Source organism: Cyrtonyx montezumae, unplaced genomic scaffold (genome assembly GCF_038088225.1).
Source record: "Cyrtonyx montezumae isolate F1298 unplaced genomic scaffold, pur_monq_1.0 scaffold_4, whole genome shotgun sequence".
NCBI classification, from domain to species: domain Eukaryota; kingdom Metazoa; phylum Chordata; class Aves; order Galliformes; family Odontophoridae; genus Cyrtonyx; species Cyrtonyx montezumae.
In genome coordinates, this window is record NW_027072045.1 from 1,918,225 (window position 1) to 1,981,782 (window position 63,558).

The following is a 63,558-nucleotide window of genomic DNA, read 5'->3' on the forward strand; positions in this document are numbered from 1 at the left end:
CCCTGCCAGGAAGCCTAAAGCAGGCTTTGTACAACAAAAGTACACAATAGTGCATCTGTTCAAGGCTAAGCTCTCCTTTGCTAGGGAGGATGCTTCACTGTGAACACTTAGTAGCTACCTTAGAAAAGATGGTAAGGCCCATTAGGGCTTTAAGAAGCTGCTGCTTGTTACACAACTGAAACAGATCATTTTCTGCCTGAGCAACAGAGCTCAGCCCTGCTGTTTTCTGTCATTCTGGAAAAAGCAGCGTTGCTCTTGACCTCAGGACTTTGATATACCCTCAGGCCAGAAATTACTGACTTGAGTGACTATGGAATGATGAACTGGAGATGGAAAAGGTAAGAGGTACAGACACTTACAGGCACTGCTTCTCTTATGCAGTTGAAAACTTTCAAACAGGAGCACAAAAACACACAGGGATGCATAGCTCACCTGGAAAGTATAGCAAAAGCCTCAAGAGCTGAAAGCATTTCTCTCCTTCATACTCACATATCACACTGAAGGTCACCAAGCCAAACCAGCAGAGCTTGCTGCCATCATGCAATCAGGACAGGCAGGGGGGAAAAGCTCTTCACAGCACACTAAAGTAAACGTGAAAGCCAAGCAGCAGTCGTGCAGAAACGTGAAGGTCTAAGCAGCAGCATTCCTTCACAGGGATGAACAGCAAGCAGGACACCACGAGCACGTAAGCCATCTCTTCAGGAGTATTAATGCCAAAATGGGAATACTCCACAGAAGCGTCCTCTGCAAGATACATACATTAATGCAATGGCACATACATAAGCACAGCAGTGTAGGTGTGCACCTGCTCCCACATTCTCTGCTGAGATCCGGCTACCTTCAGCAGAAAACTGAGCTAGAAGATAATTACCCTCTTTCCCATTAGAACACCCAATAGCAACAGGTAGGAAGTGATACAATAACAATGCTAACAAGATGTTCCTTTTCAGCACAACTTTCACACACAGCATATAAACCTACAGCAGTGTCTGCAATACTTGACAGTTTCTTCCTTTAAACCTCTTCCAAAAAAAAAAAAATAAAAAAAGGAAAAAAAAGGGGAATATTTCTAAGCAGCAGCCAGTAGGGGCTGACACAGGATTACGTTCATGAAATTCACGTTTCTGACTCTGTTTTGCAGTTAGGTAGATTTAGAGCCAAGAACCAAGCAGGAGAATAGCCAGGACTCAACACAGATGCAGTACAATTGGTACAGATCTGAACAAGTCTGAGATCAGTAGTCCAGAACTAACACCTCAGTTGTTGCTGGGCCAACACTAAGCTGCACGACCTGGAATTCTGGATGATGGCAAATGCTAAACCAAAGCCTCAATGATGCACTTTGTGAGAGGTTCCTCACATCTGGGAGGCTAAAACTGAAACTGCAAGAAACACACCTCAGTCCCACAGTGACACAGATGTAATAGGCAGCAGATCACACACAGCATGAACTCACCCAAAGGGTCGTTTTCATCCTCAGAGAGATGACATGTCAGAACACAGAAACCATCTGCCATTCCATTTGTGCATAGAAATGCCTGCAACTCCTCAAAAACTACATAAAAATGTTCTTAACTCTGCTCTTAAAAATGCAGTTAGATGCTGGAGCTGGATTTTCTTCCTGCATTTAATACAGTAACGGAAGTCAACTAAACACTGATTATTCCTAAGAATACAAAACACAGAAGACTCCAATTGTTTATAAATTTAATGAATTACAAAACTTCACTTCTCAGTGAAATGAATTTCTTTTCTTAAAAAAAGTTTTTGTCATAGTTCTGCTAATAAATCTATAGGCTGTTTTTCTTTTTTAAGAATATTTACAGAATTCAAATGAAAAACAAGACAAGCACAAGAAACAAAGCAGGAAATAGATTACATCTGAACAGACAGTAAAGAAACATGGCTTCCCAATTGCTGCACTGATTAACAGAAGGGGATAAACACTTAGAAAGGATTTATTTTTCTATTTGCCACTCTGCACAAGCACCTCCATGGTTTAAGGACTGCTACACAGACAAATCTACTCAGGCATCTGAGCCACAGCTGTTAAAAGTACTTTCTTAACATCAAGATTGCTTTACAAAACCTGAATTTAAAAACCAAGCACGCATCAATTCATGTTAAAAACTTGCCATTTCAATTACTGAACACTTTCAAAAACTGCTCCTGCAAGGTGAGGGCTATTTTCTGGTTCTTGCACTTGTTCTGGTGCTCGATCTTGTTCTCCTGTCTGTTCCTCCACGAGTCTGAGTTGCCTTCACACTTCCATCAAGCTCTTCTTTGGCTTTGTTTCTTCTTCCCCTTCTCGGTGATCTATTTTCATCATTATCTATTTGTAGACATAAACTCAATTGTAAATATACGTTATAAATGAAACATTTCATTCTAAGCCAGTCTTCAGTCATATTGTTTTTCAAGATGCCCCCAGTGACTGCATTCCAAAGATTACATCCAGAATTCCACAAACCAGTTACAAAACCCACACTTCTGCACAACCAATATCCTTTAAGACAGACCCCAGAGGACCTGCAGCTATTTCAGAAAGTAGGTTAACATTAATGAGAGCACCAAAACCAATTAGCTACCATTTCAGCTACAGTTCCTTCCACCAATACGTAAAACTAAAATATATCCAACGTTGGAGAAAAATCCAGCAAAAATGAACATATAGGAAGAGTTGTATGGTCCAGCTAGAGCTAAGTCAGGCTATAAACAAGAGACTGGATACCTACGGAAGAACCCAGATACCAGAGAACACCAAATCTGCTCTAAGAAGCCAAAGAAACCATCACTAAATCCACATGGGAAAAGATAACCTCCCTAGAAAAGAAACTGTCCACGCAGGAGGAAAAGCACCAAATCAGTTCCCTCATTTGGGAAGTACGTATAGTGGTGTCAGGAAGTGGAAACTAACAAGCACATAAAAGGAAACAAGAATTCATAAAGTAGGAGTGGCTAAATTGATCTGCATGTCACATAAAGGTTACCCAGAACCTACAGATGTACAAGCAGGAGCTCAGAAGGTATTTAGGAGAAAACAAGCATCAACAATGGGTGCTAAAGATGCCACGCTCGTGCTGTGTCTTTACCACTTACTCCTGTAAATGAGTTAATTGCTGTATTGCTCTAAACTGTAAGTTGCAGACAGCGAGAACGTGTGATGAAAAAGCAAGAGGGCATCTGAATATCCCAGAGGAGGAATACCAGCATCATATACCATAAAAATCAATTCATTCCACTTAGGAAAAACATCTTGTTTGAACAGGGTAGCATAGCTCCTCTTTACTTAAGTCTTCTTGTTGTATTAAAGAACTACACTTTATCTGCATTAGCCTACAGCAGTCTACAGTAATATTAGATTTTTGTACACATTATTGTACCTATACCTAAGTTAGCCACCCATAGAAAATAGAAAGTAAACTGTTGCCTCACCTGATTTTAACTGCTTGGGTGCTAAGACATCATCTGCTGGCAACTGACATTTTCTTCTGCGAGAAGTGGAAGCTGGATGTTGAGCAGGGCTAACCTCTTTTCCAGACCCATTTTTATCAGAACCAGTAGATGCCATACACTTATTTTGAGTTTCTGAAGTGCTATCATTTTCAGGCAAGTTGCCCTTATCATGGAGGGAAGCAGAAGTAGCTGCCTTCGATTTGAGTTCTTCCTTTTCCCTCCTATTTCTCAGCTGCCTACAGTTTTCCTGGGAGGAATTATTTTCCAGAGATGCACCTTCACCTTTGTTAAGATTTCCCTTTTGACCTCCTCCGTCTTTGGAGGGGACATGTTTTTCCCTGAGAAAACCAGACCCAGTATCTTCAGATTTGAAATAAACTGTCTTTTTTCTGCCCAGCCTTGATGGATTTTCTTCTGAAGATGGAGCTATTTCCAAAGGCATACTCTGCTGTTCCTCAGAAGATTCGTTCTTACCATCTTCTGGCAAACCCTGAAGAGATCTAGAGCTAACAGGCAGTGACGTGCTACTTTTTTTCCTCAAGTACCCTTCTGAAAGATCCATTTTTTGGGGGGAAGCACATTTTTCAGAAATCAGGTTTTTAGCTTCCCTACGATTATTCCTTCTACCAGTTTCCTTTGATAAGCTGTGTGTTCCCTGAGCAGAACTCACAGCTTCTGACAAAGTCACCTGATTCCTTCTGCCTCTTCTCAACTGATTTTCTTTCAGAGATGAAGCAACAGCTTCTAATGGAACATTATCCTCTTTAGGAGCTTCTTCTCTAACACCGTCCGCTGGTAAGCCACGTCTTCCTCTAAGAGAAATTGAATTAGTTGTGTGTGACACCAGAGCTTCTTTCCTTCTGCCCCTTCCTAATGGGTTCACTTTAGTGTGGGACATCGGTTCCAAAGGCATATTTCGTTCTTCATTAGTATTCTCCTCTTTATCACTGTTTTGTGACAAGCCACGTTTCCTCTGGAGAGAAGATGAACTTTTTGCCTCTGCTGCTAGATCGATCCTTTTTCTTTTGTCCCTTGCTGATGCATTTGTCTCTGCCTGCAAAGTTTTATTTCCCAAAGCTGGATTTTGATCTTCTTTCACAGTCTTCTTTTTATCATCACCTTCTTGCAACCCACGTTTTTTTCTGATAGCAAGAGAATTCGTTGCTCGTGATGCTACAGCAACCTCTCGTCTTCTCCCCCGTCTCAGTGGATTGTTTTCTGTTGAAGAGGGAGTAGCTTCCAAAGCTGGATCATGGTCTTTTACAGAAGTCTCATCTTTACTATGATCTTCAATTAAGGTCTCTCTTTTTGTAAAGGTAGAACTAGCTGCTTGTGGAACGGCGTTAACTTGCTTTCTTCTGCTCCTCCTTACTCGAGGAGAATTTTCTTTATTCTCTTGTTGACCAAGCTTGTAAGTCATTCCTTCCTCATCCCCAGGTGAACTCCTTGTTTGTCCAAGTGTTTTGGAACTGGTTTGTTCAAGTTCTGAATTAACTTTTCTACTTCTACCTCTTCTGCATGTAGTTCCAGTGTTTTGAGTTTGATCCTCTTGCAGGGTTTCTTCCTTTGATTTTAGTACCTGTTCATCTCCTGTCTGCTTTTGATGGCTATGAGCAATACCATCACTGTTTACAGCAGTAAGTGTTGCAGCAGATGTGCTGTTCTGGTCTTCCACTATTTTGTGTATTTTCTTTCCATCAACACAGCCTGAAGGCTCTTTGGGAGAAGATTCCTCCATTTCTGCTTCTGACTTAAATCTGGGTGTAATTAGCTCTGAGCTGTTTACATTTTTAGCAGACTCATCAGTCTTTTTCTCTGAAAAGTCCCTCTTGCCTCTCCTGTTCCTAGTTCTGTTTGTTTCCTGCACTGTGCTGTTTGCTTCCAAGACTGGAACAGTAGTTGGCATTTTGTTTGTTTCTCCAGAAGGTGACTCTGATTTTAATCTCTGAGATATTTCTTTTGTATTTGCCTGAGCATTTGCAGCTTCATCTCCCAGAGATGCTTCCCTCTCATTTTTGGTGGGTGATCGTGTTTCAGTAACAGTTTCATCTGAAGTTCCTCTGGTTTTCTGAACGTTCTGTCTATTTTCAGGTGCCATCCCATAGACGTCTGATTTTACTTCCATCAAGCGTTTTCTAGCATTTCTTGAAGAGGCAACACCTGTCTGTGTTACCTTCACTTCAACCTCAGCTCTGTTTTCAGATTCTTGTGCTGGGGCAGCCTCATTACTCTGCTCATCCTCTTGTATTGTCTTTGCTGATGGTTGTTTACGAAGCCTCCTTGTTGCATGAAGCTCCACAGAAGCAGCTGGTTTAACCTGGTCACCCCTAGCTCTCCTTCCTCTTTTAGGTGCAGTCGGAGCTTCTGTGTTTTCTTCTTTTCTCACTTCTCTAGACCTCTTCCTTGGCAGTAGAAGCGTTTCTTCACTGTCTCCTGCACTTACTTCATTAGATGTATCTTCAGAGTTTTTACAATCTGTTTGCAGTTGACAATTTTCATTTTGCCTGTTACTAGATGAACTTTCTGCCTTCGTGCTTTGATCACCTTTTATTAATACGTCGTTGATGATAAAGTTGTGCAAAGTCTGTTTCATAGTTGCAGGTTTCTGTAACACTGAAGAATCTCTGCCACAAGACTCAAGGTTCTCATCTGGAAGTTTTAACTCCTTTGCTTCTTTCCTTTTACCTCTTCTTGGTCTTTCAGTAGCAACACGCATTTCCAAAGATGAAACAGCTTCATCTTTTTTCTCATCAGGGTTTTCTTCTACCACACCAGCATTTGCTCTCCTTCCTCTTCCCAGATTTTTACCTACTGAAGTTGAAATTATGACCTCTCCCACCTCTTCCTGGGAGCTCTTTTTCTCCAGACCTTGCAGTTCTTTTAAATTTAAGTCTTTTTCAGTCTGCTTTATTGAAGTAGGACGTACAGTCTTCCTCAATCTGCCTCTTGTTGGTCTCTGGGTAACCTGGTCTTCACTAGTTGACTTCTGTTGACAACCTTCACCCTGTGAAGTATTTCCTTTGTCTTCTAAAACAGTTTTTTCACACCATAAAAAGTTGATACATAGAAAAGAGCACAAGCAAAAGTTACTCATTACTATGCCTGATAAAACTACTTCTGAGTTTCCCTAGAAGAGTAATGTTGTACATTTAATATTCTCGATTTAAAAAAGGAGAGTGTGGAGGTATTTTAACAGATTCTGGCCAGCTTGCTGCACAAAGTTATTTCATTTGATATTGACAGCATTCAGAGCTTTAAGATGTGTAATTTAAAGTCTCTACTACGAAAGGTGATTAAGTGGAGACTTCTTCATTAGGTCTTTTATACACAGGTATGTTTGGAGATGACACTGTTACTGCATCAGAACGCTACAACACCATTTACCTCTCCACCAATAGAACTTCAGCACTGGAGAAATTCAGCACTAGGAATTACTGTACAAATTTCATGAGCTACTTGCTCTTTGTATACTACGTAAACTCAGAGCTTTCACAGCAACTTCAAACTTCCTAATAAGCACAGTACATTCATTACTACTGTGGCTAAAATGAAAGTTATTTATACTTGCCATATTCATGACTGCCATTAGTAGAAGGAGGTACAGTATCTTCTTGCTTAGGATCTGTGACATCTGCTGACATGACCTAGGGGAATAAAAAGCAATCGGTAAATTCATGTCTGACAGGATAAGAATGGAGGTAGCCAATATAAAACTAGAAATAAAATAGTTGAAAAAAAAAAAAGAAAAGTCTTCTTGAATACTCTTTTATGAGAAGAAAGTTAATTTAGTTTAAGAACTGTAGCCAAATACAATACTAGCACACAAATAAACTGAACTTAATATTTGTCATCTGAGCTAATGTACCAGTTTTTGAAATGAAATACAACTGCGTACAGATTTTTTTTTAATAGCATACACTAAATTGGCTGAGAAGTGTCAAAATAAAACCCCAAAAGAAGGGGTACTGAAGCTGAGTCATTAGATGTTTTGTAGTGTTTTACCGCAGTTTAGCACAGACAAGCACTCTGCCCAGTGACACTCAGTGTTTTAACCATGGATTCAGGAGCTTACAGAAAAATCAATGCTAGTAAAATGCACAAACAACAAGAGTGATGAAGCTGTGAGTTGTAAAACCAGATTGGTAACTCAACATTACCTCAGTAACCATTTGGACAGAGCTCCTTCAAACAAAATACATACTAATACAAGCAAATGTAGAGATTATAGTTCTCTCTCTATAGAAGAGGTGTTCATTCAGCAAGCAACGAATGGAAGAGTTATGGGAACAATGACCTATCAACTGACCAAGAGGTATCACAGTAGTTTGGCAAAAGCTCAATACTATTTAATGTTTAAAGAAAAGAGCTTTAATATTTAATCTAGAGGCCACAAAGAAGCTGTACAAACACAGAGGCATTTATACGGCATAGCAAGAACACGAGTATACTTTCTAAGTAATTTAAGAGTTCTGTAAGAGGAAAAAAAATTTGCTCCTACAGATGTGTAGTAAGCTACATCTTGTAGGTCATTCACCTGGAAAAAGCTTCCAAGGAAAACACAGATTGCAATCTTCCCTCTTCCCAAATCACCATGGGATTTTTCATCCACTGGTTGCACGCATGAGATATTTCAATAGAAATATGATGCAATAAAACATGAGGTAGTATTAGATGGCCTAAGGGTTCATTTCAGCCACAGGCTCCAAGCCTAAATAAATTTATTACAAAACAAATAGAAGAGGAAAAAAAAAAAGCTTTACCTTAACTTTCTCCGGTGTATCGAATATTTCCTTGACTCCAACATAATCCATTTCAGACTCAGAGGTTTTCTGTCTGGGCTCTGCCATAAGCCTACTCAGACCCACAAAATCATCGACTGGGTGAGATTTCTCTCTGGGAGTCTTCATTAATCTACTAATACCAAATACATCTTCTATGGGTTTAACTTTTTCCTTTGGCGTCCTGAAAATACGGCTGATTCCAATCATGTCTTCTACTGGTTGAGATTTCAATTTTGGAGTTCTCTTTATTAAATTAACCCCTGCCACACCTTTTAATAATTCTTTTTTTTGTATTGGAGTCTCCAGCAATTTTTCAGAGGCATTTTCATCTGCAATATGTTTTGACTTTTGCAGTGGGCCCAATAGGACCTCTGCTGGCTTCAGCTTTTCTTCTGGGGTCTTCATGAGCTGCTTGATACCTGACAGGACCTCTGCTGGTTCTGACTTCTGCTTTGGGGTCTTCATGAGCTGCTTGATACCTGACAGGACCTCTGCTGGTTCTGACTTCTGCTTTGGGGTCTTCATGAGCTGCTTGATGCCTGACAGGACCTCTGCTGGTTCTGACCTCTGCTTTGGGGTCTTCATGAGCTGCTTGATGCCTGACAGGACCTCTGCTGGTTCTGACTTCTGCTTTGGGGTCTTCATGAGCTGCTTGATGCCTGACAGGACCTCTGCTGGTTCTGACTTCTGCTTTGGGGTCTTCATGAGCTGCTTGATACCTGACAGGACCTCTGCTGGTTCTGACCTCTGCTTTGGGGTCTTCATGAGCTGCTTGATGCCTGACAGGACCTCTGCTGGTTCTGACCTCTGCTTTGGAGTCCTCAAAAGCTGCTTAATGCCTGACAAGGACTCTAAAGGCTCTAACCTTTGTTTCGGTGTCTTCACGAGCCGCTTGATGCCTGATAAGGTGCCTGCTGGCTCTAAATTCTGCTCTGGGGTCTTTAAAGGCTCCTTGATTCTTGATACAACTTCAACTGACTCCAACTTCTGACTGGGAGTTTTCCTTTTACTCGGTGACCTCACTCGAGATACTTGCTTCTCCAGATTTACTGACGCACTATCCATGCCAGTATCTTCTTTCAGCATACTTTTTCTTTTCTCAGGAGTTTTTGTGGATATTTCATCAAACACAGACTTTAGAGAGTCTCTCTCTCTCAGAAAGTAAGAGACGTCCTGACAACTTTGTTTCTGTTCCGAAACATCTGAAGCATTTAATGGTGACACCATCATCTCTCCTGAAATAAATAGTAGGTTTACATAAGTTAGAAGAAACAAGATCCTACCAACCAAACCAGCATCTAAGCATGCTAACTGCTATATAGCTAAAGCAGAAAACAGATTCAATCACCCCAAGCATTGTAATAAGCTAAACTCCAAAAAAGTGCTTCAACAAATGTCTTGGTAATAGCAATAATCAGCTCCTACAAGGCACAACACAAATCTAAAAACTGAGTGTAAATAAAGAAAAAAAATTCAAGGTTTTGATAGAAATTTGATATAAAAAATGATTTTACTATTGCCTCTGCTATAAATGAATTTATTCCAGATTTTTTTTGGCTAGATACTCATCTTTGCCACATTCCTAAGAAAACAGACTTTAACAGAACTGTGAACAATTCTGCATTACATTGGAACACAATGACTGGTATGCGATTACAAAATACACCTTCCTGCTTTAAAGATGCTGCCAATGGACAAAGTCACGCACACAGATAACCAACTGTGATATAGAACTGCCACAATTCAACAAAAGATGTGCCTGAAACTATGCATCATATAGAAATGTCACACCAAGTCCAACTACTAAAAAAATTAGAAGCCTCAGTAACTGAAGCTACAAAACTTACATTATATACATTATACATATACATACACATAATCCATTACACGTATTAAAAGTGACTGCAAGATATTTTCTCTGTCCATCAAGTCTGTCTAGTTCAAGATTGCTCACTGTCTCAAAGAATTGTAGACACCACTACCCTTACATGCACACAAGTCTTTCTTTCCAAGCAACATACCAGATTCTTCAGGTGTATGCAGATCAGAAAACTCCATTTCAGTGAACGTTGGTGTAAAATTATGAGCAGTGCTCAAAGGTGATGTTTTTCCACCTTTGTTGTTTGGAGTTTGAAACATCTCATTCAGTCCTATGAAAGACATTCAATAAAAAAAAAAAAGCAAGTGTTATGAAAACAAAACACACACACAAAGCCAAACCAAATCATCGACAAAAAACTCCACACAATTGACAGAACCAGCAACAGAATTTAAAGTCTCCCAACTTACCCGTGAAGCTCTCATCCATTCTCATGTTTTGTTTCGAGATGGGATTTTTTACCACTTTAGGGACCTTCCCAGCTCTTTGAACTGTGGTGGAGTAAGCTCTACCTACAACTATTGTAGCAGGAGACTCCGCATGACCTGTACTAAAATGACCTTTTACTTTTCTTTCTGGAGTCTGCATCAAGAAAACAAACAAAATAGATTAGTAAATACTCTATTAAGAATCATTCAAAACTGCCACACTCGTCTTGTTTAGTTAATACAGACTGTTCAGCATATAGAAACTGTTAAATTGCAGCTAATTTAAAGGGCTGGCTCTCTGTGAAATACATAGCTTCTACCTTTTAAAATTTGAGCAACTGTGCTCAATGAGCCATGTGACAAGTACTCTTAGCTTTAAGGAATGCTCAGAGATTATCTCGAGAGTCCTCCAGTCTTATTCCTTCTCATCTTCACAGAATCATCTATCTAGGTGATGTATTCAAGATCATCAAGCCCAATCATCAACCTCAGCAACACGAGGCGTTTAAGATCAAACAGACACTCATTCAAACAGCAGTACAGTTTGATCGTAGACAATGGACAAATACTTACCATATCTACCCAATGCACTGGATTATTCAGAGACTCTTAAGATGCTTCGATTTCCCCAAGTTCCCTTTCAGTTAATTAGACTGGTTACCTATTGCACATGCTCTGTAACAACGCAGCACAGTATCCAGGCACTAATCCTTAACTACCGCCAGCACCTAAAGTTCACTGAAAAGAATAACTAAGACCTGATTCTTGACTACTTAATAGGTTACAGTATTCTTACACATCATGAAAAATACACCAGTATCACTTAACACCTGTCTAAAAACTTACAAGCTACTTGTAGCAAAACACCCACAAGCCACTTAACCCAAACTCTTAAAAAAAGAAACAACACAACAACATAAGAGTATACCTTTGGTGATCGGGTGATTTTCCTTGCTGGTCTTCCTTTTTTAACACTTCTTCTGACAGCCTTTGCCTGTGGTCTTGCAACGCCTAATTTAACCACTTCTGCCCAAGTTTTTGCAACTAGAAAAACAAAACAGGAATAACAACCTCAATCCTCAGCTGTGTAAGGAGTTTGTAACTATTTCGTTATGATTCCGAAGGACTTGCTGCAGTCAAACATCAGAACTTCGCAGTTGCATCATCTGATGGCTCCTATACTCAAGTGTTGTATACACACTTCCAAATGAAGATGCTGTTTCAAGCTGAAGTTTAACAAGCATCCAGTATTGTTTTCACAACCAAAGAACAGAAAGACTTACAGCGTCACACACTACAGAACCTAAAACTGAATGCTGACCCAATTCTGTCTTCACACTTCTCGTCAAGGAAATACTTTCCCCAACAGAAACTTGCCATCAGCTTTTCAGCCTTGCTCATTATTACAGCTGAACTTTTCTCTGGCAGAATGTGAGGCTTCAAGTCAGAAAAATGATTTTTTTTTTAAGAGAAATCTATTGACTTTTGCTTTCATCACCTATCTGGGGAATTTTGTAGTCATGAAATTAAGTAATTGTACTGTGTTTAGGTTTACGTAGAGCTTTCATAACCCTTCTGATACCATCTTTATCACAGGTCTCTGAAAGTTGCATGGTGCAGTTATCATTCTGTACACAGTAATCAGGAAACTAATCACAGCTGTGTAATAAAGATGTCAGCTGACAGGACACCTGCCTCATTTGCTGTAGAAGCAGCAAGGAGAAGATATAAAATAAATGATTCTTTTTGTACATAAAGATAAAAAAAATGGGAATGCCAATTCTGAAGATATTTTCTTGTCAGAGTTACTGTGCAAGTTAAGGAAAGTTTGCAAAACAAAAATCTAAAGCTGTCATTGCTAGATGTGCTGAATATAAAGAAAGCCAACCGTGCTGGGAATTATCTAAAAAAGAGCAGGGAAGACAAAGTCTTCCCAAATTAGACATCCAAAAATAATAATAATAAAAAATTAAGGATAATGGTGTTATTTTCATTTTATAGAAGAAACTGATGCACAGATCCTAAAAACCACTTACACACTAGAGAGAGTGAAAAACTGTCAGATGTTTGTGAAGAACTCTTGCTGATAAGTGAATGAAACAGACAAAGCAACTGAAAAAAAAAAAGATTTCACTAAAAAATTGATATGGCTTTCAGCTGCAATAATGAGGAAGGCCTGTGATTGTACCTCTCTATACAGTGTGACAATCACTGGGATACTGTATGTAGTACGTAGGTCAGAATCTAAAAATGGTACTACAAAAAATGAATGTAGACAAGAATGATAAAAACTGCCAACTGAATGTTGGTGGGAAACTTTTAATTCCACCTTGAGAGAGTCATATTGACCTATTTCCTTAAATTAAAACGACATCTTGTCTTAAAATATCTTCACAAAGATTACATTTTCAAGAATGACTCTCTTTTTTTCCAGTGGCACTAAAACTGTTTCAACCAACATTCAAATTTGAAGGACTTGTGGCCTCAGAACTGCAATTACCCTATCAAACAAAACCTTAATTCTATCATTTTTCAACTTTTGGAGTATTAGATTTCTGTTCTGAAACACTTATTCCTCAGTAATTCACTTCTCAGACATAAGAGAAAACAAGAAGTTGCAATTCTCAGATGTTTCAAAAAGTCCTGAACTGATCAGAACACATGCCAACCATCTGATGGTCTCCACATACAGGCCAACTTCATTTCTGCCACTATTTCTTACAGTACTTAAATTCACATTAAAAATGACCTGCCAAAACAAACCTAGTAAATTGGCACTAGAAGCACCACTTCTTCTTTTTGCACTGATTACTGCTACAGCCCCACTTCTCCTCTTCATGGGAGTCTTCTTCAAAGTGTGTTGTGAACTTCTAGTTAATTTGACAGGTGTAGTCATCAGAAAGGTTTTCTCATCTATGTCAACGTGAGCAGACTTAGGTGTTTTCTCTTGGGCAGCACTTTTCTCCTTTGCATTCACATCTTTTGCACCAGCATTCTGCTCTTCTGCAATGGGGGATGGGGTTGTCACTTGAGAAACAGAGAAACGTCCCTTTGTGTAAGGTGCTGGGGAGCTTAAAGCAAACGTGGGTGTGGCTTTTCCAGAGACAGGTGATGAGGCAGGGGAGGGCTTCTGGGCTGACACCCTCTTCGGTGACAATTTTTCTTTCTGCAAATGTACACTAAGTTCCTGGTAGAAAGAAATAGAAGTGAAAGACAAGTTACAGCACAAAGCTCAACCACAAACGCTCCTCCATAGATCTGAAAAGTAAATGCCACTGAACAAAATATCATGAGATCATTTGAAGATCCTTAGACATTGCTCTCTACAAAGAAAACACGCAACAATTTCTAAATTTTAAAAGACCCATGCAAATCCAACTGAATACATTAACCCACTCGTTACTCTATTCAGAACAGGTTCACTCAAATAAAGCACGACAAGTTCTTGTTTAAAACAGCAGCCAAGTTTTTCCAGCTTCCACCCAAGCCACGTGACAGCACTCTGCACATCCTGCCAAACTGCAGTTCTACGCTGTGGCTATTTTCAGTTATTTCTGGTGTTTGCTGGTGCTGGTAAGCACAAGCACATGGAAACACATTCCCACATATGTATGAGAACAAGCATAAGCTTGGGAGAAGAAGAGCACACACCTAGTGGATAAGCACAGGCAGAAAAAGGCAGACTGCACCCCTTCCTCTAAATGAGGAAGACTAACGAAAATAGCTATTTTTAATCAGCATTTAAGTGCCAGCTTAAATGGCAATTACTGTGTCCCCATCCTAACATATATCTAAAATAAGATATAAAAGTGAATTCAAAGTGAGCAATACAAGTCCCTGAATTTTTAAATTGCATCCGTATTATTTAGCTTAGCAACTTGACCAGCTTTTGCATTTGCCCTTTACCTGGATTGCAAAGTGCTTCAGTTCCTGCCCCTTTTTCAGGACTGCACGTGGAGAGTTTCCAAACGGCAAGCTCAGTCTTGCAGGAATGGCTCCTCTTTTAATGGGCGAGTTGGGAGGCAAGCTTTTATCAAAGAGTTCTGGACTCAGATGACCACCAAAAGACACTCTTTTTCTTTTTCCTAAAGGCTGAGGTAACAAATCAGTGCTTGTCCTTTTCTGAGATATCCTTTTGGTCTTACCTGTAATAAATAACAATACGTGAAAATACCTGAGAATTCAGGACATCACCCTTTTAAACAACATAGAAAACAGTGCCCATTTGTGCACTTTGGATTTGGAAACTTGTCAGACAGTAACTCAGATTCAATTGGGTAAACTTTTTTTTATAATTTACTGTGTGTTTTTAGGGTCAACTACAGCTGCATGATGAACATTTTCCAACAGACGTGTCAGCAATTAACTCTATTTTCTACGTAAGCAAAGAAATTCTCACAAACACTAGAATTTCTCCAACTTAGTTCTAACAAAGCACAAGATTAAACCTACTTACCTGGCTGCTCCTCAGTTGACAGGCCAGAAATATTGATTTCTGAAGGAGTTTCATTGTCCTTCAGTACAGAAGCACTTCCAGAAGATCTTCTTGATGATAATCTATGAGGTCTTACGACACAGGCATCTTCCAAGTCTAGCTTCTTTTGACATTCCTTGGTGGCCAGTTCTTGTTTAGTTCCATTGTCTTTTCCAGCTGCAGTCTCCTCGTGGTGCTCTTGAACTGCATTTGTCTCCAATGCTTTTTCAGCTAACTGCCCCGAGGTCCTTCTCCTTTTTCTTCCAGAGCCAGATTTTTGACTAGCAGGAGATGTCAGTTCTGATGTGAACTCCTCCAAAATTGATGTTTCTGAATGCTCATTTCTGTTTGTTAACTCATTACTTTGTCTGCTTTTTGTTCTGGGACTCTTAGAAGGTGCAGGAGACACAGAATCTCTCTTCTTCAAGTTAACATTCTTCTGGTCACAGATTTCTGTCTGCACTTCTTCTTTCACTGATTTTCCTGGTGTATGTTGCTTACTACTTTGTCTCTGTGTTAAGCATTTAGTTTCTGTCAAAGGCAGTTGTTGGAAACTATCATTTCTGCACGCTGCATCTCCTCCTTTACTGTCAGCTGAAATTGCTGAAACAGACTCACGTCCCAACAACACACCTCCACGAGTTGTTGGAGTCCCAATGCTTCCAGAATCTGTACCACATGCTTCTTTGGCAGGTGACATGAAATGAGACCGAAGACTCTTCCTTCTGGGCCTTGGTGTAGTAGGGAGAACATATTTATCTCCTTCTGAAACATCTGACACGTTAGCTGCTTGTGTTAGTTTATCTACTGTTACTGCACAGCTGACAGTTTTATCTGCACAACCCCAGCATGGCTTCAGTGAACACGCTGCATTTCCATCCTTCTCCTCATGGGGTTTGGTTGTAACTCCAGGACCTCTCGATTTCCCTGGTGTACTTAATTCCTTATGATCTTGCAGGGGACTTCCCTTACCACTACCTTTCATCACATCCTTTGAAACAGAGGTTCGAGGAGTTCTGGTGAAACTCTTCCTGGTAGCACTTCCTACAGCTGAGCTCTTACTCAGCTCTGAACTGATTACATCTTGATTAATTTTATGTTCTTTGATATTTTCGTTTACACCTTTTCCTTTAGTCGAGTTTCCCAGATCATAAACACAACTTGATGAAATCTGAGCATTTGGATCTAGCAGAACACTCTTCCCCTCCTCTTTTCCTGCTTTCTGATGTAAATTCCCTTGTACAAGGTTTCTCCCTTTAACCTCATGCTTCAGTCTTTCGTAGAGTTTACTAAAAGGAGACATTTCATTTTCCTTTTTAGTAGGTTGTTGTGTTTTGTAAGACTTGAGTGTTTGAAGCATAGCTGGCATGGCTTTGGAGAAGTTTTCCTCTGCACTCTGTTTATTTTCAGTGTTTTGTTCTTTGCACTCTGCATTATCTACAGTTTAAGCAAAACACAACAAGAAGTTAAGTAGAAGTTGCAGAAAAAACAACTGCAAGTTCCTAAAACACAGATAACAATAATCCCTTCCCTTCCTCCACCAAGAATATCAACCAGGGTCTAGGACGCAGTAATGTAAATAAAGCTCTGTTAACAAGAGCAATTCTCTGATAATAAAAATTAGCACCGAAATGTTTAACAAATGTTAAGCTGTAATCTGGCCTTTGTCCCATACACATCTGTATTTTATGCTGCCACTTCTCTTCAGAGGTTCATACACACATCTTTCGTGGCTGCCACATGATAAATCCCCGAGCACAGAGTCAAGCCATCATTTTGACTGCCTTACTACTATTCACTATTCTGTCTTGTGTTTACAAAGGAGCTGTTGCCACTTGAGCTGTACCAATGCTCCTCTGGGGTAAAGCAAGATAATAAAGGAGAGCTAGAAGTTCCCACGCATGCTGGAAGACTGGAGTAGCACACCTCCACTTGTAGGTTCCTTTGAACTTGGGACATTCTGGACTCTATGAAACCTTCCATCTGCTCATGGAAGTATCTTCACTGAATACAGGGAGGATGGAAGGTTCTGGCATTTAACCTGTTCATGGCTTTTCATTACTCCAAATCAGTACCTCCAGAATAAAGCTTCTTTGTACTGAGTCTACACAAAATAGACACTGTGGGCTACGATTGCTACGACTTCCATCAGCAAAGCTCCCTCTCTTTAAAATTATACCTTTTACAAATTCTTTCTAGGAAAGAATACCTTTAAGAAAGGAACGTTTGTTTGTGATAATGTTTGCTCAAAAGCAACCTGTTAACATTTTTTCATCACAAAAGTGACTCTGTGATGTTACATTTTTTGTCACTGGAAAGTATAGTGCAGTTAATCAATGAAGTTATACCTTGTTTCAACTGATATTTTGCATTAAGGCTGCAAAAACAGCATCGTCTTTGTAAACTGAATCTGCAGAAATCACTTAAAGCAACACAAATGTTTTTTGCTAGTTCCAGTTTAACTGTTCTGCCTGTGTGTCAGGATGCAGCTACACTGATTTCTCCTGACAGGACCTTGCTTTGGGGTAAACCACAAAGTGCAGTGGAACAGTACACAGGCATAGAAGAGTGTACTGTATCCAGAGTGAAAAGTCTTTAAGTAACTTTCTGTTATCTTCCCCCCCCCTCTTTTTAGCCTTGCTTTTCCTGCTGATGTCTAGGGAGTAAAATTAAGATGGAAGAATATAACTACCTCCCTCTTACACAGGTACAAACCTGAAGAACAAAGACTTTTAGATCCTGAAGTCGGTTTTTGTAACAGCTCCACTTCTGCCACCTGCTGAACATGAAGAACCTGTAAATTTGTACAATATTACAGCAGAGCAACAAATATTTATACTTCACCTTTCTACTAAAAATAAAAAAAACACTGATTTTATGAACGTATAAACATTGCTCACTGAACAGGTTTAAGAGGATTTAAATGAAATTGCTTAGTACTTCACTGGTTAAGATCACTGGCAGTTTACACAGTGAGAGCTCAAGTGCTGTTTTAGCACTATCAGCTCTGGAAGCACCTGTAGCAGATGAATATACACAAGCACATTCTAAGCTCACTTCCTTACCAGACCTGGTGAAATAATTTTAATTAAATAGGAGAAATATAGGAAAAATATTTCAATAGCCACAGTATTTACTGAGCAACAGTATTCCCTTAAAGGGATAAAAAGAGTAAAAAGAGAAAAAGAAACCAATGGAAATAAATTATTCAGAGATAGGCTTATTTTGACATTTACAAATTCCAACACCGTGTCAGTGTAATAGCACACAGAACTACATGTGATTTCTGAACAAAAAGCACATTTAAGCTCAGAGATAAAATTCCCCACTTAATGAACAAGGATACTGAATGCCACACTCCACATTTCCTGCATCCCAGGTGCTTCTCAAAAATGCTAAGGATTAATTTTTAATCGTTTACCTTTATCACTAACATCACAGATCATTAAGTACTACCAGAAACCTGCAACTCTCAAATTAATAAATTATATCTATTTTAAGAAGCCTGTCTCTAAAGCAGTCCATTTGTATTTCCAAACAGGAGCTTGTCAGCAGTTGAGAAATAATACCTAAGCTTCAAAAAATAAACACAAAACCCCACAGCACAACGGGGACACAGAATAGCATAGCAACACCAATACTGATGTACTGACAATATGCAAGCCTACTGCCACAACATTACCTGCAGAGTTTCATCTTTTGGAGATCTAGAACGTCTCTTCTTTGGAGTTGATTGGAGAGGATATTCAAATCTGGAGAAAGTATTTTAGGAGTAAAATAGTTGCTAGCTAAATCCTGTTATTAAGATAAATGACTGAGATTAGTCCCGCTCCCAGCAGTACACACACTGCTTTTACATGCTTTAACTACATCTAAATTCTTCAGCATTACTCCGAGAAATGCTTATCCTGGAAACAGAATCAAAGTTTTCTCTCTAGACAGTTCTAACTATTGACACTGGTTGATAGTGATTGGACAAGATGGAATGGTTTTAAAATAAGACTGGAGATTGAGGCTGGATGTGAGGAGGCAGTGTTTCACTGGAACAGGTTGCCCAGAGAGGCTGTGGATGCCCCATCCCTGGAGGCACTCAAGGCAAGGCTGGATGTGCTCTGGGCAGCCTGCTCTAGTGGTTGGCGACCTGCCCACGGCAGGGGGGCTGAAACAAGATGATCCTTGAGGTCCTTTTCAACCCAAGCCATTCCAGGATGATTTTAGTTTTACTGATTTAGCTTAATCTAATACGGAAGCAATAAGAAAATCTTTCAGCCATCCTACCAATCTCTGTGAGACAGCGTGAAGAAATAATAACTATTACAGGTTAACTTCTATTTCTGAAGATGGTCAAGTGATGTTTTAAATTGTCCCACTCTCCATCCAGCTGCCAGAGCCTGTGCCCCACTGCACCCTCTAGGACCAAGGCATTCACAGCAGGCCCCTGCCACTCACCTGAAAGAACGGTCAATAATGGTCAGCACGTCCCCATGCTTCAGAGGTACAGGCTGCTGAAAATAATCACCGTTCAGCTGCGTGGGATTTACTGTACTTAAATTAGTCAATATTGCCTACAAAATAAAGCAAACGTTTCAGCATCACAGTGAGACACAAGAAGATAAATGCCATTAACACACATCTTACTCACCTCCTTGTTTTCATTTACTTCAATTTTACAATGCTCTTTTGAGACCTGAGGCAACTGGATGCGAATATCACATTCTGTCCTCCTAAAAGCAAAAAGGAGAAAAAGACAGAAAAATGGGACTGCTGTAGAATTAGGGATGTCCCAAATGTCAGCTAATTATCCATACAAGAGCACAACACTTGTGCTAGGCACTCCACACACTGAACAGGCAAACCCTTCATTTAGTGCTGACTTTGGTGATGCAAAGTAATGAGAAAGAGAGCACAGAACTAAAGAGGCCAGAAAAAGAAATGAAGCGAAGAAAAACACAAAATCCCTACATCAGCCTACTAGCAAAACATGCCGCTTCTAAAATCTGGCCAAGTGTAAGAGCACACAGATCAAAACGAGCCTGAACATGCCATGGCTAAGCAGAAGCCAAGCATTACCCAGCTGGCACAAGTGTAAAGCCAGGCATTACCATCACTAACTCTGCTGATAGTGATGCACACACTCATCTGACATCTTACCATACTTTCTCTGTAGAACCTGATCTGGGTCTGAGCAGTTACTTATTTAAGTACTATCAACTAGACAGCAAAGGGCTGACCATAAGTTCCAAAGAAGTAAAAACATTTTATTCATTGATTCTAGACTAACTCATGGATTCTGTAACCGAGGTGTGAGAGAACTTGCCAAAACTGCAGGAAGTGCAGGCATAGCAGATGGGGCTGAATGCAAGGCACATACTCCTCAACATAAGCATTCTACTGCTTGCTTGTCAAGTGTACATTATTTTCAATCTGAGATTTACCAAAGCCATTTGCCTCATTCCCCTCGGCCAGAAAGTTAGGAAAGAAAAAAAGCCGTTTTAGCCAGGAAACAACAAAGAGCAGCGACAACAAACTCAGCTCATCACAGCTCTGGGAAATGTCAGCCCCACAGCACCTTCCCTCCCGCAGACATCACCCACAAATATACAAACATTCACTTTAGATAATAAGTGTCGAGGAGATGAAACCCGCAGGAAATCATGGAAACACAGGGGTTGGAAGGGACCTCGTGAGATCATCGAGTCCAACCCCCCTGCCAAAGCAGGCTCCCTACACCAGGTAAATACGCACTCAGTGCTATTCTGTAGGCAAAGCATTCTCACCTTCCAAACAAACACGAGCTGGCGGTGAGCGGAAAATAAATGCCATCGGTCCCGTTGCGTTTAATTATAATAATTTTCCCAAAGAGCGGCATCTTCAAGCGAAAGGATCCTCACCTACGGGGAAACGGCAAAGTGACTCATCGGTGCGATGCATTACGTACTCACGAAAGTAAATCAGCGCCGCTAAGCGCGGCAGCACCAAACAAGTCCGCACTTCAGGAAGAACCGCATCCGAACCGCAGTTTGAAGGCTGATTTAGAGTACAGAACCGACTGTCACCCGGGCCAGCGCAACCGACGCCGCGGAGCACGGCACGGGCCGCGTGCCAGCGGCAGAGAGCGGCCGAGCCCGAACCGCCGCAGCCACGCACGGCCCCGGAGCGCTGCCCGGCGGCACTTCACCGGGGAAGGAGGCCCACGCACCGCGGCGCTGCCCGCCCGAAACGCGCGGCGGGAGCCGGTCGGAAGAGCCGTTAGAGCGGAGCGGCCCCGGGGGCCCTTACCTGCTCCTCGCTCGCGCGGCGCTCCGCCTCTCCTCGCCCCGCTGCCGCCCTCAGCCCCCGGGAGCGACAGAACCGCGCGGAGCGGCGCCGCACTACAGAGCGCGCCGCTTCCGCCGTCGCGTCTTCCCGCGCGCGCGAGCCACACTCGCACCGCCGCGCGTATCCATCCGCTCCGCACCAACCGGGGAACAAAAGCAGCGCGGAGGGCACTGCAACCGCCTTTCCGCCCCGCCGCCCTCCCCCGCCCGCAGCCGCCGCGGCCGGAGGGACTCACCCGGGCCGGCCGGTAGCGGCAGCCGCCCCGCGGAGGAGGGACTCTTTAAGCTTAACCGGGTGCGGGCCCGGCGGAAGGAGAAATGAAAAATGCGATCAAACTTTTGAGCCGACTTTCGAAAAGGAGCGCGGCCGCCCGCGATTGGTGGAGGGCAGGTCACGTGGCGGCGCGGCGCACCCAATGGGAAGCGCGAAAGAGGTTTGATTTCAAACGGCCGCGCCCGAAGCCCCGCCCCCTATCCGCCCCGGCCGCTCCCCCCCCCTCAGTGCCGCCCCGCAGGGCGGGAGCAGGAGCAGTTTGCGTCACTAAAAAATAAACAATAAAAAATAAACCAGGAAGCTTTACTCTGCTGTTGCCTTCTTTCACGGACAAAATCCGATTCCCTGGCAGGAGCTCACTAGTGACACCTGAATTTAGATTTAATTACCTAGCGTGCCTCACACTGATGTGGTGTGGGGAGTTCTGGGGGCTTTAGGTGGGATAAAGGCTTTCTACACGTCAGCCTTCTGCTTTCGGATTCAATTACTCCGAAGTCGCATTTCATAAGCTCTTGGTAACTAAATTAAACAATTCATCCTGTTAGCTCAGATTCACTATTGCACCTTCATGCTTTACACTACTGGACAATCTCACTTAGCAGTGTCCCTTAGGGGTCAGTGCTGGGCGCAGTCCTGTTCAACATCTCCATCAGTGACCTCGGTGAGGGGATAGAGTCCGCCCTCAGCACTTTGCTGATGATATGAAGCTGGGAGGAATGGCTGTGCTGCCTTTCAGTGAGACCTGGACAGGCTCAGAGGTGGGCAGAGAGGAATCAGATGGCATTTAACAAGAGCAAGTGTAGAGTCTTGAAGCTAGGGAGGAATAACTGCACGCACTGGTACAGGTTGGGGATGAGCTGCTGGAGAGGAGCTCTGAGGAGAGGGACCTGGGTGTCCTGGTGGGTGACAGCTTGGCCATGAGCAGTGTGCCCTGGTGGCCAAGAAGGACAATGGGACCCTGGGCTGCATTAAGAAGAGCGTGGCCAGCAGGTCGAGGGAGGTGAGTCTCCTTCTCTGGAGATGTTCCAGACCCACCTGGACACCGAGCTGTGCAACCTGGTCCTGGGAGCTGCTTTGGCAGGGGGTTGGACTCCACGATCTCTGGAGGTCCCTTCCAACCCCTACAGCTGTGATTCTGTGAAAGCATAACTCATTGCAGCCTCTACAAACCTACATCCAATCGAGCTGGACAGCGACGTAGCCATTTCTGCAGTGTGCCCATAAGCTTCTGTTGTGGCACAGCCGTGCTGTGCTTTATTAGCACACTTACCTCACAGTATTCGATCACAGCCCCGGTGATAAACGTCTCAGCAAACACGGCGATGCCTACAAGAAAACACAAATTACAGTAAAGGTTTTGAGCGTGCCCTTAAATCTGTCGTCAAGAGCGGCACTTCTCTCTTAAATAATGGATATACAAATATTTGCAACAGTAGATCTACAGGAGAGAAAAATGACATTTATTTCAGATTTCCTGATTGGGTAATTTTTTATCTGGGAACATTTGATTCACGAGGAGTACAAGCTGGCAAATACAAGTTGAAATCAATGATTAAAAAAATGTTTTGAAAAGGAGTTTTATATCTAAATTGGTCCTTGGATGTCCTTGCCAGATGCTTAGGCTTTTTAAAATTAATTCAACCAGTAGAAGGGTAATGAGATAAAAGCTGTTTCACTGAGATCCACCAGCACAGACCTGTGAGTCTTTTTAATGATTAGACTCATGGTGGAAAACCCAACCGTAGAATCATAGGATAACTCAGACTGGAAAAGACCTCAAAAATCATTGAGTCCAAGCACGACCCAGCCATACTGCCCTCACTCTAACAGCCCTCTGCTAAACCATGGCCCTGAGCACCACATCCAAACGGTATTTAAACACACCCAGGGATGGTGACTGCACCACCTCCCTGCAGAGCCCATCCCAGTGCTGAACGACCCTTTCTGTACAGAAGTGTTCCCTGATATCCAACCTAAACTTACCCTGGTGCAGCTCAAGGCCACGTCCCCTCGTCCTGTCACTGTCACCAGTGAGCAGAGCCCAACCCCGTGCTCTTGCTGTGAGCGCCTTTCAGATATCAGAAGGGAGCAATGAGGTCTCCCCTCAGCCTCCTCTTCCCTACACCAACCAGCCCCAGTTCCTTCAGCCTCTCCTCATAGGGCACACTCTCCAAGCCCTTCACAGCCTCGCTGCCCTCCTTTGGAGCTGCTCCAGCACCTCCATGTCCTTTCTGTACTGAGGTGCCCAAACTGAACACAGCACTCGAGGTGAGGCCTCAGCAGTGCCGAGCACAGGGGCAGGATGACTTCCCAGTGCTGCTCAGCACCCCATTCCTGATCCAGGTCGGGATGCCACTGGTCCTCTTGGCCACCTGTGCACACTGCTGGCTCACGTTCAGCCCTCTGTCCATCAGCACACCGAGCTCCCTTTCCATCAGGCAGCTTTCCAGCCACTCCTCCCCAGTCCTGTAGGGCTGCCTGGTGTTGTTGTGACCAAAATGCAGGACCTGACACTTGGCCCTATTGAAACTCATACAGTTCACCTTGGCCCATCGATCCAGTCTATCCAGGTCCCTCCGTAGTCAGAACAACACTCCCTCCCAACCTGGTGTCATCTGCAAACTTACTGCGGATGCACTCAGTTATTTATTATAATGATAAAAGAGACTCCTGATCGCTTAAACACGCTGGGACTGAACTCCGGTCAGAGCTTTTTCTGCACTGGGACTTTCATACAGAATACAGTCCTTAAGGTGTACGAAGCAGTAAACTCAGGCAGCAGGTTCAGCATTAGTGAGCTCAGCCCGTTCGTAGAAAAGTGAGTTCCTGGTGGATATGGCACAGCATCCTCTCAGGGCGGCTGCAGCTCGGATCCAGCATACACAGCCAGGAGGTGAAGGGAGACACAATGAAGGCAGTCATGGTGGTGCCTTGCTTCCTCACCTGCCAGCACTAAAACCAGGTGAGAAACTGCTAACTTCTGAAAAAGCACTGAAGCAGACGTGATTGGCATCAACGGAGTTGCAGCCGTCACGGTGGATCAGTTCTCTGTTGAATTTATGAACTTTTCACACGCACTCTGACACAAAAACACACTGCAGACTCTTCGTGCAGTGTGACACAAAGCCTAGTTCTGTTTTTCCTGTGTCTACGCAGCCTAGATCTGTTGTCCCATGTTTAGGAACAGTTTGAGTGGCATTCATGGAAACGAGGGAACAATTGTGAGGCAGTGGAAGCAGGGGAGGAAGGAGCACTTACATGTGAGAAGAGCTTCCCTGGCCAAGTCCAAACCCAAGTAATAATTCGGTAGAAATTCTCCCAGTCTGAGAGAAGCAGCATAGCAAATGTATCAAAACTGTTTGAATAAAGCTCTTATTAAAATATCTAAATTACAAAATAATCCTTTAATACGCAAGACGAAGAACTTCAACAGCGAAGTTCAGTCCCTCAAAAAATTCTCAGAGGCACTGAACAATTTCTGTATTAGGAAAGCTTAGCTTCCACTTGACATACGTGCCCTTTACAGAACAAATATGTCTTTGATCTTGCTTAGTCTGTATTGTTTAACCAGCCCATTGAAATCAATGTTTCATGAGTAGTTTACAACTGAAGTTTGTTCCTTGGACAAGTTCAGTTTCTAAAAACACAACCTTCAGCCTCACCAGCTGTGAAATGCAAAACCTTCGTGAGGCAGCTCGAGGTCAAGGAAACAAACAAAAACAAACCCCACAAAACAAACTGGGAAGCGCATGGGAGAATAATTACTGGAGAAGAGCAAACTGACAAAAGCAGGCTTTATGTTTCAGTAAATATCTGTGCATGTAAACAGGATTGCAAAAGATACACAGTGCTGGGATGGAACAGGAGGGCACGGCCAGGGCACAGGGAGCTGTCCAGGCATACCGGAGGAGTGTCTGTACCACTGGAAGCCTTCCTGAAGAACTACAGCGTCAGGAGTTATATCATTGCATAAGCACTCGCAAATAAAGGATGAAATGCAACTCATCACATCAGAACTCTGCAGCGTCAGCTCTTACTTATTAATGCAGTCTGGGAAGGCTTGGCCTCCTGATTGCTGTCATGAGTTCACAGTTGGGGTATGGAAGGGACCTCCAGAGATCATGGAGTCCAACCCCCTGCCAAAGCAGCTCCCAGCCCAGGTTGCACAGCTCGGTGTCCAGGGGGGTCCTGAGCATCTCCAGAGAAAGAGATCCACCACCTCTGTGTGCAGCTCCAGTGCTCCATCACTGCACTGGGAAGAAGTTCCCTCACACGTTGGTGCAGAACTTCCTGTGCTTCAGTTTGTGGCCATTTCCCCTCCTCCTATCACCACACACTGCTGAGAAGAGTCCGGCCTCGTCCCTTTGCCTCCTGCTCCTCAGATATTTATAGATGTGGATCAGATCCCCTCTGAGTCTTCTTTTCTCAAGGCTGAACAGCCCCAGCTCTCTCAGCCTCTCCTCATAAGGGAAATGTTCCCCGCCCTTTATCATCTTTGTAGCCCCCCAATGGACTCTTTCCAGCAGATCCCTGTCTGTTTTGTACCAGGAGCCCAGAACTGGACACAGTGCTCCAGGTGAGGCCTCACCAGGGCAGAGCAGAGGGGGAGGATCCCCTCCCTCGACCTGCTGGCCACGCTCTTCTTAAGGCAGCCCAGGATCCCATTGTCCTTCTTGGCCACCAGGGCACACTGCTCATGGCCAACGTGTCATCCACCAGGACACCCAGGTCCCTCTCCTCAGAGCTCCTCTCCAGCAGCTCATCCCCAACCTGTACCAGTGCATGCAGTTATTCCTCCCTAGCTGCAAGACTCTACACTTGCTCTTGTTAAACGTCATCCAGTTCCTCTCTGCCCAACTCCGCAGCCTGTCCAGGTCTCACTGAATGGCAGCACAGCCATTCCTCCCAGCTTCGTATCATCAGCAAAGTGCTGAGGGTTGACTTTATCCCCTCACCGAGGTCACTGATGGAGATGTTGAACAGGACCAGGGTTTATTCACACTTCATTTGCGCAGTGCTTCAGTTCTGACATGAATCAGAGCCCTGCTCCCAAGTAACGACCGGTGAGAAGTACTGAAAAGTTACTGGCACAGATAATGGATTTCCAATCCTTTAGGATCCCTCATTTAAATGAACGCACATACAGGAATAAAGAGATTTAAAGAGAGCAATACAGTTTGAGAATAAAAACAAAGCTTTTTGTTCTTGCATCAGGATGTATTAGATCTTGCAATTTGCATATACAAATAATTCAGCAACATTCACCGGCATTAAAAACACAGCAAGATCAAATTATAAATGTAATAAAAGGAAATAATAATAGCTGAAACTGTATAATACATACATATATTATAAAGATTTGACAAATTAAATACAATTTGGTTATACAGAAAAGTTTCCATAACTTTACATTAAAAATGGTACTGGGGAAATGAAAACAGTTCAAAATATTCAACGCAGGCGGTCAGGCTCCTTTTAAAAGTTTAAAAAACTGATACGTAAAAATACCCTAAAAAACACTGCTAATTACAGTATGCATTCTTCATTAAGGCCCAGTTCAGCAAAGCACTTCAGGGGTTGCTCCGGGAACAAAGAGCCTTCAGCACTGGATGCTTGGGGGAGGAGGTGTTGGTGAGCAATTGCTTCAATGCTCGGGTGAACTGGAACCTATCTGAACACATGAGAACACTCAGTCAAGTCACACAGTGACCAAAAGCACGTACAGATCAGAATGGCTGACTTCCAATCAACTATTTGGCATTTCAAAGTCATTCCATGCAACACGGGAAAACTTCAAACAGAATTCAGGTATCTCCACGTCAAGCTGCAGCTCCCCAGCTATGGGGCCCTGCACCCCACAGCTCTCCTTACTCACAAGGACTGGAAAGCAAGCTTTTCAAATGATTAAAAAAATAAACATCAAAATCACTACACGGCTGTGTTTGTGATGTCCAAAATATATACCTTTTCTCCCCGTTTCCTCACAGATCACATAGCTAGCAACTCAAATCCGAGCACCCACTCAACATCTGCGTCAGCTCAGCTCTGTCCCGCTCCTCGCTCCGACAGACACCCGTTCTTTGTCACCCACAGCCCAAATGTTTGCAAAGCTCCTGGGGTGGGATGGGACCATAAATGCGCCCCTCTGGAGAGCAGTGAGGACTGCCTGGCGTTAAGCTCTGCTGCCACTCCAGCTCTCTGATCCTCCCTGTGCTGCAAACAACCGTACTGAGAACCCCACGGTTTTGCTCCTCAGCCCAAATCTGTTTGGTGGCTATTTGAAAGGTGGCAGCGTTTCAGCACGCAGCAGTAATGCAAACCTCCCCATCCAGTCAGCTAACAGCGAGTCACAGCGAGGGCACTCTTCTCCCTCAGCGCAGAACTGCGCCATTTGCCGTACTAAGAAACCCCAAAGGGCATCAGTGGGAAGAGAAGGAGCAGGACCGGGCACAGCGCGGGGAGCAGCGTGCTCTCACGTTCTGAAGCACACCGTTTCCATTCAGCATGAAGGTGAGGAGGCAGAAGGCCCTCCCGTCTGCTCACGTCACCGCGGCGCGCGGTGGTGCTCCTCGGCACCAGGAACGCTCACGGGAGTGGTGGAAGGATCCGTTCCAGATGCTTGATGTTAAATAAGGCTTTGACGTTGGCACTGTTAAAAACCAGCCAGGTGGGCAACACGGGACTATTGCATGTTGGTTAGGTAACTGAAGTACATACATCTCCTGTGCTCATTAATTCCTATGCGCGTTTGGAAGAGCAGAAGAGATGTCATTTATTCAACACTCAGACGCCCGGCGAGCTCTGGATTTTCTAACCCCCAAGCACATCCTGCCCAGGGATACGGTAAAGGCTTAAGATCTATTGCCCCTATTATATTATCAGAGGTACTTTCATTGCAAACACATCTACATACACAATCGCATCCCCCCTTTTAGATAAAGGCTGCATCCTACTGACAGCAGAACTCGAAACAGAGCTGCCATCCACTGGGAGGCTCTGAAACACAGCCTTTCAAAGCAGCTGTGTTTCTCAGCTGCGCTGTGCAGTTACACACCAAGGGCCATGCTGATACCTGCAACGGTTTCTCTGCCTTTCAGCGAGGCCATGAGATGGATTCCGAGTGAGCAGCAGCAGGTTATCACAACACGGCCCCCAAGAAACATCTCTTTCCATCTGCTGCCATTGACTCCCGTGAAGAAAGGTTTATGGCCAAAACACCTTTACTTTAAGCAGCTCTGCTGCAGTTGGCTGTTTGAGTACAGAGCGTGGCCGTGTAAAGGCACACGACCCGGGCAATAGCACTGCTGATAAACATCTGCAAGTGGGGAAAAAAATAATCAGCATAGAAATAAATCTTCAAGAATTAATTTACACTGTTATTTAGAATAAAGATTTCTCTTCCATCTTATAGTGATATACTCCATATGAACGTTATACTTTGCTTTAGAAGGTATTTATATTTCCGAAATAATTTTGTACAGCGAACGCAACTTTCAGAGCAAACACGAGGGCCTATGTACAGTCAAAGTCACCAAACGAAATGACACGGAATAAATTAATCTCATGTACAAGTATTTATACAGACAAATTAAAAAAATAAGGCAGAAGTTCTCATTTAAAGTTCGCGTAATCGGAAAATATGTCGATGAAGTCTTGTACCACTCTGTAGCAGAACTCATACTGCTCCTGAAAAACAAGAAGACAGCACAATGTACCCGGGCTGCATCACACCGCGAGCGCCACTGCTGCGCAAACCCCGCTGCCAGCTTCTCCTAACGGGCAAAGTGAGATCACCCTGACCCCGCAGAACCAGCAGGGCACTCTGATCAGGGCTTTCCCTTCCTGTGCAGAAGCAGCTGAGGATGAGTCTGTTCTGATTTTTGTCTTTCATAAAAGCAGCGGTACCTGTCTTTTGTCAAGCAGGCTGATTCCTGCCTGTCAGCTAACACGATTTCCCTCCGCTTTCTAGGGGAAAACTCTTCAAATGAACATCACTTCTTAAACCTGTCTTCTCGTCCGGGCTGAGCTGCAGACGGCAGCGGCCGTTCCCATCACGCTGCCGCGGGTGGCTGTTCCCACACACCCCAGGGAGCCTGCCTGCTTAACCGCGGGCTCTAACAGCTTCACAGCAGAAACCGTGTGACAACGCAGCTTCAAACGGAGAGAGCATTAAAAAAACAAAATCTTCCGAGTTCTTTTTTTTCCTTTTTTTTTTTTTTTTTCCCCTCTGAAACGGAGCTCCGTTGGTAAACGCTGCCCACCGGCGACGTCAGCCTGCCGCCTAGTGCCCCGCGTCCTAACGCAGCCCGGACCTGCAGGAATGCCGACAGCCTCCGGCATCGTGTGCTGGACTGTTATGAACTTATGAACTTATAAATCACAGAGCTGGAACCCCAGCAGAAAGATCTGTCCCTGCAGATAATCCAGGTGTTGCTCCTCAGCCTTTTTTCCCCCCTATCCATAGTACGGACAGAATTTCTACCCAGGAAAGCTGATTTCGGGTAACTGTTTCTACAGACATTTCTAATGGAAACTGTTACCAGCATAGGAAGTATCAGCATTCCTAGGTATTTTCCAACAGCACCTATCCAAAATGTGTTGATGTTTATTCAGGAAGGAAAAGCATCCGGACGAACCCTCACACATCACTCGTGGCTGCCTTGAATCGAGTCAGCATTTCCCCATCAGTGACAACTGCAGGCACATTAAGCCCAGGCAAGAAAGAAAAAAACCTGAGCTACGGAGATACGGCTTAAAAGGCATTTACTCCTTGAGCAAAAGGTTTGGGTTTATTTAACTGCCACCGGTTCCTAAAAAAAACCCTGCAACGTTTAGCCAAGCTGTGTGTTCAGAAAGGCTGGGAAAAAAAAACCCAGAAAAAATACACATTTCTGATAATACCTTGTACATACACAGCCGTCATACATAATTCATTCCAACCTGCCGAAAACCCCCTTTGTTCTCCTCCCACAAGGATATTTACAAACACACATCCTTTGAGAAAGATTCCGACTGTTAAATACCATACCAGTGTTTGCACCATATGTGGCCTCTGCAGTCTTAAGCTCTTCACAGCTTGAAATACATCTAAGAGCCCCTCAGCCTTCACTCGCTCCAGGATGTTGCTGAGTGCGATGAACGTACCTGTCCTTCCAGCCCCAGCACTGCAACACAAACACATCTGCTCAGCATACAGCAGGATGAAAACAGCCGAGATAATACTGACAGGGAATACCCAAATAGCACTGATTTTGTCCCGTCAGCCAAGGCAGAATTAATCACTGGAATTACTGTTCCAAAGCAATGTGATGGGCAGTGTCCAACCCAAGGAAAAGCTTTCAACTGCTCTTACTGAATCACTCCTTTTCAAACAGTGAAGTTAACATGAGGAGAACCTAAGTAAGACCACATGCAGGGCAGCATTACATACAACAAAGAGGAAGTGACTGCACGCTACAACTTCCCGAAGGGAGGTTGTGATGAGGAGGGAATCGGCCTCTTCTCCCAGGCAACCATCAGGACCCCAGGGAACAGCCACAAGCTGTACCAGAGGAGGTTTACTTTGGACATAAGGAAAAACAACTTCTCTCAGAGAGTGCCCAGGCACTGGGATGGGCTGCACAGGAGCTGGGGGAGCTGCTGTCCCTGGCAGTGTTCAGGAGGTGTCTGGATGAGGAGCTACGGGATATGGTTTAGCAGCTTGTGTAGCAATGGGAATGGGTGGATGGTTGGACTGCATGATCTTGTAGGTCCTTCCCAACCTTGCGATCTTATGACTCTATGACTGCTGTGCCTCTAACCTGCTTACAGCAAGCAAGGGAATCTAGTCCCCAGCAACAACGGTTCCTCTGGTTCTGGCATGCTCCACGCAGGATATTTTGCTCTTTTATCCATTTCAGACCACAGTTCCACGGCAGCTAAACAGATTTCAGTGACTGCTCCCTGACTGATACCCAACGTCAGAGCCAAGAAAAAAAGTGCTTTCTCTCTCCTAATCCAATTGTGGCCCATGTGACATGCACACACAAATACAACCAGAACAATCCATCCGCCATCAACGGTGCCCGAGCACCACCAGGCCAATAGCTCTGACAGGGAATAGTTACTGAAAGAAGGATGGAGTTCAGCTCTGAGCGGTGAGATGAAGTAGAAGGAAGGTTCACTGGACTGCTGGATGTGGATAAACACAATTATTTATTACACTTAAAAATTCGGTGTCATATAATAACTGACAAGCAGGTGAAATGTAACCACAGGGCACTGTTTGCTCCTCGTTCCCATCAAATGGGAAAACATCTGATAAGCACAGCCTGGTGAAAGGATGCAAGTGCACGTATCCTCAGCTGGAGGAGAAACAAACATGTGCTGCATGGGATGTGCCCTTCCTTCACACAATTACACAAATACGTAATTACACAAATGCCACACAGCAGCAGATGTTGTTCCATGGGACCGTGGCACTGCTCTTTTCGTACCCACTTCTCTCTCTGCACTTCTTTTAACACGTACCTTAAGGAAAGATCACTTTTCATGCTGACACTCAAACTTCCTGGGACAGGTTCTAATGCCAAGGACGCTTTGAAAGGAGGAGGACGGGGCAGCAGACAGAAGGAAGGGGTCTTCACACAACCCCGCAGCCTGGCGCTGCTTATTACGGTGCAGAAAGAGACAGTGCAGAGAGAAAAGCACAGGGAGCTGAGAGCTGAACGGAAGGCAGTGGGAGACACACACTGGAAGTGGAGTTGGGATTTAGCACAGATTGGCTTTGAATTCCGTTCAAGAGCAAAACACTGCGTGAGCAAAAAGGAGGAGAAAGCTTTAGCAACGAATGCACACTACTGTAAGATCCCTATGCCCAAAAAGGGCCGAGAAAACAGATCTCCCAGGAACTTTTTGCCTCTGCAGCACCTGAAAAATGCATAATGCTGCAGACAGCCAAAACACAGACCGTGCTTCTCAGGATGAGAATCTTCACAAACTCCCTACAACTCAATCCAGAACAGAAGTCAGCGCACACTGCAGAGAGCAGCTCTAACACAGTTGGTCCTAATTCCAACTCCTGCAGCACTTGGGTTCTATCAAAACACTCGCAGGAGTTAAATAATCAATTTCGAAGGCAATCAGAGACATAAGGAAAAGAGAGGGAAGGAAAAATAAGGATGTTTCTTCATTTTGTAAGGATGCAGCTCAAGAAGGAGAAAAAGAAAGCCCAGCACTTGGCTGAGTGTGGGAAGGACAGGGATCCTCACCTGCAGTGCACCGTGATCGGGTGATTCCCCGTCTGCTGCTGCTGCTTTTGGACAGCTGCAATCAGGTCAATCATCCCTTTTCCTTCTGCAGGAATTCCAATTTCTGGCCACCCGTGGAAGTGGAACTGCCGAACCATCCTGCTCTGCTTCTCCTGGTGACCCTACATGCATGCAAAGAACAGTGTGTAGGAAGGAACTTCTCACCTTCAACGTAAGCACAGCTCTCGCACCATCGTGGAAAAGGGGGTTATTTTCAAGCTGGTCTGTAATACATTGCTAGGAGCTCTGTTTCTAAATTCCCTGTGCCAGTAAGTTGCCTCTGATGTTCATTTGCACAGCTGTTTCACCTGGGTAGTGCTAAGGACGTACACCAAGATTACATGTCCTGAGTAACTTTTACCATGCACCAAAGCCAAAGTGTCCGAAAGCAAAAGAAGATGAATGAAATTCAGCCTTGCACAACAACATTCTTAGCTTGAAACTTCAACGTACACCTGCTGATTAAAAGTGGCCCTAAAACTTTAAGTGATGATTAGAACCCTGCCAATTTCTCCAGGCAATGTTCCATCATCACTCCATATGTAATTAAACAGGATGTTTGGGAACAGACTTCACTGGTGGCATTAAAATACTGCTGGGAAAGATAAGGAAGAGAAACAGAACCGTGCTGTTGGGGTTTCATCTATAGCTGTGTTATCTATTGCTGTGTTACAGCCGTGTGTTGCACAGCCTGCATCTTCACACCTGATCCAGCACCCTCCTATGGAATGAAATGCAGAGCACTTCAGAGTCCTCGGGCCGTGCATACAGCACCCAGCAAGTATATAAATTCAATGTGATGCAATTAGTTCAACTCATGACATTCTAAACTGAAAATCGTTTCTTCTTTCCCCCCAAGGGTTGCAATGCCAACCAGCTCCCAAAGAAATGAAGTGAGTGAGTGAAGGGATGCGTGCCCAGAAGTTCAGAAACAGGTTTGTGTAGAGCACGCCTGTAGCAGAGGTGTGTGAAAGGGCAGCTTACACAGGTATACCTGTGCCCTACAATGCTTCCCAGGACTTCAGTGTCTTGAGTCAGACTTCCAGTAACAGATACGTGAGAGATGGTAGAAAAGGCAAAAACACCAGCAGCAGCAGCAAAATATTACCAGAAACCCCACACCTCGCTTCAATCAAAGGCATGCTTTACTGACCAGGATTTTGGGGAGTCTCTATGCAAAAGTGCTCTGTAAAAGCTTCCTCCTGGCTGATAACATGTCAGCTAACAACTAATGGCAGTTATCTTTAGACAGAAATCCCAGCATTTAAGTTGCATCATCACATTATAAATGCCTTCAAACAAACAACTCGTATCATTAAAAACAGTACCTGGTTATATGTCACTAGGAAGTCTCTTACACTTATGGCATCTAAAAGGCTGTCATTCTTTATTTCTACAGTTATCTCTCCGTGAGTTACTGAGCCCTCTGATGGCCAATACTGGAAGCACTTCTCCTGCAAAGTGGAGAAAGAATCGTTAAGCATTCCTTGATTCATTTTTTCCAGTTATCTACACCACCGTGAAGCTCAGGTACGGGATGTGACAAAGCACAACACGTTCTAGACAGTCTGCAGTGAAAAGCCTAAAGCCCAAGAATATAGTAACGAGTCACACAAAGCTGAAGGCGAAAAGGGAGCAGAACTCAAGAATCATAGAATCAGAAAGGCTGGAAAAGACCTCCAAGATCATCCAGCCCAACCATCCACCTATCACCGCTATTTCCCAGTAAAACATATCCCTCAGTACATCTAAATGTTTCTTGAGCACCTCCAGGGTGACTCCACCACCTCCCTGGGCAGCCACAGCTGACCAGTGCTGCTTCATAAGTAGATCAGAAGAAAACTAAGCAACTCTGACACTCCATGCATGGCTGTTAAAAACAGAAAACCACAGCTACACTGGCCTAGACCTACCAGCAAAGCAAGAGCTCGCTTCAGAAAAGGGAACAAATCTTACGCTGCTAGAATTTGTAGGCAAAAAAAAAGAGTTCATCCCATGTGAAGACTCATACCGATGGCGTGTTTAAAACGGAGCCGTGTGACACATACCTGCTCCCTCTCCTGCACCTCTGTGAGCATGACAATGGTGTGGCACTTCCACTCCCACACCATCCGCCAGAAATCCTCCACGGTGTGGGGCAGCGGTCCTTGCGTGGCAATGAAGTAATCCTTCTGGCGATAGCCCTGCAGAGAAAGGCCGGGCTACGTGTGTGCCACGCCAGCACAGACAGAGGCTGGTGTTTGGAGAGGGCAGCACCCAGCTCCTCTTCAGCTGCCATCCACACGAGATGTGCTGTTGCACAATATGAGGGTCACCCAAACCCTTCACACGCTCCGTGGACACGGAGCCCGCGTGATTCTTGCTTACTCCTCCAGCACAGGAACGCACACGTGCATGTATAAGATAGAAAAAGTGACACTCCCAATGCTTTTGTCTTTGCTATGAGTCACAGCAGTGACACAGAAGTGGCCCCACCGACGTCATGGCCTGATACTGGTCCCAGTTTAAAGGGGACCATCGGTTCCTGCCGCTCATTGTCCTCATTTGTTCACCTTGTCTCCTCTCAGAAATGAAGATTCACGACCCTGAGTCTTATTTTATGACTTTTTACAGTCGTGGCTGAAGGAATGAAGCTCTGCTGCGAGAGCTGAAGGTTTTCATGAGGGGATTATTAACAACCACAATCATTACACCTTTACTGCAGAATGAACATCGCTTTTTGAGCTACAGTTCTATTTCCATACTGATGTGATCACACTGCGTAGTATCCACAACCCTCAGTCACTAATGGGCTCTTACTGCTTCAGGACATAATTAATTCTCATATTTAAATAAACGTAAGAGTGGAGAAATGCTGCCCAGGCTCCATTCAGGAAGCCACGAACCAAGCTGGGAATTAATGCAGGTCCCCCTTGGTAAACGCTGGCTCCCAAACACTCTGAGAGCTCTTCTGTGATAGATACATACTTCCTCCTCTCCACTTCGACTTACAGGGCTGCACTGGATGCTGGCTGCACGCTTAGTGAGTTTGGTTCTCTGCCTGTTTCAGATTTAATACAAACCTTAGTTTGTAAACCTATCAACAACAACAAGAACGTTTAATTACACAACCACCTAAACTGCAGCTCCGAACACTGGAGAAGATTAGAAATGCATTTGGGGACTCTCATAAGCCAAGCCCAAACAAAGGAGCCAATGCAATGCTCTTCATATGCCAACTTGGCTGAAGCTCCTTAACAACGACTTGCAAGAAACAGTCAATCATTTGACTTGTAGCTCAAATACAACACAAACAATTACACTTACGTCTATGAAGGAAGCATTGATGTAGTCTGTGTACTCTTGCCCCCTTTTCATTGACAGAATCACTCTATTAAAATCATCTGGAAGGAAAAAAGCACACAAACATTTATTCTATTGATTGCTAAGTTTATGTTCACTGTTCCACTATAACACGTGTGGAAGAAGAACGACAAATCACTTATCTAAAAGCCAGGAAAGGTGCCTTAAAGATCTCACTCAGCGTTTACTGAGTGCGTGGAGGAAGGCACCAGTTTCTCTGTGCATTTTTTTCCACTCACACAGGATATGGCAAGCAAGGTGTGACGTATTCTCACATGGAGACGCTGCAGTGCTGCTCCAGAGGAGGCGGGGAATTACACAGAAGATACGTTGGTTTACAGAATCATAGGTTGGAAAAGACCTCAAAAATCATCGAGTCCAAGCACGACCCAGCCATACTGCCCTCACTCTAACAGCCCTCTGCTAAATCATGGCCCTGAGCACCACATCCAAATGGATTTAAACACACCCAGGGATGGTGACTGCACCACCTCCCTGCAGAGCCCATCCCAGTGCTGAATGACCCTTTCTGTACAGAAGTGTTCCCTGATATCCAACCTAAACTTACCCTGGTGCAGCTCAAGGCCACGTCCCCTCGTCCTGTCACTGTCACCAGTGAGCAGAGCCCAACCCCGCTCTTGCTGTGAGCGCCTTTCAGATATCAGAAGGGAACAATGAGGTCTCCCCTCAGCCTCCTCTTCCCTACACCAACCAGCCCCAGTTCCTTCAGCCTCTCCTCGTAGGGCACACTCTCCAAGCCCTTCACAGCCTCGCTGCCCTTCTTTGGAGCTGCTCCAGCACCTCCATGTCCTTTCTGTACTGAGGTGCCCAAACTGAACACAGCACTCGAGGTGAGGCCTCAGCAGTGCCGAGCACAGGGGCAGGATGACTTTCCAGTGCTGCTCAGCACCCCATTCCTGATCCAGGCCGGGATGCCACTGGTCCTCTTGGCCACCTGTGCACACTGCTGGCTCACGTTCAGCCCTCTGTCCATCAGCACACCGAGCTCCCTTTCCATCAGGCAGCTTTCCAGCCACTCCTCCCCAGTCCTGTAGGGCTGCCTGGTGTTGTTGTGACCAAAATGCAGGACCTGACACTTGGCCCTATTGAAACTCATACAGTTCACCTTGGTGGAACAGCTCAACTCTTTCATACCGTTCTTAAAAATTACTATATACTTTGCACAAACGCTCTGTGAGGACATCACACTTCATAGGGACAGCATACGGTCACAGGGACCCTGAGAGGCTGTGGGATCTCCCATGGGCACCCTGCTCTGCTTGGCCCTGCTGGAGCAGGGATGGAGCAGAAGGACCCAGAGATGCCTCCAGCCATGGGCAGCCTGGGATTCCACTGTTCCTATCACTGCACAAACGTTGAATGGCCACATCTGCAAAGAGGATGACAAAACCAAAGGAAGCCTAACTGCACTCCTCTAAAAGAGAGGTTTTAGCTCTAGCTAAAATCGAAACAAAAAATACCACTGCAGCAGATTTTCAAAGCATTTGAATTTTGCAAGGAGTAGCTAAGTTACAACCTTCCCCTCTGTACAGCATACGCACCAGCTACTTGCAGAAGTCCAGCTCCCACGTCCGGGCAGGTCCTCTGCCCCTGACTTACCCAACACAGCTACACCGATACAACGCGTGCTGCCATCCCCAAACAGCACACCGGGTTTACTCATGCCAACCCCAGGACAACCACACGTTCATAGCACTTGTCTCCATACACACAAAGTCCATCATCTTACACGGGATAATCTGGATGACTCTGGCTTTCTTCATGTTTGCTGGAAGATTGCCAGTTCTCATGTTTTCTTTCATTATCCGAACGTTCGTTAATTTCTGTAACGAAACACGCAAGCGGGGGAACGAGGATTAATTGAAACAGAAGTGGTTTTAATTCATTAAGTTCTTCGTAACCTGTACTCAGAGGATTCCTCGTGGGGTACAGACCAACACCGCAGTCATAGAACCATTGAGTCACTGGGGTGGAAAAGACCACAAAGATCATCAAGTCCAACCAGCAGACCGTCACCTCCACGCCCGCTGTATCAACAGGAGGGGGAACAACTGCTGACACGGGCTGATAGCGATAGGACAAGAGGGAATGGTTTTAAACTAAGACAGGGGAGATTCAGGATAGATAATAGGAGGCAGTGTTTCACTCAGAGGGCGGTGATGCACTGAACAGGTTGCCCAGAGAGGCTGTGGATGCCCCATCCCTGGAGGCACTCAAGGCAAGGCTGGATGTGCTCTGGGCAGCCTGCTCTAGTGCTTGGTGACCTGCCCACGGCATGGGGTTGAAATGAGATGATCTTTGAGGTCCTTCTCAACCCAGGCCACCCTGCAGTTCTATGATAATAACACCATTGAGAATCAGGTTTACACCTTTCAGCCTGTGAGCCCGACTGCTCGCTCACACGCTCTTCTCAACTTCTACACCACTCCCCTTTCCAGAACCTCCACTTCCCCTTATCGCCAAAACGCACACCGAATTCATTCTTCATTCACTCTTATCCACTCCATTCCCACCAGCAATCTTTTCCAGGTTTTTTATGTTATTATTTTAGATGGTTGGAACTCTGCGACACGCCACCAGGCACGAGAAGTTTCAAACAGCAATCACAACACTCCACTTTCATCTGTTTCTCCATTAGTGGTTTCTCCACAAAGCATTTCTTTTTTTTCCTTTTCCCCACCCTGACAGTTGTTGAGTGTTCAGCACAAGAAGTGAAAATGGTCCGTAACTCACTCCGCCAGCAGCAGTGACTGAGTTAACATTTCTGCTGATGCATCAGACAGGTCAGTGCAACCCAGCTCCATCCTCCAGCTCTACCTGATCTGGCATCCAGTTCAAGACCAGAAGAATAATTCCACTTTCCTTTTTATAAGCAAATCAAACACACAGAGGGAAACGCCCATCAAATGATGTAGGCCTGAACGTGTCCCCAGCATTGACTTGGACCAATACACAGCAAGCAGAAAATACAACCGGTGTCTCAAGTTTGGACAGCCCTTTCCTTTCAAGTCTGCACTTGTTCTGCTTCTGAAGAACCTTTCTGTTGTGAGTATTTCAACACCTGACAGTCTCAGAGCAAAGGCCTTTCCCCCTTACCTTAAACTCTTCTTCCAGCCCTATTTTGACAAGATTTGGTGCTGCACTGTGTGACGTCTGTAGATGCTTTTCCAAGGATGACACATCTAGCTCCGTGTCACCGTAGAGGTAGTATTCAAGTAAGGCTTGGTAAATGAAGGAGTACTGCATCTGGAACAAACGGCAGGCATGTAAGCATCCCATGAGGCAACGCAGCAGCGCAGCCTCACGTCTGGCACTTTCACCTGTCTCATTCAGCTCACAGTGTACTGATCACTAACATACAGCTAACGCTGAGTTTCTGTTACATCATTCACAATGTCTACAATTCCACTCAGTTGTGCAAGGGAAGAAGCCTGGCCGTAGCACAGGATAACGTGCCTCGTGGCGTGAGTTTTACTGCCAAGGCCTCTATCTCCTTTCCCAGTGCTACCTTACACAGAACAGCTGGGTTGGAACAGACCTGGAAGATCACCCAGTTCCAGCCCCCTGCTGCGGGCAGGGCTGCCACCCACCGGATCAGGGAGCCTTTGTTCCAGTTACCCATGTGCACGACGGAACAGGGGACATTCGCACGCTCAGTGGAGCTGTGTGTTACTGACTCGACGATGACCTGAAACCTGGAAAGCTCCAATTCCACCCAGTGACTACTTACATCAGTCTGAACCATCTGCGGACGCTGATTCCGTATTCTGGAAACAAACTCAAATACATCGACTTTCTGCTCGGCGTGCATCATGTCTATCATGGCGTCGATGACGATAAACGTGCCCGTGCGGCCCACACCAGCACTTCAAAGGAGAGCAGAAGACAAAAACAGCCCTCAGTTGAACAACAAAGTCAGCAGGAATCGCTACACCGACGGCAGAGGTAAAACCTGCACTGCTCCTAGCCAACTGAAGTACTCACTGTGGAACACAGGGTTTTGTTTTTTATCTCAGTAGTGACAATAATGACAAAGTTTTAGCATCAAAAATACCACTTGTAACAGCCCCGAAGCTGTCCAAGATTACATTACTCAAAGGATCACGGAGTTGTAGGGGTTGGAAGGGACCTCCAGAGATCACGGAGTCCAACCCCCTGCCAAAGCAGCTCCCAGCCCAGGGTGCACAGCTCGGTGTCCAGTTGGATCCTGAGCATCTCCAGAGAAAGAGATCCACCACCTCTGTGTGCAGCCCCAGTGCTCCATCCCTGCACTGTAAGAAAGTCTGGAAGCCACTCGTGCTTATTCTACATTTCTACACTGCTAACCCCAGATATTTTTTAAACACCCTCCAAAAGCCACGAGAGGGAGCAAGATTCCCACAAATTACATCACTCCAGCCCCTTTCAGTTCTTCCTCTCAGAGGAAAAGGGCATGGCATCCTGTGCTAGGCATTAATAGCTGTCCTCTGACCTCCTGTTAGCTTACTTCATACAGTCACTGCTGCGAAGTCCCAAATCACGACACGCATTTCTCCCTCCATCCCCACATGCCCAAAGGTACAGCTCAACTCTCGGCAAGCAAAAAGCAGGTTTGAAATAATATCAGGACACAAACAAATAAGCAACACCCCGCCAACGTTCCACTTCCTACGCCAAGCCTCCCTTCCCTCTTGCGTGCAATCTCTCCACGCTGCCAACAAGCCCACCATGTTCCCACAGAAGCTGCTCACTCTACTGACCCCCACGTTTGCCTTGAAAGTCCCTTGCTTTTCCCCACTCAGGGACTCTCCTCACTCAGTTATTCCTCCTTGCTTTCCTTCTGTGCTCAGTGAAAAAATCTACTTTGGTACAGAGTTCCTTAGCATTTTATGAGCTGCACTTTATTTCCAAACGAGCCTTTTTTTAAGCATCAAAAGACTCTGACAGATGAGTTTCTGCTTCAGATGACTGCACGGTGTTCTTGTAAAAGCTCACGAAAAAAAAAAGCATGGTTACTCACTATTGATGAGTTTCCCTTTCCTTTTCCCAACAATTCAATAGTGTCACATCCTGTCTGTGACAGAAATCAAGTGTCACCTTCCCCACTTGTCACCTCGAGCACACGCTGAAGCTCTGCACCAGTGCCCAACCCACACATCACAGCATCACCACACTGTGCTGGACCTGCTGACTGCAATCTCTGAAGACTTTCAGTGAGATATTTTACATTTATCTCTATTTTGGCTCTACTTCTGCTGATTAAATTAAGCACAGAATTTCCTGCTTGTGCAAAATAATGCTTAAACCGAGCATTGGTCTCCACAGAACATCAAGGCAAAAGGATGTGGGTTTCCCAGAGGAAAGGCTGTGTGGCACTACTAAAATCTTGTTCCTTCCAAGACTTCCTCAGGACTCCTGCATATGATACACGAGAGAGGAGACAAATTCTAGCCCAGAAAAGTCTGCAGAGAAACCACGAATCAAAAGCTGGGCCGGGCAGGACATCAGGCTGCCTTCAGCAGAGACCCTCCAACATCCTCTAGACATCCAACACAAGCAACAGAAAAGAAAGAAATATATCAGCCTTCAATCATCTCCTTGAAAAACCCAGAAAGACAAAGCTGCTATTCTTTTTACTTCAACCTCAGTACAGTAATTGTTCCTAAAAAGACACTCCTTGCACGGCTGTAACAGCGCAGCTGCCACGGAGATTGCCATCTTTTAGAACTCAGCTTTTGATTGTGGTTTCATTAACATCTGATTTCAAACACTTCTCAGAAAGCCCTAATAGCAACGAGTTCGTGTGCTTGTGACTGAAGGAGTGGGAGCACGTTCTGCATCGCTATGTGGTACATTTCTTAAATTGCAGCATTTTAATCTCCTAAATGCAAGTCTTTATTTCAAGATTTCTTGGCATTTAACGATTTACACAGCGAACTAATTTTATTGTGGGAAAAGTGGAGGATGAATTCTCAGAGGAGCATTTAATGGCGAAGGTCACAGATTCGCACGACGAGGCTGTATCCTGACAAAGAACATATTTATACCAAAGATCACTGACGGATAAAACAAAACCTTCTGTTTGAATATTAAAGTGACAGCAAAGACAGATCTTCTGGAACTGATCTTACCCTCAGCTCTAAGAAGGCTCGGCGCGGGGTTAGCTTTTATACACACACGTGCACACAAACTTTACAGCCTGTGAACAGAAACTGGCCTCCATACTCAACCCGTAACTCCAGGTCAGGCAAACAGAAGAATGCAGACCCACCTGCAGTGAACCACGATGGGCCCAGCAAGGGCAGGATTCAACGCTTTGACTTTCTTCAGGAACTTCAGCATCCCAATAGGTGTGAAAGGCACCCCGAAGTCAGGCCAGCTGGTGAAGTGCAGCTGCGTCACGAGCCTCAACGCCTTGCACCCATCATGTAGCTGCAGGGAGCACACGGGATCTGAGTTTGACTTTCATTCTCTGCTTGGAGATTTAGAACCAAACTCTCAGGATTATTTATGACTCGCATCCCTGCAGCACCTGGATCCTGACTTTACAGTGTATGCTCAACATAAACACCCGTTACCACATATCCTGAAGATGCATCTGGGGGGAAAAGGAGCAATCCCAAAACAGGGCATGTGAAGAACGAGAATCGCTGTTTATGGCAACAGTGGATCAAACCTTCAGTCCTTTTCCCCCTCATTAAATCTTCACGGCTCTTCTTTAAGCAACTTCACAGCAAACTCAAAATCTGACCCAAAGGATCTGCATCGCTGCGAGGTGCCACGTGCCAGCCTTTGCAAACTGCTTTGTTACACAGAGCAGAAAGATGGGGACAAACCCTTCACTCCAACGCATGAGAGGACAACCACGGGCATCCTGCAGTACTTCACGGGGCCTGTGCTGGGCATTAGCACTCTATCACACACGAGAAGTGAAATCAGGCTATTCTACACTGCTTCTCATCGCCTCTCACTAGCTGTACTGTAACCTCTTTCAAGCAGACACTGCACTTTGCAGCTGTTTGCTTTACCAAAACCAAAACGTGGACGGAGCAAAAGGAGTAGTGCCTCACCGACTGGACGCAGAACTTGCGGATGGTGTAATCCACGAGGACGATGCAATCTTCCACCGACACGCGGACGTTCCCGTACGTCCAGCACCCCTGGTCGGGCCAATACTGGTAACATTTATCCTGCACAAACACGGCGTGTTTTAACACGCTGAGCCTGACTTCATTGCTGCTCACACACAGCACAAGGAAGTCACTTGAAAGCAGTGGCTGACAGCCCTTTACCTCTTTCCTTTCTTTCAGGTTCGTTAACATGACGATAACTGCAGACTTCTGCTCCCAGATCATCCTCCAGAAGTCATTGACTGTTTCTTGCTTGGGTCCTGCACACAGAACACGGATCACGTCAAGGGATGAGGCAGAGTGCTCGCAACACACTTCTTAATAAGCAAAACAACAACAACGTACAAAAAACAAAACAAAACCACCTTCTTTCTTTCCACCCAATTCTTCTTCCCCCGCCCAGCTCAGATGAGAAGCAAAGTGCAAGTGGGGGAAGCAAGTCTCTGAGCTGAGAGCAGAATCCACGGGTGGGAAGCTCCCCACGCTCACTGTCCTTTCGTTTACACTCTAACCTTTAAAGCTCACCTCACGTTTGGTCACCAACTGCACCTCAAAATCACCCTTCTACCAGCAAGTACTTTCAGCCACAAAGCAGAGAGATGAGAATAAACTAATTACCTTGTGCAGCTATGAATTTATTCTTTTCCTTATAACCCTGAGGAAATAAATATCACAGCAGTTAAAAAACGTAACGCCAACGTGTGCTAGCATAAAAATACCTACTTAATATTAATTCACAGGCAAAGTTAGCAGTTCAGCCAGCAGAGAAAAACTGAACTCACGTCTATATATGATGCATTAATGTAGTCTGAAGGTGGGACTCCATCGACTTGGGTCAAAATCACTCTGGAATGATCATCTGGAAGGAAAAGCATTCGGAGATCATTTGCATTTGAATGGTCTGGACTAGGTTTCTCCCTTGCAAGCATCAACACCTCTTTATTGTTATAAACAATATAGACACCTCTTTATTGTTATATAACAGCACTCAGGTTGGACACCAGCTGGCTCTCAGGGGCTGTGCTCAGCTCCAGCCAAACCCTGTGACAGCACCAATGGGTTTCGGTGGCTGCCTCCTGCTGCTGCCAGAGCCTGGATCCGTGGCTGCCTAAGGTTTGTGGCTGTGAGACCCACAGCTGGAGGAGGAGCACAGTGCTGTTCCCAGCTCTCGTTAAGGAACTTCCTCCACAGAGCTCTGCTCTCACACTTGAAGATTACAGGGACTGCAGCTCTCAACAGCTGAGGCCAAAACACCAAACCAAACCGCACCATAGCGCCAGAGAGACAGCTAAGGGCCTGACTTAGAAGGAAGGGTAACATCTTACACGGGAGGATGTTAGGATATCTGTTTTTCTCCCTGTTTTCTTCTTTATTTGCCATGTCAAATGTTCCCTGCACATATCCAGGCGTTAAGGACTGAAAGAAAAAGAAAAGATACAAAGGGTCAGTGCGTTATAAACTAGCTAAGGGCTGACTGCTCACAGCACAGGATGGATTTATACACAACACCTCTCATCCAACAGAATCAAACGCATCTGACCTCTTCCACAAATAACTTCCATTACCCTAAAACAGCACGGTGGCAGATTTCATGGCAGAATACGAGTTCACCAGTTTGGATAAAGAAGTAATTTTTCCACCAGCGATCGCAGTTATTTGGAAGACTGCTAAAATCCGAGCTGCCTTGAGATGCCATCTGCCCCCCTGATTCGCAGCACCATGACCCAGCCCCACTGATGCACTGCTCCACTCTGAGAGCTGCTTTTAGCAGCAGGAACAGAGTTTGACTGTTAATAGCTCAGTGTCAGGAATGTTCAATACCAGACATCTTTCCCACACCTACAGGTGAGGACCCAACTCTGGCAGTGAAAGAGGAAAAAAGCAGCGGTGCTTTTCTGTTGAAGGAAACATTAAGTTTTCCCCACTTCTTTTTGCTGTAAGAGCACGAGTCAAAATTCTGCTTGTAATCAGCAAGATCTAAGACTGCAGATAAATTTAGTTAAGCTTAAAAAGAAAGCAGTCTTGCAGAGTAACCAAATGAAGAAAAGACAGAGCGAAGACGAAAGCAAGGAGACCAAGGTGGGACTGCTGGAGCTTCGTGGGCAGAGCTGCTCCACTGAGAGGGGGCTGCTGTGGGAAGGAAAAGCAAGGAGCTGTGCTCAGAGTCAGGGCCTTGTGTTCCCTACGCGTAGAGACACCAACGGTGAAAATGGGAATGGAGTTTCTTCAAGTTTCTTCTATTGAGCAGCGTTAAGGTGCTGGGTAAAACCTCCGCTGCCTGGGAGTCAGAACTGCCTCCTCCCACCCGTCACCTTCCTCCTCCACTCCTCCCCAAACCTGCTCCACCTACTCTGAATCACACAGGGGAAAGGAAAATTGGGAAATGACTGCATTTTAAGAAGCAGCCTAAAGCAACGGCCCCTGCCTGCCTGTCAGAAAGCACCGTCCCCAACTGCTCATTATCATCACTGCCAAAACCACCGCCCCGCTTCCTGCTCCCTCCTGTGCAATGCCCCCACACCTCCCCACGGAGAGCCCCATCTCACTGCTCCCTCCCATCCATCCCCAGGGAGGAGGACGTGATTCGCCACGGCCACTCTGTGCCCCAACACCACGAGGAGCTGACGAGTCCGCGTGGCACTGGGTCAGTCAGCGCTGCACTGCCTGCCCCTCTGAGAAGCAGCGGCCGTGACCTATCCCAGCACCACTGCACCTTCTGAGCTCTTCCACAGGGGACATTAAATAGTAAAACTAGGATTTCAAAAGCTGATTCCTACAGGAAGGTGCGTGGGCATCAATCTGAAGACTGGTGCAACGACCAGGCACCATATGCATCAATAAACAACACGCTCATCCTGCCCTCGGGATAATAAGCAGAAACAAGGCTCGTCTGGGGGGCCCAGGCTGGGAGGGAATATATTTGGGTTTGGGCACGGCTGTCAGCACAGGGCTACATTTGGGCCCTTCCACTCTACCGGGCTCTGAGGGGCACTCAGGTTCTCACCCACAAGAGCAAGCACAAGGAGAAGCCACACACACAGCCCACCAAGCAGACGTTACGTGCCATCACTCTCAGTCACTTCCAGGCCTGCTCTGTGCATGCCTGTTCATCTATGGGCACTGGAGCTTGTGTGCAGGCAAGCTCGCCTGCTCCCAGCACAGTGCAGAGAGCAATCCAAGCACGGCAGGCTCTGCAATAAAAACAGACTGCTTGTTTCACTCCTGACCACGGAACATATTAATCAGGAGAGTCAGAGCTCACAAGCACACATCTTGTCAAATTAGTTTCCGTACTCATTTTGTCCACTTAGATCAATATCTCCACAACGCTCCCTCTCTCACGAGGCAAGGAAGTTTTATCTTTTAAATAAATCATCACAGCTATAAATATGCTAGCAATTAAGAAGGTAACATAACAGACTGCCTCATCAACGCATGCATTGGCTTTGAGAACCTTGTGCTTGGCATTTAAGCTACTGCTCTGTGCAACTTGCTCCTGCTGCTACGGGAGGTGGAGATAGAGAGCAAAAGTTTGGAAGTGTCTATGTCTGCCCACGGGCACTGGCTCTGCAGATCACCTCGGGCTCTGGAAAAGACTCATACACTGTGACCACACGCAGCCGAAATGGGTGGAGTGCAGGAAACAAAACCCCCGCTCTGACCAAGGCAGTGCTTCAAAGAAAAACCCTTATGGTTGAGACACTCAGGGCTAGGGCACCCAGCACTACGAAAAGGGAAGCGATGGGATGCTAACAGAAAGCAGAAGGTCAAATCACCAGGAAACCCCCAAACCTCATTAGGGTGACATTAAGGTAGGTGGAGGGAGTGGTCTTAAGTACTTCCCATAGAGGTGAAGCACTCATAAAAAAAAAAAAATGCTCCCTCCACCAACAGTGGGAAAATCAGTGCTGAAGATACTCTGCTTTCCTCCCCTCCAGCTTTCAGGGGGTCACTGAAGTGCTGGTGAGTGGCAAAGAGTCCACACATTTGGCATCGCAGCGCCACACAGCTGTTGAGCTTCCAGATCACTCCCAGAAGAAGAATACCACACCCAGCAGCAGGAGCATGCATGCAGATGTGTGTGAGCACCCGGGGACTGTCCCAACACCCCAAGCAACCCAACACAAACAGCAGTTCCACCTCTAAACCGACCCAGCTTCGGTGAAGGAGTGTTAAACCATGACAAACTGTACCAGGGCACTCACACAGCACATGCTAAGTCTCGGAGACACCAGCATCACACACAGGGTGATTTTAACCAACTGGTTTTGATTTGCCCCCTATTTTTCAATCCAGTTCTGAGGACTTACATTAAACTCTTCTCGGAACAGTTTCCCTTCATCTGCTGATCGTATCCTTATTTCCTCTTCGAGATTTTCTACTGGGATAGGGAAATACTTCTTGGGGCCCGAAGGAGACCTGCTGAGCAGCATCACCCTCTGCTGCTCTGTCAGTTCAAAGAAAGCAGATGTTGAAACAACGTTCAGAATACAGCGATACATTGCTTAAAACTGCAGATGTGCACGCTGACAGATGGACTGTTTTTGGTATTTGTTACCTGCCAGAGCCTCAGCGTGGGGCAAGTTCTTGCTCAGCCTCGGCAAACCAGGCGAGGTGCTCTGGGAAGGCCAAGCCTGCAGAGGCAGCATGGGGCCAGGATTGGGATCTCTGCTGTCACCCTCACCTTACAGCCCCGAGAAGCAGCCCGGACCCCAGGACCTGCTGTGCACAGGAAGCTGCCAGCAGGTTGTGATGCGCGTGCACGGCAGCCTGCACGGAGCAGGAAGCCCGGGCTGTGTATATTTAGCAGCCTGACTTTCTCAATGACCGTCATGTTACTTTTAACCACCCCCCCCCCGTTCACACGGAGCGTTATGGAGCTGTCTGACAGCACCAAAATAATTCGGCTCACGTTATTATTTTTTTCCCCTTTGTTTCGGTGAAATGAATTTCGAAGTGAGACATGACCAGCTCCTACAGGAGTGCTAGGATTGAACTTCCTCAACCCTGCACAGCAACCAGCCCTGAGGGATCTGTGCTCAGGGAAGTAAAAGCAGCACATTCAAAAAGGCCATCAGTTCCTAGGAGCACTCTACTTTGGCACAACTGGCTTGCTCCACTTCGCCATCTCATCCTCTTCTCCTCTCTGCTTACGTGCAGGGACCAGTTGGTACTTTCACAGAGTGAACAAGGTTTTTTCCCCCACTCTTTTAAGAAAGATTTCTGCAATCTTTTCCCCAGATCCAAAGACCTCAGTGCCAGAAACTTGGATCTCAGTCAGCAGCCTAACGAAACACTCCCAAACTGCTCAAAGAACATTCACAAAGAAATGTTTGCTGCATCACAACACAAAGCGAAAGCTGTTTTCACCCAACAACTGAGAGACAGATGAATAGATCAGATAGATAAATGTGGACCTCTGTCGTTTTTTGGTGTTGCTGTTTTCTCTGTGCTATAAAAACCCTGGAAATTACATTATAGAACAGGCAGCAAACATAATTGACAACTGAAAAACTGAATCCTTGCACACGTGTGCACACAAACACAATCCATATAGAAAAGGAAAGCAACCCCCCCCTTACCTTGCTCCTCTAAGATCCCATTTGGCATCTTCTTGTCACCAGAGCTCACCACGGCCTTCCTGTGCCTTCTGAACCTTAAAGACATACACCGTGTTAGTCTGAGAAACCGCACTGAAAGCTCAGCAGCATTTTTCCAGCACAGCCTTTACCAACCAGGTAAGCCTGGAGAAGCTGCTCCTGTTCATCGTGCCAGCAGCAGTGCAGCTCACTCCCTGCTGCAATGAAGGCTGTGCAGCCCACGCACCCGTGCTTTCGCTTCCTCATTACATCAGCCCAACGCGAGGCTGAGCTCGGCCTGCCTGCACAGCTCCACGTGGACGTACCTGAAAAAATAGCCAGCCAACACGATGAAGATGATGAACACCAGGAGCAGGATCAGCATGGAGGTCAGCAGGTCCTTGTGTAAGCTGCTCTCCTCCGTAGAGTCTGCAAATTGAAACACGGCCGATGTGAAGCGCTGTGCAGCACAGGCAGAATCAGCTCTGGTTTTACACAGTGATCTCCTGCACTTACTAAAAGCAGCACCAATTATTTAACAGAAGCCAATCTTGTAATTGGAGCGAGCTTAAGGGCTGCAAGATGCTCAGTGACACCTGAAGCCCACTCAGGAGGTTTCCTTGTGCAAGCATCCTGTGCACAGCTGCTGCTGCTCAACCAGCCAGAGATCACCCCATGCACAGGCATCACTTATTGCAGATACAGGGTCTGCTTGAAGCACACAGAGCTCACCCAGTCCAACACACCATGAAGGACGTGGGAAACAGGCAGGAATTTTTATACGTGCCCAGAATGCAGACTAGAAATGAAATTTAAGTTATAACTAATATAAACTGCAAATCTCATCCTGCATTTCAGTTTTGCTGTGCCTTCTGTAACCTTTTATCACTACTGAATGACACATGCCACATTAAAATCACACACACAAAAATGCCCAGCGTGTTTTAATGAAGCAAACAAAACTCTCAGCCCGAGATTTCAGCAAGTGAACACTTTCTGAACAGTCCAAGCCATAAGCACTGACACAGACTGCCACCGAAACACAAGCAACCACATATGCCCACAGAGCAGGTCCTCCTCTGGACAGCAGCAACACACCCAAGGGTGCACTTCCACATCCTGAACACCAAAAGGAAGGAGTTATATTTAATTCGTGGGTGACAAGTTGGACTGTCAGAAAGAAACACCAAAAAGAAGGGGAACATCAAACCCGCTGAGATGTGAGGTTACACCGAGAGCACAGAGGGCGTGGAGGGATTTCCTTTAAACCCACGGGGCACACAAGGAAAGCTGACACTTGAGAGTAACAGGACAAAGAAAGGCTATAAAAGCTGATGTTTCACTGCTGTACAGCTGTGACACCAGTGTCACTGGGCACTGGCACGGGAGAGCCTCTCAGAAGCACCGTGGCAGGGGGTGCCTGAGGAAGCACAGCACGCAGGGCAGTGCCCGGGGTGATGCTGTGCCCTGTACAGAAACAGTGCTCTGACACAGACAGAAACAGAAAGCACAGATCAGCCCGTGGCAGATGAAGGGAGCTGCCCCTGCCTGCTTCCACCTGGAAACTTCAGAGTGGAAATCTCAGATCCTCTCCAGCCAGGACTCGGGGACTTCTTAGAACTGCTTCTGCTGTGAGGCACCCGGGACAAAAAGGACTTTGCAGCACAGAGCCTGAGTCACGGGGAATTACATTTCCCCTCGCAGGACACCAAATCCCCCATCTCCTCCTTCCCGAGGAGCTGTCACATCTCACATTTCTGTGCCATTTCTGAGGTCACTTCGGCAGCAGAGCCCTGGGGCAGCACTGCCAGTGCTGCAGGAGCACCTTTCCTTGCCTCTCCCCTCCTCATCCCTGGGTCAGCTCCTTCATGTGTAGCACTGGGGCTGTAAAGCAGCTCATGAACGTTAGTGGGATTCAAACTCTTATTTTTTTTCCTCTTTTCTTTTTTCTTTTCCATTCCACAAAGGCTCAGTGACGCGATTTGTTCTAGGTTGGCAAGTTGGGTATCTGAAATAACTCAGGGATGATGACAACAAGGAGGATATCACGCACTCAAGAGCAGGCTGCTCTCATCCACAGCTCTCAGCCCGCAGACAAGAGAACAGAGACATAACCCTCACCTTTCCACAGCCACAAGTTTACCACTCTCACCAACTTGTGTGAGATTTCAAGTGCCTTTTCTTGCTGTGTCAGAGATTCCCAACATAGATCTTACCCATCCCAAGGCGCACAGAGCCTTAACAGCACAGAACAAACACAATTAGGGATGGAAATCCTGCTCAGGTTTTAACAGCTGCAGGCTCCACTCCCACCAGGGATGCTTCCATCAGGAGCTCCTGGACACAGCACTGCTGCAGGTTTCAGCACAGCTTGCCTGGTGACTCTGCAAACCTCCAGCAGTAATTTAGGAGCCATTTCAGACCAGGTGGAAGGCACTGGGCACGCTGCTCGCACTGCTGTCCTCACAATGCTGTTTGGGCTGATTTTGAGCTGGAGACACACCTGAGTGGCAAACTTAGAGCAGCACTTTGCGCAGACACAGGCAGCTCTGGCATCCCTGGACTGGATGAGAAAATTGAAGAATTTTGCTGTTCTGGTAAAAACTGCTGCAAGTGTGTAACTCATTGGGCTCTCACATGGAATCGTGATTGCTTTGCTCTAATTAATCCTCTTGCACATTACCATGAGCTTTACAGACACTGAAAAACATGAAAGCAAATGCAGCGAATGAAGAGCTCTGGCAATCACACAGGAGGACTTCACTGCTCCTATACACTGATCCCATCAGTGTACAAGAGGAACACACTCTGTGTTCTGAGCTCAAGAGAAGGCTGGCACAGCAGTGAAGGAACTCGGGCACCTCTCCTAAGAGGTGAAAGATCTTGATCTTAAAACAGCAGCAGAAGATGGGGCATCAGAAGCTGCACATTTATCATCTTCCGAGCTCCTTCTCATCTGATAAATTCATTACCCATGTATGTTAGTGCTTCTGAAAGGAAGCACAAAGAGGGGCTGCAAACCCAGGAAGTGTCCGAGCTGAGTGATGCAGATCACACAGCCACGTTCAGAATATAGAGACTGTAATTCAGCAAACGTTTCTAAATTCCACTCCACTAAAATTAGGACATGCAATCAATTACAGCTGTTTTCCTCATCACCAAGTGCACCTTATCTCCTTGGATCAGCCAGCAAATCCACATGCAAAACGAAAGCTCTTTTCAGTTGCTTCTCGATACTTTAATCAGAATTTAATTAAACACATTGTATTAATTCAGTGGCTATTAGAAGTATTAGGCAATCCTGCTGTCTCGCAGCCCTCTTTTGCAGCCACATATTTTGTATGTGCACGTATTTGTTCCATCAGACAAAACCTCCTCACTTCCCACAGCAAAGGAAGGAAGGCCTTGATCGCTTGAAATGAAAGTTTAGTTGTGCTAATCGTTTCTGACTTGCATCGCTCAAATTAAGATTTAATTAAAATACAGAAGACAAGATTTCTCTTACCCACATTACCATATTCACAGCTAACACATCACTGCATGAAAACGTGGAGGGGAACAGCATCCACGAGGAAGCTCGTTTCATTAAAATATTCTCAGAAGCAGCAGGGCTGGCAAGCTGCTTCTCCTTCCCAATTCCCTCACTGTTACACACTCAGATAGATACCAGCACCTCACTCTTACATCACTCCAGAGGTCAGAGAAGAAGCAACGGATCTGATCCATGTCTATAAATATCTAAGGAGCAGGAGGCGAAGGAACGAGGCCATCAGCTTTATTTTCCTTCAGCCCAGGCCATAGAGAAGCTAGTCACACCCAAATCCACCTCTGACACCAGTGCACAAGTCACACATGGCCACCACCTGAACAGGTAACTGCTGTCAGACAACCAACACCCAGCAGCAGCACAGGCACACGGAAGGCACCGAGCTAGGTTTGGAAGCAGAAGGGCAACGAGCAACTGAAATTTCTCATCCAATTACAAAATGCAACACCAACAGCAATGGCCATTAAAATAGATATCTATGTCTTGAGCCCGCCCCTCTGTGGGGCTGCAGCTCGTTAAGACAGCTACAGGAGGAAGAGATTCAAAGGATCAGAAGGGAGATGGAACAGATGTGGTGGGACTGGCGAGTAGAAGACTGCCCTTGGGCCTTCAAAAAAGCCTTTTCTGCTTTCACCTGACCTCACCTTACACAGGATGCTGTGCTCTTACCCATCCCATGTCTTTCCTTAGATGGCTCACAGCACTGAAAGCACAGCACACATACAAACATTCTAGTTGCTCGTGACATTTAGCTACGTCACCTTGCCGTTACAACAATTCTTTATTTCACTATTTCAGTGCCCAGCTCCCATCGTGCTGATCTCATCTGTCAATGCCATGCTGTGCACTTCCCTGACATGGGAAACAGAAAGTACACAACACCAATAAAGCACATCAAACTGATGTCACCAGGCAAGATTAGAGCGTTAGTGGTGTCAAAGTCCTGGAAAAGTATTCATGATGTCACCACAGGGACCTCACCTGATGTCCCCTTCCACCCCTATTCCCATCCTCACAAATTAAACGCTGTCCTTACTTGTGGTGGTGGTGGGCTTTGGGAATTCAGTTCCATTTGGTGGTAAAGCTCGCACAGACAGAAAGCTAACACAGAGCAGCAGGAATGGACAGCGTTGTTCCATGCTGGATCTGAAAGAAAACAAAAGCACATGATAAATGTTGAGGTCAAACTGCTGTTAGTTTTATCCTTGTTTCACAACAAAAACTAAAAGAACAAACAATGCTTGCTTTGGAAGAGGAAAGGGTTAAAACTGGCTTGATACCTTCCCACTGCCTCATCACTTGACTCTCATTTTTGAAGTGAAAGGGGAGGAAAAACTACAAGGTGCTGTGTTAAGAATTCATTACAGAAGTCCAAAAAGAGGAAGACAGCATTCAGGAGAACACGTGTTGCAGCTGTTGGTCTGCAGGCCATAAAACATCCCAGCAGAGCCTCAACTACACAACATGTCTGCAAAACCAGAAAATAATTCCTAGCGTAGAAAAGATCAATCAACAGTTTCATTGAATAACAGAATGGCTTAAGTCAGAAGGGACCTCTAAAGGCTTTCTGGTCCCTGCAATGCTCAGGGGCACCCACAGCTCCACCAGCTGCTCAGAGCCCATCCCCTGACCTGGGCTGTCTACACCACCTCTATATAGGCAGCTGTGCACTGCTTCACTGCACACAGCTTTTTCTTTACATCCAATGTAAATCTCCCCTCGTTCGGTCCGAAACCATTTCCCCTCTTCCTATCACAACGGGACTGTGAGCACATGCCCAGCTCTGGAAACGCCCTCACCCCTCTAAACCGAGTTTTATAAGGAATAAATCAATCAATGTCGTTACCGATGTGCTGAACAGCTACCCAGTCCCTAAGGAGCAGGGGAGCTACAAAGGCTGCACCTCAGCCAGCAGGGGCAGCCTTGCCTGATTTCTGTAGTGTCTTTGGCAAAATAAAACACCCCAAAACCCCAAGCACTGTCCCCCTCTGCACCACCCCAGCTATGACACAGCTTCAGCACGGTGTGACAGCATTAAACCACGGCCAGCAAAGGCTTTCCTGACAGTCACCACACTGCTGCAGACCGTAGGAAGCCCCAGAGGGCGGCTGGGAAGGACCTACAAAAATAGATCTGGTGTTTTCCCCTGTATGTTTTCCACCCGTCGAAGAGTTGAGCAAGAAGTTAGTATGCAGACGTTCTAAAAGGGATGGTCTAAAAGGGATGGGAAGCATCTGAACAAAACCAAACGCAACCCCATCGCCTGCATGTCAACGTGAATTCTTCTTTTCAGCAAAACGAGAAGCCCTGGGGGAATTCAGGGGCAACCCACATGCTAAAAAACCTGAGTGAGAAGTGCAGGGCACACCCAAGCTCCTCGCCGCGCTGCGGGCACCGGGGTTTTACAGGCACACACTGCGCCAGGCAGCTTGCATTCGTTCTCTTGGATGCGATGAACTTGGGTACACCCCCAGGTTTAACAGAAATAAACACAGCCTCAAGGACAGCGCAAACCCCGGGCTCTCCCTTTTGCCCGAAGCCGTGATTAAGTGCTCTGATTCGCCACTTGCAGAAGGAGGAAGGAGCAAAATCGGCAGCCCAAGGCCACGGAGGCACAAAGCCATCTCCTGCCTGCAAAAAGCAATGGGGGCTGCCTTGGGAACGGCACTTTTGTGTGCTGGTTTGCCTCTACCTCCAGTCCTTATTTCACAGTCATTCAGCTCTAATGCTGTGGAATCACGTTTTTGTATGATAACAGCATGATTAAAAAAAAATCAAAGTAAAACTGCACAGCAAACACAACCCCTGCCCAGCAGTGCCATGCTTAACACCACGATGCCGTCCCAGCATGAGCCCTGCCCAGCACTCGGTCTAACCCAACCCATGAGCTCCTTAATAAGGAAATGCCTTCAGGTACATAACCACAATGGTATCTGTATGGCCGGACAGCGAGCACACAGACACAGCTCCTCGCGCTGGCAGCCCTGGTTTGCCAAAGTTCTGCAGGAGCTGAAGGAGCCACATCCTCTCCGAGGGAATAAATACCTAATGTGCAGCATCAGAGGTAACCTCACACGAGTGCTCAAATACCTAACGTGTAGGATCAGCTATAACATCACATAACTGCTGGCAAAACGACCTCTGACCGTAGTAACAGTTTGTGATGTGTGCAGAACAAGGGCAATAAAAGGTTTTTAAATCCAATTCTTTCAGTCTGCTTAAGGGCTACAAATTAAAGTAGCCACTTACACAGAAGTAGTTGAGCGAGGCAAGGCAGCAATTAACTGAATAAAATGAATTTTCATTCAGAATCACAAAGCCTGATAGACCATCCGAGCAGCTCAGCCCACTCACCATTTCTTTTAATTGCTTGGTGCTTTGGTCCCACTCCTCACCAAAACTCAAATAAAATTCCTGAAGATTCTCCCATTACAAAAAATAAAACAAGCAAACAAAACAACCCAACATATGTATGTCAACTAAGGATCCTCTGATAGGCCTGCACTTGGCAGTGCTCCTCAGGGGTCGGTCCTGTTCAACACCTTCACCAATGACCTTGCTGAGTGGATAGAGTCCAACTTCAGCACTTTGCTGATGATACAAAGCTGGCAGGAATGGCTGACACACCGGAATGCTGTGCTGCCACTCAGCGAGTTGGACAGCAGGTTGTTGATGAGGTTTTAACAAGAGCAAGTGTAGAGTCCTGTACCTAGGGAGGAATAACCGCATGCACTGGTACAGGTTGGGGACGAGCTGCTGGAGAGGAGCTCTGAGGAGAGGGACCTGGGTGTCCTGGTGGATGACAGGTTGGCCATGAGCAGCGTGCCCTGGTGGCCAAGAAGGACAATGGGACCCTGGGCTGCATTAAGAAGAGCGTGGCCAGCAGGTCGAGGGAGGGGATCCTCCCCCTCTGCTCTGCCCTGGTGAGGCCTCACCTGGAGCACTGTGTCCAGTTCTGGGCTCCTGGTACAAAACAGACAGGGATCTGCTGGGAAGAGTCCATTGGGGGGCTACAAAGATGATAAAGGGCGGGGAACATTTCCCTTATGAGGAGAGGCTGAGAGAGCTGGGGCTGTTCAGCCTTGAGAAAAGAAGACTCAGAGGGGATGTGATCCACATCTATAAATATCTGAGGAGCAGGAGGCAAAGGGACGAGGCCGGACTCTTCTCAGCAGTGTGTGGTGATAGGACGAGGGGAAGTGGCCACAAACTGAAGCATAGGAAGTTCTGCACCAATGTGTGTGGGAACTTCTTCCCAGTGCAGTGATGGAGCACTGGAGCTGCACACAGAGGTGGTGGATCTCTTTCTCTGGAGATGCTCAGGATCCAACTGGACACCGAGCTGTGCTACCTGGGCTGGGAGCTGCTTTGGCAGGGGGTTGGACTCCATGATCTCTGGAGGTCCCTTCCAACCCCTACAGTTCTGTGATTCTGTGATAATTTTAATATTCATACCCATTAAACCACAAACAGAGGTTTCAAACACAAAGGAGGAAGTTTAAGTAACTCCTATCTAAGACTAAGTGTAAAGTCCCACGATTTCAGTGCAATTAACACAGTGAGTCACGTCTTATACAAGTTTGCACAACTGCAAGAGGATTAAAAGCGTTGAATAATACAGCTGAGCTTCTTCACAGATCACCTCTGACACTCAGGACAAGCTTGTCTGAAGTATGCACCCAAATCCCAGCAACACGAGCAGCATCCCAGCCCTGTCTGGCTTTCCTTGGAGATGTAATTGCTGCTCTCGAAGCGCATAATGCTTTGCCCCATCCCTGCTGCAGCTGAGTTGCAGTGTTGTGACACATGGGAGGAGCTGCTCAGGAGCCAGGCATTCTGTGAGGCTGGAGGAGGTGTGGAGGAGCAGAGCAACATCAGCTCCTCAAAAACAGAAAGCAGAAACTTCACGAGAAGTCAGTTCTCTTTTCAGTCCCAGGGAGCGATGCTGTTCCTCCCCTCAGTGGGAATTTGCAGTCCTTCCCTCCCAGCAGCAGTCCCAGCATCACAGCTGCTGGAGAACTTCCCAAGCCAAGGAAAGCTGGATCAGCCATTGGTGGTGTTTACAGCTGCACTGTAAGCAGTGTGACATCCATGGCACCACCTTCCCTCCCCCCCCAAAGAAAGAACAAACTATTTTCAGCTTATTGCTGAAGTGGAGTTCTGAACTGAGATGCAAGCACAGGAAAACAGGACAGCGGAAGTAGAAGAAATAACACCGGATTATCTTAAGAAGTAGATGTTGTCTACCATTAGGTCTATGCCACAGCCATTTCACAGCCCTATTTTATAACCAAATGCGTGCCTCTTGCTGCATAAATACTCACTGTCTATCCTTCTGGGTCTAATTTTACACTAATTTTTGAATACTCTTTTACCTGCAAGCTCACAAGAGGAGCAACTCACGAGCACAGAAACATGGAAAAGGAGACCCCACCAGCAGACCAGGCCCTTCAGAGCACCAAGGAAACAAGAATCATCAGCCAACAAAGGTTGGATGACTGTATAAAATCTTACAGAAACAAATACTGCAGCATAAACACCTTGACTCATTTTAAAGTCTCATTAATACCTTCTGTAATGCTAAGCAATTGCTACCCACACCCCAAATTCATTATGCTTTACTGGATACACATGCAGACCCTTTGCAGTCAGCACAATTTGCATTTACATTTCTGCAACTTCTGGTATCTCTTTCTCCCCTGTAGGCCTGTACAGGAGATTGAAGTGACAAATTAGGGTCACCTTTCCCCATGCATTGTCAGCAAATCAATTTGCAACGCCTTTCAGACAGAGTTCATACATAAATTAGGCGGTCTGCAATTGATTCACAGAAGAAACCCCGGAGCAGCCGAGTGAAACACCAATAAAATCTTACAATTAACTTGAGAAGTTGCCTTTTGTTCCATCCCAGCGGTCCTCTTATTCTTCAGATGCAGAAAACACATCATCATACAGATGCTCCCTTGTACTAGGTCCCTTGTTCAGTCCTTGAGAACTGAAACTAATTACATACAATGGAAAACGCATACAGGAGGATTCTATGCAGCACAAGTCAGGTTGAACCCTCACGCTTCAACGGCGAAGTATTTTACTTTGGAGGAAAGGAGAGGAGGAAGAAAAATAAACCAAAAGCAGAAGTGTATGCTCGGTCTGCATATTTGGAGAGACCAGATAAGGAGAAGGCAGACTTTCAGATGCAGCAAGGATGCAGGCGGCCTCATGTCGTGCCTGGGAACCTCGGTGGGACTGGGGAAGGTCCCCCAGTGGTGCCCAGCAGGTTGGGTGCGTGCTCACCACTCCGAGCCGAACACCAACGCTCTCCACCACCCAGCAGCACCGGCTGCCAAATGAGAGGCATAAGGAGCAATGACAAAGCCAACGGAGCGAGCTGTGCCAGACGCTGAACTTGTGATCCAGGCAGTTCCACCTGACACCTGCTTTGTGACTGCTGTGGTGCCCTAACAAGGCAGCAGCGTGCTCAGGGGTCCATTCAACATCTGCTGCTGTAGTCAGGTGCTGGCTGAGCGCGCAGCAAAACCTGCTTCTCCAATTATTTATGTGAAAGACACAGCTGTAGTGGGACAGACGGCAGCTTGGGGTCCTCCAGCTCCCCTGTATGAAGTCACAGCAACTGCTGGGCTGCTCCCTAGGAGCTGGGAGTCAGTATCTTTCTTCCCCTGAGTTAGCAGATGTATTTACTTTATACAGCTTAATTTATGACAAGTAGCAGCAGCTCTGATTTAAAAATCAGGCTTCGGGACATTAAACACATTTGAATTTCTCACCCTCTGCCCACTAATAGGCCATTGCTCCCAGAGAGATCATCCCCAGTGCAAATATCTGGGGACACCCAAGTTCTCTACAGACTAGAGCCTCAAAAAATAAACAGAGCCACACATCTACAATTCAAACTGAACTAGCAAGCCCCTGGGATATTAGAAATGTACAACACAAGCCTGCAGCTTAGTTGGTGTGCTGCACTCAGGGACACAGGAGCTGCAGTGCAGGAATCACTTCCCAGGGCAGGTTATGGTTTCCTGGGCAAGGAAGGACATTCCTCTCTGCTCTAGTGCTAAGAAGAAGACTTTGTATCATGGAAGAGGAACAAGAAATAAAAGTTAACCCGAGAGCAAGACGCTGCTGCAGAGTGGGAAAGCAAGCAGGGGGACAGTGGCAGGAGCTCGCAGTTCTGCAGGGCTGCAGCAGAGGGGTCCCGTGCTGCAGGAGCTTCTCCTCTCCTCCCCCCATCGTGTCCCTACTGACCCCACTTCAGGGCTGTAGATCTGGAGCGGGGCTATGAGCCTCAAGGCAGCAACACTCACCCATGAAGGCAGGCTGGATGTGCCATAACAGCCTTCACATGGCATTGGTAAGTGCACTCTGGCACCCCATCCCCCTGCATGGTCCCCCCAGTTTCCAGGACTGGGGCTCACAGATGATCACAAAAGGTTGGAAGTCAGCTTGACAACGCTCTGGTCAAATGGTAAGAATCCACAGATGGGGAAAAAAAAATAATAAAAGCAAACTCAACACAAAACCCACAGTTCACTCTCCCCTTTCGCTCCCAATTGCCAGGCAGTGCTTTGGGAATGCATACCAGGAAACACAATTAGAAGAGAAATTTCCAATATAAGGGATGAAAGTGAAACATCCTGAGGAACAGATGACAAGGTCACCCAAAGGTTTAAAATATAAAGCAACCGTTGTTGTAGTGGTTTTTATCTCTGCAGTGAGTGACCTGCTCCAGGATGGGAACCCTCCAGCTCCTCCTCCTCTTTCCCATCCCTTCACCCAACCACACTCAAGTCATGCTCCCTGAGCCTCTCACCTTGTGCGGCCACAGCCTTCTGACAAGCAGCTCCTCCCATTTCTTACGCTGTTATTCTAATAAAGGAAGTACTTCAGAACAAAACTGAACGTTTCCAAGTATATCTATCTTTTTTTTTTCTTATTTGCTGCTGACCACATCACTTCCTTGGCCAAGCAGCAGATGTCACAACAGCACTCAGATGCTCAGCACTGCAAGACTGTCTTTACCAACACAGTACTGTAGTACTTGTGTGCAGATAAGCCAGCCAGCACCGAGCTCTCTGACCCCAGTGTGCTGACCCCAACCCTCTTACTGCCACATAAAGCAGCCCATGAGGAAGATGCTGTCACACACCTGCTCTGGGTAGAGGTGAGGCATCCTGTGCAAAGGGCAAGGTGTGGGAAAGAGTGAATTTATCTTCTGAACAGAATGAGATTCTGTCCATTACCCTGCCAGCTGTTACTAAAAGAGACACACAGCATGAAAACAAGGAAATGCCATCCAAACTCCCATCTCACACTGAGGTCCTGGACACACACCTGAGGTGCTACCATAATAACAAAGACCACCCTAAAGCTGTTTCCCTACTGATTCAAAAACCTGTTGCAGACTGATCTCTTCGTGCTGCTGCTCACAGGAAGGGATGCACACGTCCGGCAAGCTGGTTTGCAAGACCAGTCAGATCAATGGATACAAGCTTAAAGCATTTTAACCAGCATTTAAAATGTACTTTTAGGGAAAAGCAGACACCTGTGCTGTTCTGTGAGGCTGTAAGCACAGGACTAAGCACTGAGGGGGTGCAAAGCATCCAAGGAGCCCTTTCCCAACAGCCCTAGCCCAGGCAGTTAAATCAGAAACTCATTCATATGCACAAAGGACAATTGCTGTCATTTCACACCCCCGGGTCCTCTGCTTCAATAGCTCATTCATTGTGAATTGAATGCAGAGAAGAGCACATCACCTGCCCACAGGCTCACAGTGCAGCAAAGTTGGCGAGTGCTGCCCCGTGCTGGGTCAGTGCCCTCAGGCACAGCACCCATAGGTGGACAGCAGCAACCAAACACTTACCTTTTCCCTTCAGAGTTGCTAGAAGTGATGGGCTATTCCAGACACAAGGGAGACAGTGTGCAGCAGTCTTCCTGCCCAAGGAGCACCCGCATGTGTTGCATCCTACATACGATGACCAAATACCTTCAGCTTGGTTAATTCAAAAAGGCCTTTACATTCTCACCTACCAAAGCACTGATGAGCTCCAAAGAGCCCATTTGTCTTCTGTATAGTTAACCTGCCCCAAAGCTGCATGTTTCAGGCAGAAAGTTTAAGACCGGGGCTTCCATGCCATCAAGAGCCACGTAGATAAGCCTTCCTTCTTAACTTCTGCCTCACATCAACTGGATTCCATTTCTTTTTCCTTCTGAATGGAAACCTAAATTTCATTACTGGAATATTATTAAACTTCTCATTTCTTAACCTCTTCTGGACGTCAATGATTCACTCTGCAAATGGAGATGGCTTCCATTTGTTTAAATGTGCGTGAGGAGAAGAGCACAGACAACTGGTTTCTCCAAGTGTCTTTCAGGTGCTCCTGTCCTTGGCTCAGGAAAAGCAGATTTACACCTGTCCTCGCAGCATGGCTTTCTGCAACCCAAAGCTCCCAGCAGCTTCCCATAATCCCCACCTACCTCCTTCCTATCCAAAAACACAGCAGCAGCATCTGAGCATCCCACACACCAATTACAACAGCCTCTGCCTCTTATCTGCAAGAACTTAAGCAGGCAGTAATTAATCAGAGACAAAGCAGAGCAGTAAAACAAGCTACATAATGTGCCCTGGGTACCGCCTGAATTCACCATTTATTATGCAAGCAAACAGAAAGCTTTCCTTAAATAATTGCTGTTAACTGCTCTGTTTTTAGTTTTGGTCCTTTAAGTGACAGGACAAAGCATATATTGCCAGATACACGCCTCTACTCCACTAACCTGTGCAATCTCAAATTAACTCCCATGAAACTCGTGGTAGGACGAGAGGGAATGGTCTCAAGTTGCACCAGGGGAGATTCAGGTTGGACATTAGGAAGTATTACTTCTCCAAGAGAGTGGCCAGGTGCTGGAATGGGCTGCCCAGGGAGTGGTGGAGTCACTGACCCTGGAGGTGTTCAAGGAACGTTCAGAAATTGTACTGAGCAACACTGTTCATTGGGGAATTACTGGCGATAGGTGGATGGTTGGACTGGACAATCTTGGAGGTCTTCTCAAACCTCAGTATTTTATGATTCCATATCAGTATGCTCTGTGACAGTATTTCTACACTGACCAGTCCTCTGCTTCTTTCTACTCAATTTGGTCTTAAAAGAAAGGAAAAAAACACTAAGATATTCTGCTTGCAAGCTGTGAATGCAGGGGTACCCATGAGCCTGCTGGCTGGCATCCTGCTGCTGGAGCCTGACACCCCTCAGTCCACACGTTACAACTCTTTAAACCAAGATTCTATCACTCATCCTTAAAAGAAGGAGGAAAAAATATTCAAGAGTCTCCTACTGCATTACTGCGACACAGGAAAGCGATGGCCCAGGTAAATGCTGGCTATGTGCTCTATGGTACCTACCAAGGTGCACGTCTGCAGCCTCCTTAGCAGGCCAGAGATGCAACTTGTAAATGAGAGAAAGTCAGGGAAAGACCTCACTGTTCACAGCGTATATCATCATCAATTGCACTCGTTAGCAGAAAAAAAAATGATTTCCTGACCCAGTGTTTTGGAGCCTCAAAAACATTTGAACACAGAAAATATTCTCCTCTGAAATATGAAAATGAGGAAAGCTGGTCTGACACAGCACTCTTCAGATTGGTTCGGTACCTACACGCTGCTACCCACATACTGACAGGAAAGACAGTGATAAAATGCAAGAAAATTAAAGATGATAACAACTGTGTAAGAAAGGAAATGCAAATTTGATAGGGTCCTCTAACCTCTAAAATCTCCACAGCTCTCTCGAGGCCAAGCACTGCGATGATGATTGCTTTGACTTAAAGGCTCTCTGTAACACAACAGCTCTCAGATAGATGAAGGTCAGGCTTCCCTGCCTTCTCCAGAACACGTGCGGCTCCCCCCAACTGCAGCAGCGTTGGGACATCACCTGCAGACCTCATTCACATTGCTGTCCGTGCTGACCTAAAGATTCCTATCGGGATTTTTCTGCCTTTGGTGCCACACGAAGCGCGGTCCACAACACAGACTAAGTTCTCCAGTCTGCTGC

General features: G+C 45.8%; 2 protein-coding genes across 5 annotated transcripts; both read right to left on the bottom strand.

Annotated features, from left to right (window-relative positions):
• Nucleotides 1–1,709: 1,709 nt before the first annotated feature.
• MKI67 (marker of proliferation Ki-67) lies at nt 1,710–21,633 on the bottom strand. Of its 2 annotated transcripts, none has more exons than XM_065746464.1 (16): nt 21,572–21,633; nt 20,796–20,909; nt 19,661–19,742; nt 19,468–19,583; nt 18,701–18,770; nt 17,734–17,812; nt 15,001–16,455; nt 14,451–14,689; nt 13,308–13,731; nt 11,473–11,588; nt 10,527–10,698; nt 10,259–10,387; nt 8,217–9,472; nt 7,025–7,100; nt 3,436–6,483; nt 1,710–2,332 (listed from the first exon to the last, which is right to left on the bottom strand). In XM_065746464.1, the coding sequence occupies exons 2-16, from the start codon at nt 20,885–20,887 to the stop codon at nt 2,184–2,186; spliced, it is 7,503 nt and encodes a 2,500-aa protein (XP_065602536.1). In that variant the 5' UTR covers nt 20,888–20,909; nt 21,572–21,633; the 3' UTR covers nt 1,710–2,183. The 2 variants fall into 2 exon arrangements, with proteins under 2 accessions (XP_065602536.1, XP_065602535.1); XM_065746463.1 differs by lacking the exon at nt 21,572–21,633 and adding an exon at nt 21,298–21,414.
• Nucleotides 21,634–28,901: 7,268 nt separating this feature from the next.
• Nucleotides 28,902–60,347, bottom strand: PTPRE (protein tyrosine phosphatase receptor type E). 3 transcript variants are annotated; one of them, XM_065746100.1, is made up of 20 exons: nt 60,324–60,347; nt 53,532–53,641; nt 49,275–49,377; nt 48,952–49,025; nt 47,680–47,816; nt 44,695–44,785; nt 44,152–44,228; nt 43,988–44,024; nt 43,532–43,629; nt 43,310–43,429; nt 42,511–42,671; nt 39,991–40,126; nt 39,357–39,506; nt 37,990–38,083; nt 36,204–36,280; nt 34,946–35,080; nt 34,226–34,351; nt 32,859–33,019; nt 30,638–30,773; nt 28,902–29,295 (listed from the first exon to the last, which is right to left on the bottom strand). In XM_065746100.1, exons 2-20 carry the CDS (start codon nt 53,632–53,634, stop codon nt 29,221–29,223), a joined length of 2,091 nt encoding a protein of 696 aa, XP_065602172.1. In that variant the 5' UTR covers nt 53,635–53,641; nt 60,324–60,347; the 3' UTR covers nt 28,902–29,220. The 3 variants fall into 3 exon arrangements, with proteins under 3 accessions (XP_065602172.1, XP_065602174.1, XP_065602173.1); XM_065746102.1 differs by lacking the exons at nt 49,275–49,377; nt 53,532–53,641; nt 60,324–60,347 and adding an exon at nt 49,105–49,160; XM_065746101.1 differs by lacking the exons at nt 28,902–29,295; nt 49,275–49,377; nt 53,532–53,641; nt 60,324–60,347 and adding an exon at nt 49,105–49,160 and having other exon boundaries at nt 30,295–30,773.
• Nucleotides 60,348–63,558: the final 3,211 nt, after the last annotated feature.

Coding starts and splice junctions, on each gene's coding strand:
- MKI67 (XM_065746464.1), bottom strand. CDS start 20,887: ATGCCGCTCTTTGGGAAAATTATTATAATTAAACGCAACGGGACCGAT. Junction 14,690..15,000: donor GTCAACTGAGGAGCAGCCAG/GTAAGTAGGTTT, acceptor TATTTATTACAG/GTAAGACCAAAAGGATATCT. Junction 11,589..13,307: donor TTCTAGTGCCAATTTACTAG/GTTTGTTTTGGC, acceptor TTGTTTTTCTAG/TTGCAAAAACTTGGGCAGAA.
- PTPRE (XM_065746100.1), bottom strand. CDS start 53,634: ATGGAACAACGCTGTCCATTCCTGCTGCTCTGTGTTAGCTTTCTGTCT. Junction 40,127..42,510: donor CCCATCGTGGTTCACTGCAG/GTGGGTCTGCAT, acceptor TCTCCTTTGAAG/TGCTGGTGTGGGCCGCACGG. Junction 35,081..36,203: donor TCAATGCTTCCTTCATAGAC/GTAAGTGTAATT, acceptor CTTTCTCTGCAG/GGCTATCGCCAGAAGGATTA.